The 72,089-nt window shown below is 33.6% G+C and overlaps 2 protein-coding genes across 2 annotated transcripts; both read right to left on the reverse strand.

The window, feature by feature from the left end:
* Positions 1-688: 688 nt before the first annotated feature.
* Positions 689-25,888, reverse strand: LOC134237563 (uncharacterized). The gene is made up of 3 exons (XM_062719663.1): positions 25,577-25,888; positions 19,372-19,714; positions 689-17,789 (listed from the first exon to the last, which is right to left on the reverse strand). The coding sequence occupies exons 1-3, from the start codon at positions 25,751-25,753 to the stop codon at positions 1,750-1,752; spliced, it is 16,560 nt and encodes a 5,519-aa protein (XP_062575647.1). The 5' UTR covers positions 25,754-25,888; the 3' UTR covers positions 689-1,749.
* Positions 25,889-52,062: 26,174 nt separating this feature from the next.
* Positions 52,063-66,113, reverse strand: LOC134237541 (mucin-2-like). Its single transcript, XM_062719629.1, has 4 exons — positions 65,686-66,113; positions 60,081-60,405; positions 53,833-58,257; positions 52,063-53,644 (listed from the first exon to the last, which is right to left on the reverse strand). Exons 1-4 carry the CDS (start codon positions 65,890-65,892, stop codon positions 52,230-52,232), a joined length of 6,372 nt encoding a protein of 2,123 aa, XP_062575613.1. The 5' UTR covers positions 65,893-66,113; the 3' UTR covers positions 52,063-52,229.
* Positions 66,114-72,089: the final 5,976 nt, after the last annotated feature.

Genomic DNA, 72,089 nt, shown 5'->3' on the forward strand with positions numbered 1-72,089 from the left:
AAAACGGAATGGACTATTTACAATTCTTAACTGAAAACTGTTACAATTTTTACTGCGTTTCAATTTTTACATCAAATGAGGAGCCAAATTCGCCTCTTAGGTACCATATATACATGTACTTTTGTCCTTTACTGACTTTCTATGTTCATGTAAGAAGTCATGGTTGATTCAATGACTATAGCACACGCTATCCTTGTGCATTCATGTGATAAATACCGCAGTATTGACTAAATCTTTGAGATATAACAGTTGATGTTTAACTTCTTACGTAGTCACACTCGTAATTAAATCTGAAAACTGCTTGGTTAATAAAATGGTGAACAAACAATATTTTAAAATTTTATATTAAACATGTTGACGCTAATATAAAGAAAGTTTCAAAGATATTAATAAAATTATGAATTATAATATAAATATAATAAATTATAAATGAGGGAAAAAAAACAATTTTTTTCCACCACCAACTTTTCCCTTAGTGAGGCCAACTTCTTAAATCAATTTCAGTTTTACACTGAAAATATGATTCATTTTTCACATCATCAGGTACACCCCTTCATTTATACCATTATTTCCTGATTTTAAGAAATACACAAAAATATGCCCTCTATATTCAATATTATACCAATGTTTCAATTTCTCGAGGAAACACAACTGAGAAGCCATTGAGGAAAGAAAAATAAACCAGGTGTTATATTTACATAGATTTATTAATCAAAACAGAATCACAATACATGTACAAAGAGACGTCGGAATAATTTCCGCCCCTTCTCACCTGAACTTAAAATTAACGAAATAACAGGTTGGTTAATCACCAGAGAGTATCATATATAAATTGTAACAAACATCTGACCACTTTTATTCATTGAATTTGTCTTTCAATGTCAGAATATTTTATCCTGTGTTGCTAAAGAGCTGCATCTGATTTTCAGAACCTATTCGCCATCACTGTACTCTGATTGTACAGGTGTACATGGCCCACTTTATAAGAGGATATTCTACTTAATCATAGTTTCTGTGTTTATTCTTCAACAATCTGACAACAATATCACGATTCAGACAAAGTGCATACATAACTTTGTACATTTGTCTGCTGAGGTAAAAACTCATTTATTTAAAATAATTTTCAAATCTTAACTAGCATTTGTTAAAATAAATTCATTATCTCTCAAACCTTTTTTAACTAAATAAATTAAAATTTCATATGCTAGTATTTAAGTGCATTTTTTTAACCGACTAGAGAGAAATAGATCTGTAAAGCTTGGATCTAAAAAATAAAATTCATTTTGAAAAAGTGATGGACTTGATAATGAATTTAAATTAATGAGACATTTTAATTAATCTTTTTATCAAGCACATCTTTTACACCTTGCTGATAATCCAGAAATACACTTAATTTACATTTCATAATGCTGCGCATGAGAAAATTAATTGCTAAGGTAGCCCTCTCCTATTGGATATCAGGAAGAATCATCATGAATGAACAATTAAATGCTTCACTATATACCCCCTGTTATTGTTTCGCACAGAAACTTATCAAGTTTTATGAATTGTTAGTTGATAAATTCATTCATTCGTAATAAAAAAAGAATTTTATGCACCATATGAAAAAATACACACATTTCATCATAAGTTAACCAAAAAGCTTTCCCATTTTTGGTGCATACAAATGCATTGAATGTTTACAAGGGGGAAACATTATAATTCCACACCAATTGATAATTATTTTCGCGTTTTTAGCAGGTTTTCTGCTCACACATTGGTGCTCTGGAACCTATTATTGAATAAATTAGAAGTCCGGAGAGGCCTCCTTGAGCCAGTCTGTGTGTTTCTACACTCACAATAACATCGCTTCACTGGACAGTGTCCCGTTGTACACTTCCTAGCACACTCCTCCCGTATCCTGGGGTAATTCCTGTGGAATCCTCTTCCTTCACATTGTAATACCTCTCCCTCCCTACATACACTTGTTGAAGGTTGAGGTACTGGTCTTCTAATAGGCACAGGTATAGGAACGCCCTGCACTGAAGGCCTGGGTCGAACCTGTGATGGTGAGTTAGGAACGTTAGATAACGAGCCGCCGAAATTGAAGGAATCACGCGGGGTTTGAGTAGGCGGAGGTGGTGGTCGTGGGTTGTTAGGCATGCGATTTATAGAACTGTCTAATCGACCAAAGTCATTCCTTAAACCTCCAGAAACTATAACGCCTTGTGGGGGAGGCGGATTATTTTGTTGCCTTGGACGCCGGACTTGATCTTGATTGAATGTTTGATAGTTTCCACCTGATATTTTATCTGCTGAAAGCATTTGCGCAGACGGCATTAAAATGTCACTAGGTCCTTGATTTTCAGGAGAAATTGCAAAATGAGCTCCTAGGGATCTAGTTATGACACTCTTGTCTGTTTTGTGATTATTATTGAACTCTTTAGCAACTTTTGCGTCCATATTTAATCCACTTGCAGATACAAGTACACCGGATTCCATGGGGTTTGATAAGCTACCTAAGGACCCTGTACGTGTTGCCTGACTTGGGCTTTGTATGGACTCTCTTGTTTGTGGCTGGACTTGACTAATGCTATTTGACAGTTGATTAGAAGGCACCCTCTGTCCATCCGAACCAAACTCATACCAGTTCATTTGTAAGTTGTCAGTGGAAGCTTGGTTTCTTGGTACCTGGTTCACAACCCGGTCCACCTGTCTCTGAGGAGACGCTCTGTTGTTAAAGAAGCCACCATTGGATAACTGACCAGGGTTAAATCGATTTCCACTTGATAGCTGATTCGCCCCTTGTCTTGCCTGTGCATCCCATATGATTTGTCCATTTCCCAACCTTTGACGACGCGAAGCAGCTATTCTTCTGTTTTCAAATGACGATATGGAACCCGTTGCTACTACATTGCCAAGGTTACCGAGACTCGAACTACCACCTGTGAAATCTATTGACGGTTTTCCAACTGAGTTACTTAAACCAAACTTCTGTTCGAAACTTTCATGTGCCCTCAAGCCATATTGTTCAGAATTGAAATTTTCTAGGTTTTTTGGATCTACCATTACACCGCCCATTTGTGACAGGCTATTTTGTACCTTTGTTCTTCCTCTCCAGCTTTCCGTAGTTGTGGTGATAGGTACGGCGTGTTGTTTTCTAACAAATTTACCATTTATCCAGTCAAAATTTTCGAAACGATTAGGACTCATTGTCTGCATATTATCTCCCATAGAGTTTGCAAACACTGGGGCCATCTGGGCACTAAGTCCTCCAAAACTTAATCCATTATACACACCTTGGTGATTTACTGGTATTCCTGTTATCTCTTGCTCATGTAAACCTCTGTCGGCTGGCTGCCCTAAACCAGAAGGTACACCGGATTGACTTGCTTGCCTTTCATGATACTGCAGGGCATCAAGGGAAGCCCCTCTGGAACTTAAAAGATTTAAAGCTTTTCTTGTAATTCTTGTTGTTGGATCTATTTGTATTCCTGACATGATACTTGGCATTCTATCTGTTGGCTGCGACATTTCTTCCATAGAGGGTACTATAGTTATTCTATTTGTTCGAGTAGCTTGTGTATTTTCGGAGTTTCCAAACATAGGTTGAGCCATATCATTTTCTGGTGTCGGAGAACCTAGCTGAGTTCCAGTATTTTCACTTGGTTTTAAGAAAATATTGGTTGTAGGTTCATTGATAGAATCAACTGATGGATCCGACCCCTGCTGTAAAGATTGTCCGACTTGTAATGTATTCATCGAAATTGTGTTCGAAAGTATCGGTGCTTCCGTGTTTTTGGTTGTTTCCTGACGTAAAGTCGTGATTTTGGTACTTGACAAGTCGGAAGAAGATGGTGTATTCCTTGACTCCAGTATTAATGGTTGATTTTTAGTTGTAGGTGCGGAATTCGACCCTATAGTCAAATCATTTATCGTATTTGAAGTTAACCACTCATTTTCTGCTGGAGTTTTGAAAGCCACTGTCATCTTGACCTCTGGTGTTTGTGTAGTTTCCAATGTTGGTCTCTCAGTCATAGGGCGATTATATAAAATCATATCGAGGAATGTTTTTGCGTCAATGTCTCCACGTGCAAATTCCTGTCTAAGTCGTAAAAGTCGTTCTGCTTCGGATTCAGACCCAGGTGTTGTTTTTATCGTTGCTTTAGGTGTTTTAGTTGATTTGATTGTTATTTCAGATGGTTTTACGAAAGATTCTGTCTGTGGCATTTTTGAGGAGACAGACGTCATAGAACTACTTCCGCTGTGTTTATTGTCTTGTACATTTGCTCCCATAGCTCTAGAGGCAGGAGTAGTGATTTTTATATCATTTTTCGGTAAATCATTATTTTTCAGCATTGGTTGTACATTGTAATTAGGCTTTGGCACATTGTAGATTGGTCTTTGTAATCCAACTAAGTATTGGATATTAGATGGTCCTATTCGTGCGCTGGGATCGACCTGGTTAATAATCCGAAGCGTATCACTGTTTAAGGCTGAGGATGTTCGAATTGTGTTTCTTCTTGGTATTCTGGGAGTTGGTGCTGTCGTGGGTTTGGGCGTGGTTGTAGTAGTTGTTGTTGTTGTTGTTGTAGTTGTGGTAGATCTTCTTCGCAACATTATTCTTCTAAACGCTGCTCTATTAAATAGTTCCATAGCCGCTAATGACTGGGTTGTCGTTGTCGGTAGTGTTGTAGTTGTGGTTGTAGGGGTGGTAGTTGTTGTTGGAGTTGTTGTGGTAGTTGTTGGTTCGGTAGTTGTAGTTGTAGTTTGTGTTGTTGTAGTGGTGGGCCGTGTGGTCGTGATGGTTGTCCTAGTGGTGGTAGGAGCTTTTGTTGTTGTCGTTGTTGTTGTGGGCATTGTTGTTGTAGTTGTTGGTTCTGGTGTTGTTGTGGTCGGATCAGGGAACATTTTCTTGTAAATCTCTGGAAAGAATAGTTCCAAGTATGCACGACTAGGAGTTGTTGTTGTAGCGAGTGTCGTAGTCGTTGTAGGTATTGTAGTAGTAGTTGTAGGTGTTGTAGTAGTTGTTGTTGGTGTTGTAGTAGTAGTTGTAGGTGTTGTTGTAGTTGTAGTAGGTAATGTCGTAGTTGTAGTAGGTAGTGTCGTAGTTGTAGTAGGTAGTGTAGTCGTGGTTGTTGGTAAAGTAGTTGTAGGTAAAGTAGTTGTTGTCCGCAAAGTAGTAGAAGTGATAGGTTCGGTTGTTGTCGGTAATGTCGTCGTTGGAGGTGTTGTTGTAAGCTCTGAGGTATCTGAGACGAAAGTAGTTGTAGTTGGTTCACCTGTCGTAGTTATTGTTTCACTTTCTATCAAAGGGTTTGTAGATATTGTGGACGATTGTGTTGCTGTAGATGGCTTCTTTGTTATAGATGTCTTCAGTGTTGTTTTATTATCAGATAGAACTTTTGTTATCGCTTTCCTTGCTGCCACTTTAGCAGGCTGTTTGTCAAATTCTTGTTCTGTTGTTTGGGAAGTAGTGTAAATTCTTTCTGATGTCTTGATAGAGGACATTGGAGGTGTGGAATAAGTAATATCTTGAAATGTTTCTTTGACAGGCGTTGTATTTGGTCTTCCACTACCCATGTTTTTCATTGTTGTTTCATATCTCTGAGCCAAGTTACTGAATTCCTCAAGCAGAGATTTTATTTCACTGTATACCATTTTTTCCATAGTGGTTGGAGACTTTGTTGAAGATTTAACTGCATTTCTTTTTGTTGTCCTAGTAAAGCTTTCTTTCGCTTTAGGTGTTGTCAGAGAGGTCTGTTTTCCTGTTGTTCTGTATGGAGTGGATTTAGTCGGCTCTTGTCTGGGAGTGGATGTAGAGTACATAGAATCTAATGTCTGCTGTAATCGTTTCTTTAAAGATCTGGTTCTTGCTGTTATATCAGTCCGTCCTCTTGTAGATCGATCTAGGATTGTGGTAAAACCTTCTTTGAAAGGTGTCGATTGCATTTTTGTTGAGGTATATTCTATTGTTGTTGGATCTTCTGTTGTTGTCATTTCTGTAGTCGTAGTTGACGGTCTTTGTGTCGTAGTAGTAGTTGTAGTAGTGGTTGTAGTTGTTGTTGGCTTAGGTGTTGTTGTTGTAGTTGTGGTTGTGGTGGTGGTGGTGGGAGTGGTTGGTGTTGGTGTTTCTGTTGTTCTCCACTTTGCCATAATTTCCCTGTATGCCTTAGGAGCAAATATCTCTAAGTAAGCCATGTCTGGAGTCGTCGTTGGTATTGTCGGTGTTGTTGTTGTTGGCGTTGTTGCTGTTGTCGGCACTGTAGTTGAAATTGTTTCATCAGGTAATGGTGTTGTGTACAGGTACACTAATTTTGATATGCCAGTGTTTCGTGGTGTTTTCGTAGTTTTTCTAATGCTTTGTTTTTGTTGTATTTCTTTAAACATTGGCCTATTAAACAATTCCAAATAAGCCCATTTCTTTGTCGGTTCCGCGGTTTCGGTTATTAATTCTTTTGTGCTGCTGGATTGTTTAGTGTTGTAAATATCAGCATCCTTGGAATAGTAAATTTCACTATTTTTCGATGAGTCCTTTTTGTCATATATTCTATTAGCGACAGATTCAGGCTGCTCATACAAGAATTCAGATGTTCCAGGTCTATCGAATGATATGTTGTTTGAAATTTTAAGAACCATGGTTTTATTTCTTGCTTTAGGGGCTGATGATCCTGAGTTTATATTATTTGTTCTCATAGCTTTTAGTGTCGTTTTTGTGTTTTCGGTCAATGCTGTTGGGCTAATACTTGATATTTTATCAGAAACAGTTAGTTCATGCTTATGTGTTGTCTTAAAATTCCCAGGCTCACCCTGACCAATCATTTCTTTGGTAGATTTACCTACTAATGATTGAGGATCCTGACTAGAATTGATTTCAGTGACTGTTTGCATGTTCTCTTTATTGTCGATTTGCACAGAAGAATGATCAAACATGGTGGTTTTTGGTTGGCCCGTTGGAGCTTCAGATGTCTCTATTATAGTTGTTTCTTGAGGGATCAGAATTTCCTCAGTTACTGTTGTTCTACTAGAGCCAGATTCTACAGCAGTTGTCTGTCCTTTATTTTGTTTTTTAGCCCCTGAGGTAACATCAGAAGTCCCAGGTACAAGTTTAAGATCAAAAGTTGTATGAGATGTCACCTCCGGTTGTTTATCGACTGTTTCTGCATCATTTCCAGGAAAATTCTCAACCGTAATGTGACTCACGGTATTCTCTGGTGTTTTATATGTTTTAACAACAGTTGTTGGAGTTTTTATGGACGGTTGTGAACCATCTGTCCGTGTATCAATTTCATGGGTTTGCGAATTCGAAAATCGAGTCATAGTGCTTGTTTCGTATAATTTGGTTGAATCTTTACGATTTTCCATTTCTGTTGCTGTCGAGGTTTTCCATGTGTTTGGCTGATCTGTAACATGAAGAGGATATGTGTTTGACTTATCAATAATTGTCTTTGTTGCCGTCATGCCAGATGTAGCAGTGGATTCATCTACAACATAAGGACTTTCTGCCTGCAATGTTGTACGTTGCTTTGTTGGCCTTTGATCATACGTAGTTCTCTGCGCCAGTGTTGCATCCTGTAATTCAGCTGTCGAGGTGTCCACATTATACGTAGATTTGGCAGAGATTGTGTATGGTGAAGATCTGGTATATTTGTCAGAGTTTGTAGATAACGATGTACTTGGGATCTTTTGACTCGTGTTTAAGGACGCTGTTTGAGCCTTTTCCACATTGACACTAGTATCTAAAGACTGCAATCGTCTTGATTCCTTACCAGAGTTAACTATTTCGAAATCCGAATGTGTTATATAATCCCTACTGGACATATCTGTTGACATTGAGCTCTCCGTGTGTATTTCTGGTGTAGTCATTTCTTTTGTTGGATTTTGATCGACGAGACTTTTCTGCAACAGTGTTTCATCAGGTAAACCATTTGTTGTGGGATCTTTATTTTGATACTTAGATATACCAAAGGTTTGTAGTTGTGTAGAATCTTTGGCCATTGGACTATTTCCCGAAAAATCAGTTGGTTTGTCAGACGATGTATAAGTTAATTTTGTACTAAAACCTGATGTTTTTGTACTTGGATGAACAGATGTACTTTGGTGCTTCTCTTCCTTAAAATCAGTTATTGACTGGGTTTGTGTAAGCCCACTCTCCATTGTTTGAAAGTTTGAAAATTTCTTTAAATCTCTGGTTATATCTGTTGTCATTGTGTTATCTTCTGACGTCGTGGATATTTTTGAGGTCAAATGGTGGATTGTTGGTGATCCTGTTAATTCCTCTGTGTAATCATGTCGTTTCTCTTCTGTTGGTGACGGTCGAAGTTTCAATTTATCTTTGACGGTAGGTGGGTCAACAGCCGTTGTGGATTGCAAGTCAAAGGAATACGTTGGTGGTGTTTCTTTTTCAATCTGGAAATTGTCTACTTGAGGATAATTTGTTGGATTTTCTGTTAAAAAAGAATTTGGATTACTCTGTGCTACATACGGATTTAGTATTGTTTTTTCACTTGTCAACACTGCCGATGTTCGTTTCGAATAATCAAACCCCTCTGTTGTCATTTCATAGAATGAAGAAGTGGACATTTCATTTTCGTTTGGGTGTGGTACGTTTGTTGACCTGGTTCGACGAGTTCTAGCCGTCTCTTCATAATTGGATTTCATATTCACAGATGTAGTGGTGTCCTGTTGTAAGTTTTTAGAGAAAATTTGATATTGTGTTGACTTTCTACCTTTGATTTTGTATATATTTTCTTTGTCAGTTCGTTGTTGTTCTGATACACGACTGGATGTCGAGACCTTAGTATCCTCTATGGTCTGCTGAGATGAAGTGTGGTATGGCTTTGTGCCTTGTAATGTAGTTTGTTTCATCTTACTATCTGTTGACTGAATATTGACACTCGGTGAAACTGGATTACTTTTTGTACGTTTTGATTTTATTCTATTCACTACAGCATCGATAAGAAAATCTTCAGACGGCGCTGCTGCATTTAATTTTCTCATTTTTGCTGTAAGTTGTTTAATAAGATTTTCAATGTAAAGTCTTGTCGCTAAATCTAGGTCTTTATCCGCTGATTTTGTTGGTGCCTGTGTAATCGGTGACTCGTTTATTGTAGTTGGTAGTACTGTAGTCATAATTATTTCCGTTAGTGTTTTTTGAATTTCACTTTTTGACTTAGATGTTAAAGCAGGTGTTTGTGTGGTTGTTCTCTTTCGGCGACTTCTTGTTGTCTGAATTGTTGATGTATCTGTAGAAGTTAGTGGTACAGTTATTTTTTCTGTCGTTGATGTTTCTGTAGAAGTAAGTGGTACAGTTATCTTTTCTGTCGTTGATGTCTCTGTAGTCGTTTGTGGTGCAGTTATCTTTTCTGTTGTTGCTTTGGTTGAAGTTGTGGTAGATAAAATCGTAGTCGTAGTTGCTTGATCAGTACTGGTTGGTAATTCACGTGTATGTGCTGGTTTCCTTAACATCTTTTGACTGTTTAGAGATTTGCGTTGACTGGTCTCTTCTCTTATGTATTGGTTTTTCGTATTTGGCAAATCATAATTTACTGTAGAATGTATTTCTTTTGATTTAGATGATACTTTTGAGGAAAGAGTCTTTGTTGTTGGTTCTACTTGGGCGCTTCTTCTGCTTGTTATTTCATTTTGCTTTTTGTTAGTCTTGTTTGCCTGTATTGTGGTCCTTTTCTCGGCTGTTTTAAAGTTGTCTACACTTTTGAGAGACACAGGGGAAACTGTTGTATCAACAGTTGTTTCTTTTATTGATTTATGCATTGCAGATTCACGCCGCTTATACTGAAGTGGTCTGTTATGTTTGTGCATCTGCGGATATAACTGAGCCGTGTTTGGTACATCATGTACAGATAAGTGAAGGTCTTGCTGCGAATCGGAGAAGGGATCCGTGTAAAGTATATCCTCTTTAGTTTTAACCGAGTTTTTCCTTCTTTTAACAGATGAGAGTCCTATTTCCGAATGTTTGTCGTCTAATGAATTGTAAAATTTGCTTCTCCTGCCCGAATTATCTAGACTTGGAAAGAGTTGAATAGGCATGACACTGTCTTTGCTTTGTCTGTATTCTCCTATTCCCATCACGGTAGGTTTATTGTCGTTGTACCGTTTTTGTGCTTGGTATGGTTGTGCTTGAAAAAGGTACGAACCAGGTTGTCGAGTGTGACTTTCAAAAGATGAAGGCAGATTGACCGAAAAAACGTATGAGTATGGTTCGAAGGTAGTTCGTCTAGTTCTTTGAGGTATGGATTTTTGTTCTGTATTCCACAAAGAGTCAAATCTGTTTCTTTGTCGTAAATTTGAGAAATCCCCTGGCTCCTTTAATAATGATTTTGAACCGGATCGATTTTTCCTACGGTAAGCTGAATCATTTGGGATACTATCTGACAGAACTGGTGGATCTATAGCATATAATTTGTAGAGTTCATCTTTTCCTTGCGGACTTACCATATTTCGATATCTAGCAGTTGTCGTTTCTTGTTCAGATATTTTATCATTATTGTATGAAAGTGTTCGGAATTTATTTCTTCTTAGAAAAGTTATATTTGGTTTGTCACTTTGATTTTTAGAAGAAGTAGTTCGATTGATTTTTTGGCGCAGAATATCACCCATTGGAGACGTCATTCTCTGTGCATTTGAGGAGGACCCACCATAAAGTCTCTTCTCAAGTAACTTCAAGTTATTCTTTATTAAATCTAGGGCTGAAACCAAGTCCCTATCTTTAACAGTTGGAGTGTGCATACCTGTATGCTGGAACTCAGACATGATTTGTGTAACCTCGGGAGTATTCATCCCTGTATGTTGGAATTCCGACATAATTTGTTTTTCAGCAGATGGCAGGATTGAAGTATACATATTTTGGGATGCATTAAACCGATCTATCATCTCTTCCAATACGGAATAAGACGGTGGTGTAGGTTTATTTTCCTCTCTTGACGTAGGCACATTTATTGAAGTCACAACTGGTACATCCTTTCCATTCAATTTAAGACTTTTATTGAGAGCCGTGGACACTGGGATCACGGTTGTTTGTTCCTGATCTGGAATGCTTGCTATTTCATTTGTTTGATTCTGCTTTTTAATGAATCCTGCAGCTTGAAATTTATCCCAATCAACATAGAATGTATCGGAGTTTACTTTAAGCTCAACAAGTTTGCCTGGATTATCAGCGGGTTGATTTTCTGTCACAGTTGCAATTTGATCAAGATTTTCATTCTTGATATCAGGATATTTCATTGTAGTTGAGGAAACTCGACTTTTGACAGATTGGGTTTGAACTGTAGCAGTTGATTGGTAATTTATTCTCTTTTTCCGACTTTCATCAAAAATGGAATTCAATTCTTGCGATAAGCTATCAGGAATTTTGATATTATTTTTCCTTGCAAGATGCAGGAGCGCTGCTAACACATTTTGCTCAGGATCATTTGTTTCTGGCAAAGAAAATTCTGTTGTTTGCGTCTGCTGAACAGAATCTATATTACCTCGTGTAGATGTCAAATCCTTCGGTGTAGTAATATCTGTAAATGGTGATAAGGTTGTTGTTGGTGTTGTGACTGACGAGGTTACGGAGATGTGAGCTGGTTGTGTTATTGATTTGACCTCCCTTGTAGTTCGTGACAGTGTTGTACTTGAGCTCTCTACATTGCCTGGGTTCTTTGTGTTAGGCGAAATGCTATCTGCCGACACGAGACCGAGTGACTGAAGCTTTACCCAGTCTAGATAGTACGTTTGGTTGTTAATTTTGATTTTTATCAAATTATCAGCACTTTTTCTGTCGGATGGCCGACTTGTTTCATCGAGAGATGTAATTGTATAAGTCTTTGCTGCAGGGGTACTCTTTCTTGAAAATAAATTGATAGGAGGTGATGTTGTAGCTTCCCTACCTTCAATTATAACAGGTGGCATTGTTGTTTGATTTTCAGAGCCTACAGATTTATCAATTTGGAAAGTAGTTCTTGTGACAACAGGGCTGCTTTCATTAATTGTGTTGGATGCATCCTTAGTTTTGCTATTTAATTTGTAAACTGTCAACGTTTCTGATTTACTTGGTATTTCTTTATTCGATAGAACTACATTTTTATCATTTTTTGAAAAGAGTGTTTTAAGTTGATTGACCATGAGGCCTGGTATGTCAACTTGGGAATTTTTAGCATCATTGATTAAGGTATCGATGTTGTCTACAGAATCTTTTCCATTAACTATGTCCGCAGATTTTTCATTTAAGCTATTCTCTTGGATGTTGTTTGAATAAAAAGAGCCCGGAGAACCACCTGATACTTCGCGATTCATCTTTCTAAAAGCTGATGGTTGATCTTGAAGAATTTGATACCCTTGAATTAAATTGGACGTTTCTGGAGGAATGACTCGAATACTTTCCTGAAGATTTGCGTTATCCCTCTTGAGATTATTTGTATTCTGTTCTGTTGTTTGTGGTTTTATATCCATTATTGTTGTTTGTGTTGTTATTGAAGTTGATTTTTCTGCAGTGTTCTCCAAGTTGCCTGTCGTATATTGCTCTGTTGTAGTTGATTTATCTTCGAAAAACTGTGTTGTTTGGCTCGGCTTTAGTGACTGGTTTGTTATATCGGCCACAGTGACTTTAGATTGCTGTTCGATTATGCTTGCTTGTGTTGGTGCTTGGGTTGTTAGAAGACGTCCCTTCACATTAGATGAGGCTATAGTTGTCTCCATTGTAGAGTATGTTGTTGTAACTGACTGCACCGTTGTTGGTTCAGAGGATGATGTTGGTTCTGACGTGGTGGTTGGAGATTCTGTTATGCTTATTGTCTCTGTAGATGTTATTGATTCCATTGGTGTTGTACTTGTTTTTTGGGTAAAAGTCGTTGTAGCCATTGAAGTTGTTGTTGGCATTGTTGTAGTCGTAGTAGACGTTTCAGTTGTAGTTGGTGTTGTAGTTGTTGCTGTGGTTGATGTTGTAGTCGGTGTTGTGGTTGGTGTTGTGGTTGGTGTTGGAGTAGTAGTAGTAGTAGTAGTAGTTGTTGTTGTTGTTGTTGAAGTCGTTGTTGGTCGAAGCTTTTTATACAAGTTACGGTTGAATAGTTCTAAATAAGCAAGACTAGCAGTAGTAGTTGTTGGGATAGTTGGTTGTGTTGTCGTTTCTGTTGTTGTCTCAGGTTCCACAGTTGTTGTAGGAATTGGTGTTGTTGTTGTTGTTGTTGTGGGTGTATTCGTTGTACTGGTTGTCGGTTTTGGAGTAGTCGATGTTGGAGTTGTAGGTGGTGGCATTGTTGTTGTCGTTGTTGTTGTGGTTGTCTTTGGTTTAGGACGGAGTTTATAATAAAGCGTTGGGTTAAACAATTCGAGGAACGCCATTGATTGGGTAGTTGTTGTTGGTTCTGTTGTTGTAGTGGTTGTTGGCTCTGTTGTTGTAGTGGTTGTACTTGGCTCTGACGTAGTTGTTGGAATTGTCGTTGTTGATTTTGGAAGTGTTGCGGTGAATGCGATTTTTTCAGTTGCTAATTTGTTGTTTTCAATCCATTTGACCCTACTGCTTTTTCGGAAAGCAGATCTAAAAGCACTCCCAGAATCCATTATTCTCTTGTTTGAGCGTGTTGTTGGAGGCTGAGTAGTTGGAATTTCAGTCGTACTTGTTGGTTCTGGTGTAGTGGTTACTTTGGGTTTTGGTCGGAGTTTTTTGTATAAATCGGGATTAAATATCTCTAGGAATGCTAGTGATAAGGTTGTTGTAGTAGGCGCGGTTGTTGTTGTTGTAGTTGGGGTTGTTGTGGTAGTAGGAGTTGTCGTTGTAGTTGGGGTGGTTGTTGTTGTAGTTGGGGTGGTTGTTGTTGAAGTAGGGGTGGTCGTGGTGGTAGGGTTTGTTGTTGTTGAAGTAGTTGAAGGTGTTGTGGTACTTGCAGTAGTTGTAGATCGAATGGTGGTCGTCTTTGGAATATCTAGTGTACTTATTTTTCTTCGCATTTCTTCCTTTAACTGTGCCTTTTTGGTGGTTATAAGTTTGGTCGTTGAGACTGGAGTGGTTGTTATTGGTAATGTTGTAGTAGTTGTAGTAGTCGTAGTCGTTTTTGGACGCAACCTGTTATACCTTGTTCGATCAAATAATTCTAAATAAGCCATAGATATTGTTGTTTGCTCAGGTGTTGTAGTTGTTGTTGTCGGATTAGTTGTAGTCGGCTCTGTTGTGGTAGTTGTTGATTGCTGTTCTGTTTCTGTTGTTAACAATTCTGTTTCTGTTGTTAATAATTCTGCCTTTGTTGAAGCAGTTTGAAATTCAGGACTAACCCGATCGGTAATTAAATTCTCTGCTGTAGTAGTTGTTGGCCTTTGTGTTGTCCTTGGTTTTGGCTTTAGTTTTTTGTATTGTTCAGGGTAAAAAAGCTCGATATAAGCCATGTTCATTGTTGTTGTTTTTCGTTTAGGGGCAGTTGTTGTCATTGGCGCCTTGGTTGTTGGGGGAGACCTGTTTAATATTGAGGGTGTAAAATCTTTTCCAGATGTCAAGTTCCTTCTTTCTTTCATTCGTTTCATAATTTCTAGTCGGAGGAATTCTAAAAAGCCTAATGTAGTGGCAGATGTGGTGCGAGTATAAGGTGATGGGGAAGTGCCTGTATACTCCATGTATGGCGACTCTGAAGTCATTTCTGTTATAGTACTTGAAGGCTTTGATTCCAATGAAGGAGTTGTTTCCGTCACTTTTCTTGTTATTTTTGCGCTATCAGAAGTAATTTTCAGCTGATCAGGTGTTGTTTTTACTTTTTCTGAATTTAGTTGAATTTTGGGAGGAAGTGTTTGAATCATTTTTAAATCTTTAAAAGATGGGTCCTGAGCATTGGAATCATACTTGATGGGCTTCTCTGTTTCATAATCAAACTTTTCTATTGTATGAGCCGATATTGGTTCTACTGTATTTTCCCGATCTTTGTCTTTAAATGCTTGTGTTTGAACAATATTATTGAGATCAGTATTTGTCGATAGCACAGGAGGTTTAGTTGTTCTCTGAAAAACTAAAGTCTGTTCAAAACTTTTCGAAGCTGGAAGCAATGCCTTTATGCTGGTTCTTACATTAGCCTCCGTAGTAATTTCCGGACTTTCCTCTGTCACGTATGGAGGCAGAATGAAAGTAGTCTGTCTATTCCCATTCAAAATATCTTTGCCTGATTTATCATTTGTAAGTTCTGTAATCGTGGATCCCCTTTCCAAGCTCTGCAAAGTGGTATGTTTGCGAAGATCATTCCGATTATCTTTTGTTGTAAACATCGATAGATCTGTGGCTTCAGTAGGAACTGTTGTTTCTTCATAAAGAACGGTACTCTTTCTTTCCAGGGTATTGAAATGCTTGTCCTCAGGAATGGAAATCATTTGTTTTGTTGTTGAACGTAATGAATCCGTCTGCTTTTCGGTTGAAATTGATGGAGAAGCTAATGTTGTTTGTTTTGAAAGACTAATTTTATTGTCTGTCAGTGGACTGTAATCTGGGGTTACATCATAATTTTCAATTGCATTAGGGGAGATTTTCTGATCAACTGAAGTTTCACTCTGAAATAAAGATTGCATCTTTGCTGTAGTACTCTGTGTCTCTTGATATGGTTCACTCACTTGTTTTTGAGAGAAAGCTAAATCTTCCAATAAACTCTTTCGTGGTGTTTCTTTTGAAACCAATATATTTGTAGAAGGTATTGGTAACTCGTGATTTGAAAACTGATCTTCTATCATCTGAACAAAAGCACTGGCATCGGCTGGTTTCATTGTATAAATTTCTCCTTTTGGAATTGGTGCATCGGTATGGATAGACACAGACCTACTCTTGTGAGAAATTGATGACATAGGTTTCCATGTTGGAGGGGTACCCATAAAATCTTTAGATGAATTCATTTTTGAATCAGGAGGGACAATGTAAACACCAACGTTTTTTAAAACCGAGACATCGTTTGACGTGGGATTTTGGTCCTTCTTGGTGTTGTCTGACTGTGAATACGAAATTTCGTTTTTCTGAATACCAACAGAGTTTTCTGATTCTGGGTTGTAAGCCATTTGCAATGTTTTGTAAATTTTTCTGGTATTATCAATTAAATTTTTCTTCATTGATTCAGTCTGAAGTAGTGCTTCAAATGTTGTTTGAGGGGGTTCAGTAGGTACATGGAAATGATCGTGCAGATCTGCAGGTTGGTGAAATAAAATATTCTCCAATTCTGGTGTATTTGTTGTTAGATAAGCTCTCAGTCTTTTCTCGATCACACTTGGAACATTAATATTACCAACATTAGGGATGTCTTGAAAAGAGTATTCTGGATGTTTATGAATTGTATGATGATGAGGATCAGCAGGAGCTAATCCACCAGCTGCAGTGGAAGGATCCATCACCGTCATATCATGGTGTGGATGATGATGATGGTGATCTGGTGGGGGTGGAGGTGAGCTAGGAGTTTCCGGCACAGGCGTTGCCTCCGTAATGGAAGGATTTAAATCTGAGACCGTATTAGAAGAAACAGATGTCTTCTGAATTTCTTGCATAGATTTTTCAGTGTATGCCTCTGTAGCAAGCTTTTGTGTCGTAGTCTGTTTGTTTGTCTTTGTGTTGATTTTTTCTTGCTCTCTCTGTATGGCAGCAAAAAGTTCCGGGTCCTGTTCTCCCTGTTTTTGTTTTAGAGTATACAGCTCCAAGAGGAAATCCAAGTAGCTATTTTGTTTGGCTGAACCAAATCCAATATTTAAGGTAGTTTTTGCCGCGGAATCTATTTTCGGTATTGGAGTTGTTTGTGCTACAGTCGAAGTAGGTGGCATTGGTGTTGTTGTTGTTGTTGTTGTTGTTTTTACAGTTGATGTCGATATCGATTGTGTTGTTTTTGTTGTAGTTGTTGTTGTGGGGGATTGAGGCGGCGGTTTGGTTGTTCGAAAGGGCAATCCCAACAATCCCAACTTCTTTGGTTTCTTTGTCGACGATGGAGGACCAGGAGCTTCTGTTGAAGGGTTTGGCTTTTGTGTTATCTTAGGTCTTGTCGTTGTTGCCTTCGTGGTAGCTTGTTCTTTTTGTGCTACCTGTTCATTAGTCTTAGTAGCTGAACTTTCAGTTACAATTAGGTAGAAAGGGTCGATTATATTTGGGTTGAACTTTTGCTCTCTATCAATCGGAATTCGCACCGTTTGAGCTCGTTTCATTCCACGTGCAACAAACTCTCGCGTCTCTGGAGCCACCTGACCAGTTCTGAACATTTGCCGTAGATGGCCAAGTTTGGTCGATTTTCTTGCCAATGCATTTGCATGCGGTATATTAGATTGAGATTTTGCTACTTCTTTTTGAAATTGATTATTATTTACATGTAAGGAACCTGCTGTACGTGAATGAAAATTTCCTTGTTGAATGTTTTGTCTTTGTCCTCGAAATGTTGCTCTTGGGTCAGAAAATTGTTGACCTCTGATCGGCGAAGCATTTCTGTTGTTCATTATTCCTGCTGGTTGCTGAAGTCCTTGGGTTCTTATTGGACTATTCAGCGAGTTTTGCATAAATCCCTGCTGTGCTATTGGACGAGATGTGCCGGCGTGTGATACGAGCCTCGGTTTAGTGACTGGTCTCGGTTTCAGGACAGTAGTTTGACCACTTCTTCTAGGCTGGTTAGTCCAGGTCCTAACGTTCCTCTGTTGTGACCATTGAGTCTGCTTAGGGGTATTCCAGGTATTGGCCAATCCATCATGGACAATGAACCGTCTGTCCACTCTGTTGGACTGGCGCTTCTTCCTCACTGTACGAACTGACGGACTGTCTCCGGTAATTCTGATATCAGCACAGTTAATGGTTGAAATTCTACAGTCTGTACAGCCTGGGTCAACTAGAAAAAGAAAGTACGAAACATAATTTTATATACTCATTCTGGACGTAGTTACTAGTATTTTAGCTAAAGTCTTTGGCTTGGCCAAAAATGGCATAGCTTCAGAGATATATTGTTCAGAAAGATGAATTATGGCACCTCTTCTTTTTGTCTTTCATTCAAATATTTTTGCTTCAGAATGAAGTTTATGTTTTACCTTTTTAGATACGTTAAAGATTTTTGTCCATGTGGGTATTTTACATTTAATCTATTGATTTAGAAAAATTTCACTATTAGAAGAAAAAAAATTATCAACATCAAATGTTTGAAAAAAAAGTTAAAATTTTAGAAAACATGGAGCAAACGCTTGATTATAGGTTGAAAATAAAGTTAAATGTATTGCAAAAACGAAGCAATTAAAACAGTTTATATAAAACAGAGTCAGACATTTTTAGCCTAAAATTCGATGAAGATTTAGCACGTGCGGGTTAGGGCGGGTTTCATTCATGTTCTTCTGTATTTTGTGCTTTTATTGTTATTGACAGGGAGAGTTTTACTTTTTCTGTAGTTAAATGTCGCAGAAATGATCTTTGATTGTGTGGCGTAGTGACAGTAATGGTTTGATATTTATCATACATCGTTTAAAGTGTCATAATGAATTGTAACTGATATGTGTTCTTACACAATAAACCAAGTCTTAATTGTCCTAGATCACTAGTTTCATTGTATATGCAATAAATTAATGGCATTATTTATAAAAAAGACAATTTGATAACTTGATATATACATGATGTTAAAATGCTCTATGAAAGATATCATGTGGCATCAACTGTATTTAAAAAATCTCCGTGCTTTTCTCTTGGTTTAGGCATTTCCGAGATAAATATCTAACGAACATTTTGTTACGTCATGATGAAACATTTGTAATTTTTCAGATTTTTCATTTGTGCGTGTGTCTCTTAATGAAGGAGTGACATGGAATATTCCTTTTTTTCTAATCTAATTTTATAATTGATTTTCAGGAACCTGCTCCTTTTTACGTTACATAAAATTTTGCTTTATGCCTGGCTGAGAGACTACGACATTTTGCATTAAAAGGTAATTCCACCATTTGGTATTGCAATGAAATTTAAATAGATCTATAAAAGGTTTTCCACATAGTGTAGATATTTTTGTACATTACCTATATTGGCAGATAATGGTAGAATTGTACAAAGTTTTCAAAGTGAAGTCGTATCCCATACCCATCTATATAAATACCAGGTAATTCCCGTATGACACAATGTGTTAAAAGATGAATGTCATCGTACCACAATAATTCAGAGGGTTCTCTTATATAAGTTTCTCTAAATAGACCTGTGCTGATTTACGACAATTTGGAGATGACTGCCTGTAATTATGATCATGAGCTGGAAATTACCACTGTAACTTTCTAGGTTTGTGGTGTCAAAGAACGCACACAACTCTTAAGAAAACATAAAATTTTATTTATATCTATTCATGGTAGCAAAATTTTGACATTATTCTAAAATGTCATGATTCACTGAATGGATATGCTGAGAGTACTTTAATGTGAGTATTATGAGTAAGTTTTGGTACATACCCTCAGTAAACTTCCATCGCAATACACAGTGTTCACAGCCCACGCCCTCTGGAAGTAACAGTGGAGTTGTCTCCTCCTTTGATCGATCGAATCTGATCTCGTAAGAATTGGAATCCAGCGAGAGTAGTGGGATATCTTGCTGACACTCCTCATCCTCAGGTTTGGAAGAGTCAATTCGAACACACAGCGAAACTCGTAAAATCCCGCCAAATGTCGTGTTCACACGAGATTTAATTTCTATGATGTCACCGGAAGACAGTGTGTTCACTATAATTACTTCCGATATGTTTGTAATATCTGACGAATGACTTTGTGAGCAGTATCTACAGCTACTCTCTTTTGTCTGAAATAATAAAAAAAAGATTATACTATAACAGCATAATGTTAAAGATTGTAAATAGCACAAAAATAAAGAATTCCCTTAATCAGACGTTTTAGAGGTATTTTGGTTGAAAATGTGTACTAATCTCCAAAAAATTTTACAAGTATTAGGAAATGTTTCATGTTAGTCTGATGAATACTTTATTTTAGAAAGATTTGTGGGGAAAATCTTTCTGTAAACATTTGATTTTTATTTATTAAATTAAGGAATGACATACAAAACGCTTTCTAATTCAGTTTGATTTCTTATTTGGTTGGGAGTTTTCATTAGGAAAGGTATACATGCTGGCAGGCTTGGGACGAATTACATTGTAAAGTAATGCATTACATTACCATTACTTTAACAATTTGGGCATTAAATTACCATTACTCTATTTTCTGAAAGTAATGCATTACCATTACCATTACTTTTTTGGAGGTTTTTTTTTTAAAAATAGAAAACTTAAATGTAATTGTAAGTGTACTTTCAACAGAATAAAAAGTGTATCTAAATAGACACAGGAAAATTATTTAAATTGCTAGGTTAACTTTTATCATTCAGTTAAATCATTTGCAAATAACAAATTATCTAAACAATAATTTCCATGTCCATTTTTTATTTCTTAAAATGGGTACATACAAAATAATGATGTGTAATGCAATGTAATGCCAGCATTACATAGGATTTTATGAAGTAATGCATTACATTACCATTACATGTAATGCAAATTTTTGGGCATTACACATTACTAGCATTACCATTACAATAAACATTACCCCAAACCTGCCTGCAGGATTAAAAAAAATCTTTTCGCTTGATTTATAGTAATATTAATGGAAATAAAAGTCGGTAAATCACAGTAATTGAAAGAATGTAATAATTAATACAGCGGTTTGATTTAGTCAAAATGAGTATAACACGTCTAATTTTCCTTAATGCCTATCATCAATTTTATTGTCGAGTGGGTCGATACTGTATTACTTTTTTTCCAGCTTATTTTATATCAACTTATTGCATAGAGATTGCGTTTTGATAAAGAGCATTCCTGACAAACGATTTTTAAGAACTAATTTGGCATGTACATATGGTCAACTATTTTAATCTCTAGATCTGACATTTTAAAATTAATTAAAATTAAAATTGTCACATTATGAAAAAGTTAGGAATTTGGTGTCCTCACTTATCTTTTTTTTTTTTCAATTTTATCTTCATTTATAGTGTGTTGTATAAATGATGAATAGCACATGAAAAGACTATTTTAATTCCATATCACCTGGGAATAAACCTTTTTCATTACATAAGACAACTTTTTATGTCTCTGACATTTAATTTTCAATGTTTCAAGCTCAAAATATGAAAATATTTTGTTTTTAATTCATGTTATTTAAAAAATATATTCCAAAGAATAAATCAAGATAATTGCATTACATATTCAAATTGCAAAGTCTTCATGGGTCGCATTGGTAACAAGGATTTTTTTGTCAACTAATTTGTTACCATATGTCAATGTTTTACTTTGTATTGAAATGCAATGCAACTCAAAGTTCAGTTGTTTTGCATTCTTTAACATATTCTTCAACTATAAAAAACTTAAGTCAGGATTATTTTTTTGTTAATCTTGAAGAAGATAAATGACTTTACAGCGTCTTATGACAGGTGTGTCACTTAAGTTAATATTTATGCTTTCCTCCCATACCAGGTGCCTTTTTAAAACTTTTTCTATTTACATGGAAAACATGGATTTTTCATGTTAAAAGCCAGTGCTGCAAATGACTGGACTAATTTAATCTAAGCATTGTTTGTTTATACTATCGACCCTATCCTTGTAGTTGCATGCTTTAATTATTTTGTAAATGACGCTAATTTTAATAAAATACTTAACTACGAGTACATCTTATGTAAAACCGGTTGCAAATTATTGCAGATTGCTTGCTGTCTTTCTGCCTAATTGCCGCTTCTATTTTTTGTGTTTACCTTGAAAATAAAACATTACATAAGCAAGGATTTGGGTACTAATGCGTCGTGGAAGATGTTTCCCATTATTAATTCATTCGACCTCGCAATGAGCAACGACTCTTTCCTTCTCATTAAACTTTGTTCTATTAATAAGAGGAAGGCGGCTAATTTAACAAGAACATGGACTTATCGGGAAGTATAACGAATTTTCAAAAAATAAAACATAAAATCTGTAAGATTATAAAATTTGTAATTTATGATATTGCGATCGTTTTAATTAACTACAACAAAGATTGTTTTTCTGTTTTATTTTCCTCTTCATGTATATCAAATTTATTAAACATCTTAGCTGCTGTTTTAATTCTTTGGTAAATGAATTGTTTTTAATATATTTCTGTGGTCATTATTCAATTTATTTCCATAATAAATGATTGGGAATGAACCTTGAACACGTAATGTGGTTATTACATTTGACAGAAGAATGGGAATTATGAAAATTCTGCATTGTTTTTGCCTGGATGAGTTATATTCATTGACTATGTAGCGGACATTTACATGGATATTGTATTCAATAATCATGTACTCTGTGTTGATAGCATCATTACCTCCTTTAAATTGTTTTATATGATTTAATTAAACTGATAATTAATGACATTACTGATGTTTTAGTGACTGCTAATTGTTAGATAATTCAATGAAGGTATGAGAGTCAACAGAAATAGAAGAACATTATTTTTATATAGTCAAATTAAAAAGCCTGAAACTAGCAGGCCTATGGTACTAGTATTTATCTATAAGTACTACGTATGTTAAAAATAAATCCTCTAAGTCTTAATTCATGATCATACGAGTTGAAGTATTGTTTTCCCCTACATATAAAATGTGATAATGTATTTCTTCAATGATTGTTAAATTAGATTGCTAACACTGTAGGCTTCTGTGTCAATTGAAGATTTAATTCAACCCCTCCCATCCCTTTATAGATAAAGCTTGATTTTTTTATTGACAGATAAAAATATGCTTGTAATGCTCTGAAAAAAAATTATAAATGAGGATATGAAAATCACTCCCCCTCTTTATTTGCATCTCTCTCTATATATATATATCTCTCTTTCCTGGTTGACTACAATGAACACAAGCCTTCTGTGAATCTGAACAAAAATATATCTTAATATTGCCAATAATTTAAATTTATTACGTCTCAAGAAAACAAAATATAACAAAATTGTTCATTCAGGTACTGTACTGTTCTTTATATTTCTCTTTAAAAAGTCTGGGACTTCAAAGAATGTGGTCATTTTATTGCTCTTAGGCATCATTTCAGAAAAGTTTTTAAGGTCTTTGAAAATTTTAGTGAACAATCAACAATTTGCCATTTTTATGATCGTATTCGACATTATTTGCTTTCTATGGTGCCCTGTCAAAATACTTCACATATTATAATACTAGGCTTCAACAGAAGTTTGCTTTTAAATGTAAATTAAAAAACAGGGATTCATTTTTCTCTGTCGCAAGAAGATTATATTCTGCACGACTGACGGAGATGTTATCATTAGACGCTACACGAACAACGAACCGCACGCGGAAATATGTACGCATCAAATTATAAATGCAGCAACCGAAAGAACAATTTTGTAATAAAACAAAAATATCGCTGTGAACAGTTTTCACGTAGATTTATGTTAATACGCTGATATTACAAATCACCGGGAAATACTTGACTGAATACTAAATGGAATAAAAATGCACCTTGTGGTTACGAGTTAATTGACATATTATATTAAACTATCGAAACGGCTACATGCTACAAAACCAGAGAGCATTGTTAAGTTAATTGAAAAATGACTATTTGTAAAGTACGTTAATACTGCAAGCTTTAAAAATGTACATTAACACAGCAGGCTTTAAGAATGAAGTTTATTTTTAAAAAATATCAATAATAAAGATTTGTATATATATCCCTATCGCAAAGGTCATTGAGAACAAACATCTAAAAATAGGCAAATAATGTAACAATCCTATTGCTCTGATACCTTATGTCCATCTTTGAGAAGGGTAAGCTATATAAATTATAATATTTGTTTCAATCACCCATAACATCCCCTTCCCTCAAGAAAGGTAAGCGGTTGTTAATGTAGTTAAGTCATTTTATCAGATTTTTCATTTCAAAACTGTCGCCCGCGGGCGCAGTGGTTAGAGCGTCTGCTCTAGAGTCGCGAAGTAAGGAGTTGGTCCTTATTTCGCGGGTTCGAATCACGTGTCTCAGTAGGTGCTGGCTAGAAAAAAATCCCTCCCTGCTGAATGGCCCTAAGTGCCGAGTATAGGACAAAATTTGCAGCTCTCCATCGGCAAGTGGTGGTGTCTCCATAAGAGTGAAAACTTCTCGAGAGGGACAGTAAACAATATACAGTCGATCAATCAATCAATCAATCATTTCAAAACTATAATAATTTCAATTCCCTACACTTGGTATAGACAAAATTATAACTCTCCATGGACTGTTAGTAGAAAATAGCTCAAATATTGTGCTTCTAGATTGGATTAACAAAATAGGTTGAATGTATAGTATTTCTCCATCTGTTCCTGCCTCCTTAATAGAAGATTCCTAATATTGTTTGGCAATCTCGTAGCTGACACAGCCATCTCCTCAGAAAAATATGGTAGACTGCATCACTGAATTGTGCATAAATATTAGATCACAATCATGTATATTGATTTATTATGCAAATTAATTGACCTATATCTTTTTACAAATTCCTGTCGAAAGGGGAGAAAATATGTGAAGTTCGGTGAAAATGACATTATTTGACACTGTTGAATTTGTAATTGTAAACTGATTGTAAATCAAAGGGTAAACTGTACTTTTATTTTGAACTTTGTGCATTATTGGAAAACCATACATTTAAATTTCACCAATCAGAAACGTCTTTTATTCAATGCAGTGTAGCTTTTAATTCCTTGTCAAATAGTAGTATTCCTTTTGGTACATCAAAATAAGAGCTTAAGTCAAATACCGATCATAATCTAGTTTTTTTTAAATATTAGAAGAATATTTACTTTTGAAATATCTCAATCACCAGCTGCTGGTCTTGAAGCCGTGTAAAATAATCCTTATTATAATCAGACAAGTCAAAAATTGTCTCCACTGGAACAGAGATTTTATATTCAGAAAGAATCTCCGTAGTTTTTGCTATTACATAATATGTCCATTTAATCTATGACTTTATAAAGAGGAATTTTATTCTAAATTTTTGTCTTAAAAAGTTTTAAAATCAACAATTAAAGTATTATGGTATTCATTTCATTTTTCTTCTTTTTCAAACAAGTTAAGAACTATTTAAAATAGCTATCTTAAAGCGAACTATCACCATGTGTTAAATGTACCTTTCCTTTTCATTGGATATTTAAATATCATTAATTAGCATTCTATAATACAGTTTTTTCTCTACTTTTTCTTGATTTAATGTATGTACAAACGATAGTTATAACCCTGTCAATCAGACATTGCACTTCATGCAAGCGGTGGTGTAAGTTTGTCACAATATATCTATAGAATCTGACAGACACTTCACGCTAAATACATACAAATGACCACATCTGTTTCTGACAGGTACAAAAATAACAAAATATTTTTTTCTTCCTCTTTCCCTATTAAAAAAGACTTTCAAATAAAGAAATTTTATCGAATTCAAAAACCCTCTTCTTTGTAAAGTAAAGAATAAGATTTGTATAAGTATATATAATATAACCTTTAGAACACTTTTCGTTACAGACAAATAAAGAGGAGAAGACTACTACGTCAGTTTTTCATGTTCCCTTAGTATGAAATGTCTTGTCTGGACCTAAGCTGATATAGAATCATCCATGAGAAAAACACCCTTTCCTTACCTCTTTACACTTGAGTTGGTCAGTTGTCCAGCGTAGTGAATCTCCCCATACCCTGTGTCTGGGTGTTGGGTACACTAACTGTGATGTCTCTATTGATAATAATCCCTTTAACCCACAAACACACAGACAAAACGTCACAAACACAAATGTGTGCAGTCCTGGAATTCTTGAAGACATTGTTTGTTTTAGCAGACCTTTGGCGATCCTGATAATATTGAATGAAAAAAAAAACGAAACTGTAAAAATTTCCAAAGAAATTCTTCAGCAATTTTACATGGTTTCAAAACATCCCCAAGGATCTTGAGCCGAGCCACATCTTGGTGTCAATTGCACGGAGGCAAATTAAAAATTACTTATGCTAATTAAAGTTAGCAAGCTAAGCCAGCTAAGACTGAGGACGTCACATTTGACGGGGATGGCCTCTGACAGTTCATTTAACAATTGTATAAAAGTTTTACCAAGTTTATAAATAGAAAACAAAACTTCATTACTGTGTAGGTATAGAAGACTATCACACTTTACTTACGGTAAATTAATATACATAACGCCCATCATTACTTACTTTGTTCAAGAAAATACTTTTCTATATAGCATTTTTATTTTTCGACTTAAATTCAGATAAGAAAAAAAATATCTAGAACATTCAGGTTACATCACAAAACAACATACTTAGGTCATACTATTTAGTTTTTCAAATTTTGAAATTAATTTTCCAGAAGACTTTAAGTATGTTTTTTAATTAATTTTTTAAATTAATGTCTTGTCATATTTTTGAAGTATCTGGTCTTTTTCATTTGTTTAGTAAAAAATCTATTTTGTATTGTATAATTATTTTTATTTAAATTTTAGATTTTTCCATCTATTCTGTAAATATTTTTATTTGAATTGTATTTATTTATTTATTTTTTTTTGCAATCTATTATTTCCAGCATTGTTAAACATTCTTATTTGTACATGCATGAAAAGTTTTTCAACTTGTAATGAGTTGAATTACTAGTACTATACCTATTGCAGATTCCTAAATTTAATAAAAAGAATTATACTTATCGGGTTTCAGTAAATGGTTTACCCATACTCTTTCTTAACTCATCACTAAAATATTAACAGCAGGGAAGAAGAAAGCAGGAAAAGTGAACAATAACAAACTAGTAATCGAGAAGTGATGTAAATCAGATACATAATATCATATTTAAATACTCCAAAAACCTTTAGAAATTTGAAATCCCAAAATTTACCCAAATCAATATCATCGAAAAAAGTACATACGACTTTTCTTCATATCCACTTTATACATCTATTCCTCTTGACATATTTAAGTCCAGGGTTTTTGACATCAAAGACGATTGCTTTTCAATAAAAATGAAACTTGTGAAACCACAACTTGGCATCGGTCGTTTCCTAAATTATTTTGTAAAAACATTCTGATTGTTCAAACAAATACTCTGAAATTGATAATAAAAATATGTTTGAGCTTCTATGTGGTTTTTGGAGACTAGTTCTTTCAGCAATTTGCTGGAATTCCCATTGATGCCAATTGCTCCCCTTATAAACAGACCTTTTTTGTATTAATAAACTGCTGAATATTTTAAAACACTTGCTGTGCCCTTCAACTCGACATTTAGATATAGCGACGACGTATATGACTATTTCCATTCATATGACCACACGTTGTATCCCAGTAAGCTTGAAATAAAAGAAAGTAACTAAGAATCTGACTCCTCCGTTTCATACTGTAAATGCACATACTTTCGTGGGGTCAAATTTCATGATTGAGGAAAAACTCTTGGTTCGTAGGCTTTCATTTTATGGATGAATAATTGTTGAGTAGTTTTGTGTGTAATATTCTACATTGCGTGGTGGTCATGAATTCGTTGTCTTTGCATGATTTGAATACATCGAAAATTAAACCACATTGAAAATTTGTGATTTCACAGTATTTTGATATTTTACTAGAAAAGACTAATATTATACTATATAAAATACAATAAATAATAATTATAATACTATAATATAGTAAAGTAAAGTACTATGACAACAACTTTTTTGATGAACGTGATGACCTTAACATACATCATTAACTTCCCTTGCTTATGCAGCAATATACCTTTATCACTTGCAGACAAGTTTTATATCTTTCAGTTGATTCGATACCGAAGAGCATGCTTTTCGTATGAACAATTTCTAAAACGAGGTATGTTATCGTTTTGTGGACAAACAAGTTAATGAAACAAGAATACGAAAAACTAGTTTAAAGTCAAAATTTTATAAGTTCTGTGGTCGATTACCTAACAATTACCCTGTTAGCGAATACAATATATCATTTAGTAAAATGCTGACTGACGCTAAAAAACTATTTTTTTCCTTTATTTAAACACTGAATTGTCAACAGATTTTTTTCTATTACAAGGAGCGCATGGCGGATGTGACCGGTCGACATGTAATGCTCAATTCTCCATGGCACCTGATTCCACCTCTCATGTTTTAGAGGTCTGTGTTTGCAATGCTCCAGATTTGTAATGTTTAAAGGACTTTAGAGCTTGAATACTGTTCGTTATCTCCATATATATTCCACTCCCAATATTTCTGTAAATGTTTGTATTTTCAAACTATTCTTGACATATCTTTAAGCTGAATTCTTCTGGTAATGGACAAAGGCTGTGAAACATGTGAAAATGTTAGGGGAGAATAAGTGGAGGGATTAAAGAAATAAAATATATTTTGTGTTTTACTTTGCGTTCAATGATGACAAATTTGTGTTTTGATGATCTTTTTAAAAGGAATGTGGGAAGTCTATTTTTACACAAACAATTTCAAAGAAAATTATTAATTTTGCAAAATTTTTCAATAATCTGAAGTTTTTGTTTGTCGTAAGTTCTTTTGTCCTGTATAGTTGAACAAAAACAATTAAAACATTCGATTATGTAAATAAGCGGCTAGCCTGTACCTTTTAAACACAAAGTTTGAAAATATATGCAAGAAGCGTAATACTTATCAATATTGTCTATGGGTTTGGCACTGATTAAGCATGCAGACGAGCGATTTTATTGATTTATATGACTTTTCTTACCAAAAGACAGCCCTTTTTTCTTTTAACTGTCAACGATTAGTTTGACATGATATCAATCCAATAAAAGATTATTGATTATAATAGATTTTTGTGCAAGAATCAATTAAAGAAACATGATGAATTTTCATTACATGAAATCAGCTAATTTGTTTCGGTTTGTTTGTCATATGGAGCAAAAAAGGTTAAAACCTTAATTTATTTCAGAAATAAACTCTGATAAATTTGCGTTTTGTGGTGAAATATATCACTGTGGGCATATCAATATGCCTTATGTGCAAATGAACCTTGTTTAAAGAAAATTAATCAAATTCTACATGGTTACCTAATTATTGAAACAATGATTCTTGATAGATATATAATTATCGTTTATTAAAATATTTAGTTTAATTAGCACGGTCGTCAGTGAATCATGCCTATTGAAATAAATTTTCTACGAAATCCTGTCATATATCTTATGCATTAAATGTGGTGGTTAAACGGAGATATAAACCTCAAAACAGACTGCTTACAATTGAAAGGCCAGTTTGATGTTTTTGAATCTCTAACATTCAAATTTATTGAGACAGCTAGAATCCAGATAATCACACTCTGATTTCAGGTGGGTTTTTTTTTTTCAAAATCTGTCCATCGTACCCCAGTCACATGGACTCGAATATTATCCAGTCTTGGATATTGGGAATTTTTCGTTATATAGAGATAATGAACAGTATTCAAGCTCAAAATTGCATGAAAACAATACGAAGTAGGAGCAAAGAAAACACGGACCTCAAAACATGAGGATGGGGAGTGAGGAACACCTGCCGACCGGTCACATCCGCCGTGTGCTCCTTGTCTTGCTTAAAAAATAACGGGGAAATCCGTTGTAAATATTGGCCTAACTATTTGTATGAAAAAACGCCACTGAGCGTTTGACTTAATGATAAATTGTATTTGCTGACAAGGTCATTGTATCGACGATAGAACATACCGAGAAATGACTTCAAACGAGACTACTGATATTCTTGTGCCAACAACTTGTTTGTTGATAACTCATCTCGTTTAAAAAATTTTCTTGCGTATCGAATCAACTGAGATATATAAATCCCTTATGCAGCTGATGAAGGTATATATTGCTTCATAAAAAAAGGGAAGATAACAAACTAAAAGTTAAAGCCATCTCGTTTGTCATAAAGCTTGGTTGTTAGATAACCATTAACGTCTTTTTCAAGTAAAATATCGAAATATGAAAGAGATGTGTGAGACTCCGTGGTATCTTTTATTTCAAGCCCACAAAGATCTATGATTGGTCTTTAGAAACTCAATAAAAAGAAGATAGCAGGGTCATCATATAAAAATATAAATATTTAAAAAAATTAAGTTTTTCCTTAGATTAAAACCCCCAGGGTAAGGCTAATCAGTGAATATTTAAAGTCTACAAAATGTATTTATGCAGAGAAAATAATCCCCAGATAAGCAAGATCATATAAGTAATATAAAAGAATGCCGATTTTGTTTTGATTCAATTTCGATTGAATCATATATGTTTTGAGATAGAATGGGACCATGATGTGAAATTTTTTCATTGAAATAAAAAGGTTTAAGATTTTGTAAATATCAAGCAAGAAAAGCTGGACAGGTGTGATTCAGATGGGGAGGGCCGCAATTTTGGACCTGTAATTGGCACTTAAACCCTTTGAGCAGTAAGGCGTATCTATCGTCCCAGCATCTACTGCTACATAGGTCCTCAATTTATAATATTTATAAATCTCTATCTATAAACCAAGCAAGAAATGAATTTGTACAGGAGCAAATAGCTAGGAAGACAATATTTGTTTTTTTTAAACAGTTTAACTGACAGCATAAAATAACGTACTTCGACATATATTTTCATATTTATTCTTCTTTTGATATTTATTGGGGAAAATACAATTAAACTAGAGGTATTGTGATACTTCGCCTACCATATGTTTATAATGACAAAGTGCATGTTTTGACCTTAGAAGCCCAAAATAAGTGTCAGATCAAAAAGTAATATAGGAAATGCACAATAGCATTATATAGTATGTAACAGGGAATCTGTGAAAGCATCATTAATCTATAGGAGGAGTTACGGATAAGAGATGGGTATGGGTATCCTCAAATCGTAACAGATGGACAGATGTACGGCTAGACGGACGGACACCCCGATCACTACAGCTGTATATGTCCACCCACTTTTCAAACGGGAGTATAAAAACTGTCATAAGCTTTGATGATCTAATCAAAAGTAGAGTTTTTAAAATATAGATATTGCTTCTTAACAAAGGCACAAACAAAAAATATGAATGTAAGTTAAGTCAAAAGTTTCTTGAACCGTATACATATATTTGATTATTTAATCACATCAAAATTAAGTAGATGACAATAGATAGTAGTGCCAGTCATTTACACGTCGTTACGGTCTATTATCCTTGAAAAATATTTATTTACGACACATTAAACTTATACTTCAGGTGTTTATTTTTGTCGGTTGAATTGTGATGAAAAGCTTCCTACTTGAATCTTTTACCTAAGACTTCATTTCCAGAGAATTTTATTATTTTTACATAAAGTCATGTTCAAGTTCACTGGACTTTATCTAACATTCATATTAATGGAAGTAATTATTGTTTACTGATGAAACGTCGTCAGTTTATCTGAATATGGAGCTTCAAGCTTCTTGATGCTTCTTGATGAATTTTAATTGAGTTTTATGTAATACATTAAAGCATTAAATGTTATGTATACTATAAATTTAAAGGAAAAAAAATGTCTTAAAAACGCAAAGACAAAAATGTCTTAAAAACGTAAAGAATAAAAACTCATTTAAAGAGATAAATAATAGCTAAATTCCACATAAGATATTATTGGAAAAAATCAAAATGTTATATAAATTTATATATGTTAAGAGAAAAAAAAATATAAAAAGCATGATTGTGACGACTATTAATGGAAAAACCCAACAAATAACATTTTCTTCCCATGTATGCGAGCATATAGGAAAATATTTGGAAGAAATTTAAAATAAGCTTTTTTATGTGACAGTATTTTACTATCATGTGACTCAAAAAAAAGGTAAAATAGTCAACAATATCCATTTTTAAAATTCTATTTGTATATTATTTTGTTAACATATCTTCTGGTTCATTTAACATCATATACATTGACTTCTTGACTTCATCTTTTTTTAATTTTTCCCTAGTTGTCAAAACTAGACTTTATATACTAGCTGTTGTACCTACTCTCTGTTCATCTCTTTTATTTTGGTACAAATTACTTCATCTAGCTTCTCTACTTTCTTGAGTTTATCTTTCAAATAATCTCAAGATTACATCCTATTTTTCCTACTCAGTTATTGCAAAATATTTTATAAAATAACCATAATAGATAATAAACATTTTTTGGATGATACGATGCATGCATGCAGCAATGACGAAGAAATGTATGCGATGACATAATTACATGATATAAAGTACCCTTCATGTTATGCTGAAAATAATTTTATAGACCAGTGTAACAAAACTCCTTAACGAAAGCTTTATGTATAACCACATGCAATATTTAAGAGGGGAAAAATAAAAAGAAGTTAATGTTTGAAATTGATATACATTTAATCTGTAAAATTTTCCTTCCTTTTACATTTCTCTTCAATTTTTCTGTTGACAAGCTATTTCTCGTATGTTGTTTCAGTCGTAAAATTTTACTCTTATAAAACGTAATTCCAGAGATGGGGTTAAAAATCATTGCATAAATCAGTCACAAATTTTATATTTATGAGGGAAGTTGTCCTTACAGCTGCAATAAATGTTTAAAAACTTCTTGCACAGTATGACGATGCATTGATTTAAAATAAAAACAAAAGTGTATTTTGTATTCATATACATGCATAATTTCCTTTATCAAAACTGCATGGATAGGCAATAAAATTTCTTATTTAATTCCCCTTATTGTTTCTATTTTCTAGGTAAGGATATATAATAAATGTAGAAATATCAAACAGTTTTTGCGCTCAAAGGTCCTTGAAACAATATAAATCCGATGCAGAACGAACAAATATGGACCTCTAAAATAATCAATGGTGAGATCCGGTGCCATCGTAGAGGAAGCATCCCCGACAACCGGACACATCCTCGGTATACTCCTAGTCATGATCAGAAAAACGGAAAAAAATACGTAGACAAATCAGTGTGTAAATAATGACCTTGCAATTACTATGAAAAATGTCATTCATCATTCGACCTGATGATAGAATGAATTTGTGAACTTTTATAGTATTAGCCATAAAACTTGCAAAACGATGATTTACTTGTTTGGCAGTAGCTTGCCTAGTTTTAGAATTTGTTAGTAGGTAGGGCTACTATTAAAAAGATTAAAGCTTATTCTTGATTTTTAAGTTCCGGCATTCTCTTTCCACTACTTACTTTCATATACATGTACTATAATTTTATTTTTTAAATTAGATGTATCGTTAAAACGTGTCCAAAACAAGTGACATGCCAGTACGGTTTCCATATCTAAGACTTTGAATGGATGTAAGAAAGACATAATTTATTGCACCCCCCCCCTTGTGAAAAACGTTTTATACGGTATACACGAATGTTATTGAAAGATTGAAGGCATTTTTACAAAATAAAACAAAATAGGCAATTCTGAAAAAAAAAACCCACCTTGAATTCGTATTGAGAACGTAGTATTTGGAACATCTTTTAAATAAGTTCTGGGGTTTTGACCATATTAAAAAGGACCTAGTGTTTGGACATCACAAAGAATTATTGTCGAATACTTGGAACATCACTGAAGGTTCTATCAAGTGCTTAGATTCTGGAACATCACAGAGAGTTTTGTTCGATTACTTAGTGTTTGGAAAGTCACAAGAGTTTCTTTCGAAGTCTTAGTGTTTAAAACACCACAGAGAAATTTTCTTCCGAGTACTTAGTGTTTGGAAAGTCACAAAGAGTTTCTTTCGAGTACTAAGTGTTTGGAAAGTCACAAGAGTTTCTTTCGAAGTCTTAGTGTTTAAAACACCATGCACAGAGAAATTTTCTTCCGAGTACTTAGTGTTTGGACATCACAGAGAACTTCTTCCGAGTACTTAGTGTTTAGAACACGACAGAAAGGAGTACATTTAGAGACATGCTATATTTATGTTCGGAGCAAAATATCATATTATTTTTTTTAATCAGCATCTAGCATCAATTTGAACAAGCTATTTTTTCATTTTGTTGTGAAAACCATTCTTTTCCTTTAAAAAATTGTACTTAAAATTAGATAACTTCTTTACTTTATATTTATTCGCAATTTTATCATTTTGGTAAGAATCCCACGGATAAAATTCTCATAAAATGATGTGTTATCTTTTATATTTTATATTTACTGCGAGTCATCCAGAATGTTGATTGCTATTCTATTAAGAGACGAAGTAATATTATAATTTTGAATTTTATTGCTTCATACAAAACAAAATGTGACGTACAAAGAAATCTATATAAACTAAAATAAATTTATTACAAACCTTATTATAAACGCTTAGTATATTCATTTGTGAATTGGTCCCTTTGGAGAAATCCCTTACTTAAAATATGTGAATGTGTAGTACTGTAGTTGTATTTTTATTTTATTACAGTAAGATATATGTACAAAAGTAAGCAAAAATAATATATCAAAGTAAATCATATTCTTTCTTACTAGCAAAAGGATATTAAGGTAATATTAAAAATAAAAATGCCAGCACTATTTCGAAGATAATAAATCAAAATAATATATCAGAGCTTTTTCATGACTACAAGTTGAAAATATCATGAACCAAAAAGTTTATACTTCTTTTTTTATATCTTTATGACTACATTTTGAGCAAATACTAGTATTTGCAATTCTCAAAATGTGTAACATATTTTCTTATCATACATATCTTAGGTTTTTACTGAACACGGTCTTTAATCGATGAAAAATGTAAAGAACTATATGCGGTATATTGCATATGTTTGCCCCCACAAAAGTCAAATTTTGAAAACTTCCTGAAATGTGCTGAATTCAATAAATTGTACGAGAAATTTAAGTTAACAGAAAATATTATAGTTCCAGAGCAGTGTATTCACAATTTCTGTTTTTATTCACAAACTAGTCCGATTTTATATCCTTTTTCAGAAAGAGGACAAAATGGACAAAATTTCAACAATTTAAGCTTTAGAATTTATAGAGCGCATGTGTGTTCAGGAAAAATATTGACATATTTCATTGATATTATCATTCTACACATTATATCAAAATATTAATCCTGAACACACATGCGCTCGGTGACTTTTATTTAAAAAACGAAATATGTACATTTTTCTGCAAAATTCATAAAAAACTGAAATTTACGTCATATTTGTGACGTCATTACGTACATATGACGTCATTACTTATGAAATTATTCAGTGCTTTGAAGTCAGCATATACTCCCCTGTTTAAGGACTTAATTAAATATTACTCCATCAAAGTTTGATTTTGGGGGGCAAATGTTGGTTAATACCGCATATAGTTCTTTTTAGTTTAAATTATTGTTCGATCATCAAATTACTACATTCGTCCTTTTACATCGCAGTTGACCAACTTCCTACACGAATAACAGTCTATTAGCTATACTCAAATGTCTAAAAATAAATATTTTTGTGACTAATAATGAATGTTTCAGAAAGCTGTGAAAAAAAAATATGGCGTAATATTTCTTGATTCAGCATTTATATGCAAAAATATGTATTCACTCCTAGAGAAGTATAGAATGGAAAAATGAATCTGTTCCAACTGATGTGAAAATAAATTACTTCATGTAAAAAGGAAACTTTTAAGAACCCCCTCGTCCTCTAAAAATAGAAACAAAAAAGAGAGGAAAGATTGACTTAAAAGAATCAAAGCTGACTTTGCATGAATTATGTTTGATCTAGGCGCATATATATGGTGCCGACAGTATCTGGTAGCATATCAGGAAATGTATTGTATGTAATTTACATAGCCAAATATTTGTCTATTTCAGAGGCTGTCACATAACGAGGCTTAAATAGGTGTAGAACAGAGGCGAGGAGCAGACATTTTCGTAGAGAAGAAAAATGTTCCACACTTAAAATGTAATTAAGCTCACATATGAGACAGAATCGTTGTTTTCACTCGTAAAAAGTTGCAAATATATACGCTTATTATGCAAAATGAGGGAACATCATCGTAAACAAAATTTACCCCTTACAAATCACGTTCGTTAGAATTTAATAGTAATAAGGGGAATTAACATAAAACGGATGTCATGTCATAAGAGCTTGACCGTAATTTACACTCACTTTATATAATATCTCTATAAGAGACATAAACGGGTCATATTTGCATGAACACGTATCTGCCCTTATTTTCCTTTAGCACTCAGACAAAACTCTTAAAGTTCTGACAAAAGCATTGACATAGATACTTGGTCATGAAAATTTAAAAAAATATAATATTACATTTACATCTTGTGGTAACATTTGGGATGGTGACTGAAATTACAATTTTGGATCTTTAACGTAGATGAAGTGTAACATTAATATTTCTTCTGTTGCAAATATTAATCTTGTATTTATTGATGCTTATACCTCCCCAACCTCTACCCTCTACACTTCAACCCCTTTCTTTTTTTTCTGCGCTTTGCCTTTTATGCCCTGTTCACAAACTTGTGCTGTTGTTAGTTTTTTTTTTTTTAGATTCATCATTGTTCGTTACCTTCATCCTTTTCAACATCTCTAATTGGAATAGTTATTCACCGGTAGAATTATGTCCATGTTTTGTACTTTTCTTCCTTTAAATGGATCGTCCAAAATTTCTGAAAATTGGAGAACATTGGGTTTTGGATATATATATTAGGCAGAAAGGTTCACAAAAGGTAATAGAAATGCAGTATCTTTTGGGTTAAAATTTACAATTGATTACATGCAACATTTCCCTCATCCAGCACCCTAGCCATTCAAAAAGGTGGCTAAAAATTTTTCTACTATATAATAATGCTAAATTTACCAGAACCTGAAATGAAATTTGAAACGAAAACAACGAACAGCAATCAAGCTGATAAATCCATTGAACAATACACATTTCAAGACCAAAAACTTCAGATGATTGTAAAATTTTGCAAAAAAATCTTCAAAATTATTTTGTAAAAAACAATCACATTTCTTTTAAAAAGATTAAAATAATTTTGATATAATGTTTATTGAAAAGTTATATGAAAAATTCAATTTGGTCTTAAGCCGTAAGTCCTTTTGTAAAACGGGCCCCAGAGGTGGGATCAGGAGCTATGGAGGAGTATGTGCACCTTTGACTACATTCGACGTTAAATTTTTATAATAAATTCCCATGTAAAACCTTGATTCCCCTTTCTGTCAAAACATAAGATACCTTAGCATACAATGTTAAAAAACTTTTGGATTTTTTTCTGGCCCTTTGGGTTTTAGAAGACTTAAAAATCTTACATATTTTTCCCTAAGTTGATTTTTCCGATCATTAACCATGAGTATTTATGTGGTAAACAATGCTGAATTGGTCACGTAATTCTGGGAAAGAGACAAAACTACAAAACGTGAACAGACAGGCAACAGGATTGACAGATAGACAGACTTATAACAGTCAAGACAAAATTCAGAAAAAAAATCAATCCTTTTGTTCAGCAATATATATAATTTTACGAAGTTGTGTGTATGGTTTACATGTATTTTGCTAATAATTATTGACCACCTTAAAAAAAAGTTTATCCAGACCTGTTTTAAATGTATTTGACCAATTTTGTCGGATTTATGAGAACCTTAAATTGATTAAAGGTATTATATTTATATTTTTTAAGAAATGTCCTTGATATTTGACAAAGTTTAACAGTTTATAAAAAGACGAATTTTGGACGTCTAACATTATCTATTATATGTTTAAACAATTATAGCAATACTTTGCTATTTTTGTGCAATAAAATACATGTAAGACACGCTACATTAATTTATTTATTAGAATGTCATATGTTAAACGTAAAGGTGCACATTATATTCACAAAAAAGGTTAAAAATACAGTTAGAATTTCAATATTACTGAGATGCTAGGAATGTTTTTCAATACTATAAGCATTCTTTCATTCACAAAAAATAGTTATAAGCAAACGCAAGAGTACTGCGACTTTTTCCTTATCAAAAATTAAAAACATTCACTGAAATTGTACAGATTACACATATAGATACTCTTTGAGAAATTCACTTAACAAATGTAATATATGACAGTAAAATTGAAACATCCATAACATCTTTCTTCGCATATGTAGATGCACCAGATTTGTTTTTGCAAATCTTTCGAAATCTATTAACTCTATCAGAAGAAATTTCAGAAATCTCTTTTGAACAAAAGAGAAAGTATTTTCACGTGTTAGTGTTTATTTGAAATTTTTCAAAACTGTACCTTACTAATGAATAGGAACGTCGTGAGTTCGAATCGCCACTGACTTAAGACAACTGTGCTCGGCAGTTTGAGGTGAAAATAATTGCGGGTCCTTCGGAACAGACCTGAACCTAAGGCCTTGCGTCACGATAGACGTTGACACAATAAAGATCACCTCCTTCTCAATGGCCCTGGGTGCCGAGTGAAGGTCTAAATGAAGCTCATCAGAGGTGTATGGTGAAGTCTCTATATGAGTGAAAAAATCTAGAATGTGTCAAAACATACACAATAAATCAATGCTGCACTATGACTGACATTGTATGTCCAGATTTTATCACAAGAATTAATCTTTTATTAGGATATAAGCTTCCTCATGTACCCTATTGGTATTGTGTATCTTAATTAGTATGCACTTATTGGGGAAATTGTAACTTTTTTAAAAAATAAATATTGAGAAATACATTATGAAAACATTTTGAAAACACTGTTTAATCAATATAAATTAATTTAAAAGAAAAATTAACAATAATTGAATACAATTGCTGAAAGGCTATTTTATCTAATGGTTTCATAACACTGCAATTGTAAGTCATTTCAAGGTTGTAAAACTCACATTGATATGCGTCGTTAAAGTCTCGTGACATGATGATTTGTGTAACATTATTAGTAATTCGTAATTAGATATATTAAGAAACATTTAATTGAACACCATAATTAGTTTGAAAACGGTAATGGAAATGTAAAATTTCTGTAGACATCTTCGGTCACCGAGAAGTTAACGCCGTGTATAATCCTGGATAACTTTTTTGCAGCTGTGACTGTGTTTGATATGTTGAAAGTGAAGTCACTGTTGTATGGAAATACTTCTACGCAACACTGTAGTCCAAACGTAGCTGGCGACTCCAATGACCAAGAGAATTGGCTGACCATAGGGCAAAGAATTAACAGAGCAGAATGTTCACTTTTTTCTGGAACAAGGTTTAAGTGTATGTTTTCACTTAATAATTTTAAGAAATACGACTCAAAGCATTTTAGTATCAATGGTGTAGGTAGAAAGTTTGACTTTGAATTCGATTGAGGTTCTTAAAAAAAGATAGGTACTCTAAACATACTTCAAAAAGGACAAACACTTTCATAGATGAAAGTCACCAGTCATGACAAGGGGCTAATTGGTTAAAGATATTACGAACAGTGATCGATTTTAAGGAAATGGAATGAGACCATAGAAAGCAGGATACTTGCCACTGAAAAGCTTAGAACTGACGCTTTATATGTACGAGGGTTGATCCAAAAGTTCGTGGACTTCCTTTCTAAATTTTTATCGTGATTTGATGAAAGCAAACAACAGGCATATTCCTAATATATAGTAATAATGCAACAATAATGGAAATTTTCACCGGTACCAGTTTCCAATTACCTATAAGGTCACACGAGCTTTCAGAAAATGGATAGTTGTGAAACCTGGGGGAGACTTCGACATTACGTCAAGTTAGATATGTCACGTCACGTTATAAAAGCATCTCGCCCTAATGTCCAATTCTAGCAAGTAATTCTACAAAATGCTGCCTTTTTCTCCATTTCTTTTCTCAAGAAAAGCCTGCGCATCCTCTCGCATCAACTTATCTTCAATTTTTACTCATATTTCAAAATACTACCCATCTTTCCATATGATGACTGAGACGTATACAGATTTAAAGCAATTTTATTCAAGTTGTTGTATTGACAATGTAATGTACATATATTACAGTTTTAATCAGAATAAACATGCTTCCATTGGAGACAACATATGATACAGCATCATATTTCTAGAATTCAAAATCAGATGTACCTTTATTTTTTTCTCAAGTTTAAAGATTGTTCTTTTAATCAGCTTAAGAAAAAATGTATATATTTTCGTATGTTATTCTGTAAAAACATTGATTTAAGAAATAACTATCTTATTTTTCGATTTCATGATGTGATCAATCGATTCGCTTGCGTGATAATTTGCATAAACGCCGAAGGCGTTTATGCATAAAATTATCACGCAAGCCAATCGAATGATCATCGTCATGAAATCGCAAAACAAGACAATTATTCCTTATATTTACATGGTATTTATTCCGCCAATCCACATGCTACAAGTCTCGCTTCTTGTCTCTTATTTGTCCCGCCCTGTACATGATTTTTTTTAGCCGCGCCTATCGATGAACCAGTACATTGATGGAGAAATAAAGTACATTGACGATTTATAATTTAATTAAGGAATAACTGTCTTATTTTTCGATTTCATGATGTGATCAATAGATTCACTTGTTTGATAATTTGCATAAACGCCGAAGGCGTTTATGCATAAAATTATCACGCAAGCCAATCGATTGATCATCTTCATGAAATTGAAAAATAAGACAGTTATTCCTTATATTTACATGCTTTGATTCAGCCAATCCATGTGCTCCGAGCCCTGCTTCTGTCTAGGTGTTTGTTCCGCCCTGCACATGGTTTTTTTGGAACCACGCCGATACATTGATGGGGAAATAAAGTACATTTACAATTTGTAATTTTATCTCGGACAAAGACATTGGGAATGTAAATATTCTCGAACAAAGACATTGGAAATGTAAATATTTCGTATTGGATTCTTATTTGAACAAAGCTGAATGTTCACAATATCAGAAAACGTATAAATAAATTGTATGTATGATGACTTAGAGACACTTTTGAAAAAAAGAAAGATTTTCAAATACACCATCCATTTTCTTTTAACATTTGTTTATTTCCCCTTTGTAGTATGTGAAGCTCTTTCATTTGAATGAAATAATTTCTTCAACTGACAATCCTATGTTGTAATTTTAATCAAATGGTCTTGGAAAAGAATTTAAAAAATGAAAAGTATACAGACTGACAGTCAAGATAGAAGTCCAAAAAAGTGATCAGGAAGGAATATTTAAAAATTTTGCTCAGGTAAGTCATCCAGGAACAAATGGAAAAAATATTTTGTTTAAGGTCAAGATCTAGTAAATGAGATAATCTTTTTGGTGCTTGATCCATTCTGACGTCATACTTGATTTAGAAGAGGCTTTATTAGAACTATGTTGAAAATGAAAAATTTTCATGGAATTCAATGGAAAATTATGTCAAAAGTAACCCTTATACCTATAATCAATTTATTATCATTTTTTTAAAAAGATCAAGAATATACGAAAAACCATTTTATGAGAGACTGTTCTGAGATGGAAAAAAAACCCTGAAAATTATACACGGCTTTTTTTTTATTTCTCATCGTAAATGACAGTTTAAAATATGTTTTTCATCGAGTTTACCTAGTTACCTACGTTATTTTTGGAAAGAATTATTAAAAGAACATGTTTCCTTAATTTGAAAAATATGTAGCATTTTTCACTTAATACTATATCCTGACCTTTGACAAAAGATCTAACTATGCACATTGGGCTGAAGCTTATTTGGGTCGCAGCAGTATCTTTGATCAATTTGTTATAATTACAAATTATTAATTTGTGAGAGAATATTATAAATTTGTAATCAAGAAATTTCTTTTTTTTTTTAACAAACTAAAAGTCTGTTTGAACAAAGTATTAATTTGTTAGAACAAAGTATTAATGCGTCTGAACAAAAAAGAAACCATTTCTTATAACATATTTATAATTTGTTTAGACAAAATAATTTTTATGAGAACAAAGTATTTTACATTATTTGTTATGTTATGTAATTGTTTTATTTAAGATTTAATTTCATTTATACGGAAGCCCATTAGTGCCAACCTGTATATATAAAGGAAAAGCAATATATAAAAGCAAACCTCGATATATAAAGGAAATGCGATATATATAAACAAAACCTCGATATATATAAAGGAAATGTAATATATATAAACAAAACTTCGATATATATAAAGGAAATGCGATATATATAAACAAAACCTCGATATATATAAAGAGAAAAATTTCCACCGCCTGACCTTTAAATTTCCACCGCCTGACCTTTAACTAATGACCTTCATAACAACAGAGGCTTCGCCAACATACGATAAGCAGCTCCCGATCTAATGTTTTGATTGCGATCAGTTGGTGTGCCTGTTTCAGGATGGTATTCAGTGTGTTGTTTTCTTTATTTGTGTATCTTGATAATTATGATGATTAAAACTAAAGCTAAAAAAACTGCTGTTCTTCTTCATGTGCCAAAATTATGCTGATTCTGTACATTTATCTCTAAAATTAATAGTGTTATCTGTGTCTGCTCCACTGTATTATATATACATGTATACATGTATATATGTTTTTTTTATGCTTCTGTACCTTGTGTACCATTTACAGCGTGTGAATGAATTGAATTGATTTACATATCAGAGACTTCAGAGACTTTTCTGCTTAAAATGTATATTAATGCTGGGGGTCTTTTCAATTGAACTATAATTCGGTGCAAACATACAAGTGTGTTTTATCATGCTTTATAAGTTTTTTTACGTTTTACTATGTTTTGTACATGATGTATGGTGGATTTCAAATCGATTTAATTTACGACGTGGGACAAAAATCCGCAGTTTAATTATGTGAGTGCGCATGCACTAATTCGTTTCTTTTAATCAATTCCTAAATACTTGATATTTTTTCCACACCATTAAAGACCCTAAAATTATTACAGTATAATTTTACTTGTCACTTTCTTCCCTCACATTCAAATGAAGTGGCTACCTTCATCCTTCCCCTCTCTCCCATTCCGAACGATATTGATTATTTTTTAACAATCAATGGGCATACTAGTTAATTATTTTTAAAATGAATTTAAATAAATTTGAATTAGGGCATCAAAAAAGAGACTTCCTGTTAAACATTATTTTCATAAATTCTCGGTCGTGAAACAAAAGGTAGTACTCCTTAGTTTTTGTAAAACAGTAAACAAGATAACTCTAGATTGTAAAAACGAAGTTGATCATATTCATGTAAAGCCAATGCATGCACAGAAAATACGATAAATATTATACTTATTTCATTAATATATATACTAATAAATAAATCAAAGGCGGATCGAGGACCGGAGCGCCGGGCGTGCGCCCCCCCCCCCCCCCAGTTTCAAATATTTGTATATATAATTTATAGGTCCATTATCCTAAATTCCGCATAGCCACCATGCAGACCCCTCTGCCTTCTACTGCGCCCCCACCCCCCGTTTCTAAATTCCTGGATCCGCCACTGTAAATACTCTTCTTCTCAATTAATTGCATTAGTTTATTAATAAGTAATGTAACAATTACAGTTCATTGATATATGCTTGTACAAACAAATAAACACTATTTCATAGCAACATTTTGTCGACTCTGGGAAAGTTATAAATGAGTACTGTATAACTGATTCCCCCCTGCCAGGAGCTAATCTGTATATAATCTTGATGGACAGTCGAGCGCTACAGGTCACGCAGTGGAAAATTTCCTCTTTATATATATCGCATTTCTCTTTATATATATCGAGGTTTTGTTTATATATTGCGAATCTCCTTTATATATATATCCAGGTTTTGTTTATATATATCGCATTTCCTTTATATATATCCCAGTTGTCTTTATATATATCGCATTTCCTTTATATATATCGAGGTTTTGTTTATATATATCGCATTTCCTTTATATATCGAGGTTTGCTTTTATATATTGCTTTTCCTTTATATATACAGGTTGGCACTAATGGGCTTCCGTACATTTACTCTCGACGTATTGTCAATTAACAATGGTAATTTCCATTCCTATGTCGATACGATATATCCTGGCGAGCTTTAGATAAAAGATACCACAGAGTCTGACACATCTGTTTCATACTTGGATATTTTACTTAAAAAAAACACTAATGGTAATCTAACAACTAAGCTCTATGATAAACGTGATGACTTTAACTTTTCTATCGTCAACTTCCCTTACCTATGCAGCAATATACCTTCAACACATGCATACGGAGTTTACATATCTCAGTTGATTCGATACGCTAGAGCATGCTCTACGAATGCACAATTTCTAAAACGAAGTAAATTATTGACAAACAGTTGATGGAACAAAACAATCGACAGTCTCGTTTAAAGTCATCATTTCGTAAGTTCTATGATCGATACCATGACCTTGTCAGCAAATACAATTTATCCTTGAGTTAAATGTTGGCTGACATTTTTCATACTAATTATTTATACACTAAATTGACGACAGATTTTTCCGTTATTTCCCGATCATAACAGGGAGCACACGGCGGGTGTGACCGGTCGGAAGGGGATGCTCACTCCTCCATGGCATCTGATCCCACTTCTGATGTTTTGGAGGTCTATGTTTACTCTGCTCCTATTTTGTATTGTTTTATGGACTTTGATATTGAATACTGTTCGTTATCTCCACATCCTTCACTCTCTCTCTCTCTCTCTCTTTCTCTCTCTCTCTCAATAAAATTTGACATTTACCAACAAACATGTTTCAAAGATGTTTGATTTTTTAATCAGTAAATTGTGTTTAAGCTGCTAAAAATATTAAATGCCACTTAACATATTGGTCAAAAGCTCTGCAGTGCTTTTGCTTATCGTTTTACAAATCCAACTTATGCAAGGATGATCTGGCTTCCGTAGATCTGTATAACGAATTAATGATTTGTAAAAATTTTATAAACGATACTGCTGTGGTCCTAATACACTTCCAAATTTCTATCACTCTCCATTTTAGCTCTCGATTGTTGCATACTGTCAGTTTTGTCAATGTATTAAAGTACATATCATGTTAATCTTTTTCTTTCTTTGATATATGAAATATAAAAATATAGTTCGTGGAACTTAAATATATCTATTTAAAAATTGTATTTCTTTGCAATTAATGTGTACAGTATTCTGTATTTTTTCTGGAGTAAAATTAACATTTTTGTTTGCTTCATTTGGTTTTTTAGGGAAATGCTCCTGACATATAACAATGTTTAATGTAAATTAAGTTATGTTTAACATTTATAGCCACAATATTCTAATTTTGTGCAAAAAATACATTGGTTTTAATTTTTTAAATGTCATACTTAAAAATGCCTACATATATGCAATATTTTCATGGTGACCAATTGTAAAATTAATGACGAGAAAGCACATTTTGTCACAAGCCGAAGGGCCTCAACTCTTATTGAAATAAATCTTAGAAAAGGCCATTAATTTACGCGTTAAGAATGTTCAATATCTTACATGAAAATCAAAGTATATTGTTGATGCATAAAATGAACATACAAATTAAAGAAATTATCTTTATATACACTTCGGAATAAAATGAATAAAATGCTAGAATGGATAACAATTTATCTTAAAAATCATGTGCTTTGATGACAGGTACAAGAAGAAAACCAGAAGTCTCTTCTGAAGCTCTACTGGTTTTTATAATAAAGAAAGAGAAAAGTAGCAGTTCGGACTTACAACTCTACAAAAGCAATAAATAGAATAATGACAAAAACCGATACACAAAATTATGTATCTTAGTGTAGCCTACTTGTGTGCCAAGTTATATTGAAATCACACCAAAACTGTAGGAGGAGTAGCATTTTAAATGTATTTCAAAGAAATTTCTTTTTTAAGTAACAACAGCAACACCGTTCATTGAAACAAACACCTATATACAGAATTATGAATCTTTGTGTAGTCTACTTGTGTGCCAAGTTATATTGAAATCAGACCAAAACTGTAGGAGGAGTATCATTTTGAATGTTTTCACAGAATTTTCTATTTTTAGTAACAACGGCAACACCGTTCTTTGAAATCAAAAACCAATATATAGAATTATGTATCTTAGTGTAGTCTACTTGTATGCCAAGTTATAATAAAATCAGATTAAAACTCTAGGAGGAGTAGCATTTTGAAAGTGTTTTTTTTTTAATTCTATTTTTAGTAACAATGGCAACACTGTTCACCGAAATCAAAAACTGCTAAATAGAGTTATGTATCTTAGTGTAGTCTACTTGTGTGCCAAGTAATATTGAAAACAGATTTAAACGATAGGAGGAGTAGCATTTTGAATGATTTTCACAAAAAATTCTATTTTTAGTAAAAACGGCAACACCGTTCATCGAAATCAAAACCTATACACAGAATGGTGTATCTTTGTGTAGTCTATTTGTGTGCCAAGTTATATTGAAATCACACCAAAACTGTAGGAGGAGTAGCATTTTGAATGATTTTCACAAATTTTTATATTTTTAGTAACAACGGCAACACTGTTCATCAAAGTCAAAAACCGATACACAGAATTATGTATCTTAGTGTAGTCTACTTGTGTGCCAAGTTATATTGAAATCAGATTAAAACTGTAGGAGGAGTAGCATTTTGAATGATTTTCACAAATTTTTCTATTTTTAGTAACAACACCAACATCGTTCATCGAAATCAAAAACCGATGCGCTATATTATGTATCTTAGTGTAGTCTACTTGAGTGCCAGGTTATATTGAAATCAGATTAAAACTGTAGGAGGAGTAGCATTTTGAATGATTTTCACAAAAAATTCTATTTTTAGTAATAACGGCAACACCGTTCATCGAAATCAAAAACCGATACACAGGGTTATGTATCTTAGTGTAGTCTACTTGTGTACCAAGTTATATTGAAATCAGACCAAAACTGTAGGAGGAGTAGCATTTTGAAAAATTGTTTACAGACGGACAGACAGACGGACAGACAGACAGACAGACGGACGACGGACGCATTACTATCGCATAAGCTCTTCTGGTCTCTGACCAGTAGAGCTAAAAATTGCTGTGGCATTCAACTCGACATTTGGAAATATACAAATCAAGTAATGTCAATTAACAATCGTTATTTCATTCTTACGTCGACACGATATATCCCGATGAGTTTGATATAAAGATACCACAGAGTCTGACACATCTATTTCATATTTGGATCTTTTACTAAAAAAAGGCGTTAACGGTTATCAACAACAAACCTTAATGATAAACGTGATTATTTCAACTTTTCAATCGTCAATTTGTCAGCTGCGTACGAAGTTTATATCTCTCAGACGATTAGATATGGAAGAGCATGTTCTACGCATAAACATTTTTAAAACGAGGTAAATTATTGACAAACAAGTTGATGAAACGTTTAAAGTCATCATTTCGTAACAATGACCTTGGCAGACAATACAATTTATCATTAAGTCATTGTTAGGCCATTATATACATACTGAGTTGTTCACGAATTTTTTCGTTATTTCGCGATCATGACTAGGATCACACGGAGGTGTGAACGGTCTGCAGGGAACGATTACTCCTCCATGGCACCCAGACTCACTAAAGTCATCATTTTACACGTTCGATGTTCGCTTCAATGACCTTGCAATTGTCAACAAATACAATCTATCATTAGGTCTTATTCTGACTAATTTTTTTTTCTTCAAAATACTTTTTGTTAAATCATTATTTACTCTAAATTCTGTATTTTGTTCACGAACAGCTGGGGATACCCATTCCTCTATGGCCTCTGATCTCAACTGTGATGATTAAGAGGGCTGTTATCGTTAAGCTGCAGATTTGTACTCTTTGAATGGCTTTTCGATCTTCGTATTTCATTAATATTACAGAAATAAAGAAAGAACACATGTAGCTAGTAAATGCATTGTACTAAGTCAACATGGTGGCCGAACAAGGACTTACCAATGAATATCATAAACCTTTTAATATGCTATTCATGATTACTGAGATGTTATAATTCGAGTTTGCTTGTAGTTTGCATATACATGTATTTGTTTAAAACTAGAGGATTTTGTCCGTTATGAATAAGTTTTCCAACGTCTCCAACTATCATTGTTGCCCTGACATACCCAACACACTAGACAGTGATCTTATAAGTGTCCTGTGATTTAAACCTTGTGTATCCTTACCACTTTATTACTTTATTTCCCTTTAGTTGTGGCTTAAGATGACAAGCATATATTTTAAATATCAAATAAAAATGTATTCTTATAATTTCTTTAGGTTCTCGTGAACCTAATTTAGTCCTTGCACTGCAATGTTTTAATTTCAATAAATATTATTAATAAGGCAATGCATTATAAATGAGGACATTGCACCCACTTTTTAATAATTTTAGAAAGCAAAACAATATTTTAATAATGTGGAATTTATGAACTTCTTGTAAGGAATAAATCATAATGGGAGCGTCTCCATTTTAGCCTAAAAACCGACACTTAGGTAATTTTTAAGTCACTTTGAAGCAGACTTGTGCCAATATACATTGTACATGTTGTAAGGGCTATTGTGTTTCTTACATACCGAAAATTATGAAATTATACTGAAAGAATATTTATATAAAAACAATTTTTTATCATTTCTGAATAGATCAAATGCATATTTTAAAAAAAACAAAAACAACAAGCAAACAAACAAACAAAAAACATTCATAGCGTTTGCAGAAAGATCATAATTGATAAACAGACATTTTTCTGTCCTTACTAACATGATCCAGGATGCATAGCGTTAAAAATATATTAAAGGGAAATTAAAAGATATATATTTAAGATTTTCGTAAAGAGAAATTTAAAAAATATATATTTAAAAAAAGGTAAAACACATTTGTCTGTGCTCAATGCTTAACATGCCTTTATTCGAATTTAAAAATGCAGTTAACTTCTCTATATTATTGACACGATGTAAAACTTACATCGAAAATGCGAGGTAATCCAAAAGTAATGTCATTTTTTTTTTTTTGAGTTTCAAGTTTCAAGTTTTTATTTAAGACAAAGACCCCAACTGGGGTATATGAATAAAATAATACAAAATGTTAACATATAAACAAAATGCATGAATGAATGAATGGAAGATCTCTAATTTTATAAAAAAAAATAATTTTTTTTAGAGTTATCGTTCCTTGTTGATTGATAATAATTTTTAGAGTTATTGTTCCTTGCTGAGACGATTCTTAAGGACACAGACTACCAATTATTTTGCTATACATTCCTTTATAACATAAAAAATATTTTTAAAAATTACACCGGCTCAACTTACCTGAAACTTGGCACAGAGTAAGACCATTTCAAGTCCAAAAATTTATAAAGTTCTCAGGAACATTCATAGTCTGCAAGTCCTTTTATGGCATCGCAAATAACCCCTACCCTGCTTTTTTCACTTTCTCTTCGAGGAAAGGGTAAATATGGGCCTCTTTACACCCTTCCTACTACGCACTTAAAAGCAAAATTTCCCATTATTATCATTTTTATAATTTTTTTCAGACCCTCTCCTTTCCATTTATGCCCAAAAATAACCGCTTTCTACTCCATAAACAACCCAAAGAATTTTTAAGAAAAAACCTCTATTTTTAAACTGGAACTACTTGAGTGGTCAATGAGATAGGGGTAAAATTAGTAGTCTGTAACCTTAAGAACCCTCTCTACACTGCACACTAAAGAGTTCTGATGCTAAGGTATTTTTCTGCAGTTAGAGTGATCTGCCCTTAGATCTAAATTCTAAAAAATAGAAATTTACAATGTATTACTCAATTTGCAATTAATTTTAGTATTCTGATCATTTTAAAGGGCCAAGATAAATCAACTAAACCTGTTATTTACATGTATTTTCTCTACTGAAGCAATTAACAATGATTTCCATTCAGTGATACTGTGTTGTCTTTGAAAATTTTTCCCGGGGGTAAATGCCAGGCACCAGACTGTGAAAATTAAATAAATATGCTCACTATATTAACTCCTTTATACAATATATTCTTCCCAATTTCCAAAAAAAAAAATTTGCACTTGTGTAGAGAGGGTCCTTAATATGGAAGCATTCTTTATATTTGTACATAACGGATTTTCCTATAATTTTTTTTAATTAATCTAAAATCTTCAAACATGAAGTTTTTATCCCGAAAAATTATAAAGATATATAACATGGTTTTATTTTTTAGTTCAAGTACTAATTTTAGCATTTGTTAATCGGCCCTTTCGACATATAGCAATGCATAATATTTAGAAATGAATCGTCTGCAGATTTTTCTGTTTACTCCATCATGAAAAGGAGTACACATAGATGCTTACTTCATCTACTTTCTGATGTTTTAGAGGTCTAGATTTTGCTGTGCTCTCAATGCAATTTGTATTGATTTCATGTTTGTGCTTAACTGTTGTTTATATTCATCTTTCATGAAAAAGGAAATTTTGACAACTTTGCAAATAACCTAAGCACTTGTTGATTTTAAAATATTATATCTGTACTTTCTTATAATTAAATTTAAATTGTTACGCACTTTCTGATTGGCTGAAAATTTTAAATATATTGAGGAAACTGGGTTGCCTACGCCAAAATGACTTTTGTCAATAAAGTTTTAATCCGCTTGACGAAACATTTTAATTTTGTGCAACTAAATGTCTCTTTTTAACGGTAGAAAATTAAATTATAAGGAATAAACTTGATATAGCTACCCAAGTTATACGGTATAACAGTATACGTTTATTTATAACTCGATTCGTTTATAAAGCGTAAACTGTCCCAACCCAGGTAATGCCGCATTACTTGTTAACTTAAATTCATTCCTGACATAAAAAAAGGACGGGAGACAAAAAGACGATGGAGACAAAAAAAAAATATTCATGAGACGTCTCATTTATCATGCGTTTCCGTCATTTTGAAATTTGTTTGCCTGCACTGGGTCATGTCATTTTAATGTTATTTTAATTTGTAGTGTCACACTTGAATGCATCGCTGGTTCGGAGCTTGTGGAGGTAATTTCTATATAAAATGACAGAATATATGAGTATCACATGTGTTTATACTTTAAGAAATGGTTAAAGATATGTATGCCGTGTTAAACATTTTTTTTTTTTGCACAGCTGAAACCAAATAAAAATTTTTGAAGTATGATAAGCTATCAAAAATAAAGCATTCCTGCAAATTCGACGAAATGTTATTCGATATTAACAAAGTACTGGTCGGGAAAAGAACACGATATTCTCATGCATATTTATAAAGGACTGACGTCTATGCTGGATCTGCGCATGTGCGCGGGAAATGCATCGCGAGAATCATCAGGTCGAGGAAACTATTTTTGTAACGTCTGTTCACTCAGTGAGGAACCAACATGACTGACAAATCGACCAATCAGCTCAATGAGTTGCATTTAATGCATTTATGGGTTACTACATAAAATACGCTTCGTGCATTATGTACATTATTATCTACTAATCCCAAAATAAGAATTTTCCCCCTCTCCATTGTACAGGTCCGTTTGTTTACAGTTTCCCCATGCTGTTCTGTCAGTGAAGAGACAATTTCACGTGACTATTACTCGGTACAAAAAGCAACCAACTCTGAGGTGTGCTCACGTATTGACAATGTTTACAATGTGTACAACTTCGAAACATACAACTTATGCTACTCAATACGCGTTCTACGATCAATACACATGAGAATTAATATAGAGGTTATTAAAAAAAATGTAAACTGTCATTTGAAATCGAATCCTTAATATCCCTAACCCACGTGTTTGTAGTAAAAACGTAGTAGACCATCATGTTTTTCGGCTCATTCACGAGAATGGACCATTGTTTGCTGTGAGCATGCGAGACCACGTGAACATGAATATTTCGATAAGAGGCGGTTTAATATCCGACTCGGAGAGAAAATATTTTTTACCAAATAATATTTCATAACTTTCAAAAGTGATGGAGTGGAAATGTCTTATTTGCAGAAAGTATGTAACTTATATAACTTGGTGAAACACCACATATATTTATTTCTTAAAAAATAGAACACTAATACGGCATATATATCTTTAATACATGTAAATTCCCCTGAATGATCTACCTCCTTTTGAGAATTTGTAACTTTTGGTGCTTTCTTGGTGCTGGGTAATTTTTACAAATTGAATTAATGATTAATCTACTATATTTAACAAAGAAAAACGCATAATTTTAAAAGAGTCCATGGGCATATCAATAAATTTATTCTGCCCTCAGCCATGTTAACTTTATTCAGACAAACACAATTTTTTGCGTTGATTATATAAATTGATAAGTATTATCAGAAGAATCTTGGTATGGTTTTAAATTCTTTAATATACATGTAATAAACTTAAATTCAAAACAAAACGGTTTATTTATTTCCATAACACAGACAAAGGAACACAGAACAAGACTGCAAGTTATGTGTAAACAGAAAATGTGAATTAAAATGACCCGGTAGGAAGAAAATTGATTGATTACTTATTTGACCGTTAGGGGTCGCCAAGTGTCAGTTTTGGGATCCCTACAACCACACTGACACTTATCTTTAGGGCATCTGTCTCTTTCACACAAGCTTAAACAAAACCAGTTAATGCCCTTAATGTCTTTAAATTCTCCAGAGCCTATGCATTCCAGTGTTTCTCCAATGAGGCATACCAGTTTATCACTGGAATCCACAATGTATTGTTTTTCTAGCATGTATTGTCGCCTGCTGGGTCTGTACTCGCGTTGTTTTATTCCACGCGTGCTCCTCCTCAATCTGAATGTTCGTGGATCCGCAATCTGTGATTCTCGTGGAGCTGACAATTGGCTGCCTCGTGCGATTCCAGTGTTTGACAGTGATCCGGCCTGCTTTTTGATGGTGAAATCTTGTGGACCGATATTACGTGGGCTCTGGGATAAAGAACCTCCACCACTCACTGCACTCATAGATCCACCACCTCCGATACTGTCCTTGGCATGTAAAACCAGGTTAGCTCCCAGAGATTTAGACATGATTACAGCGCCACTTCCCTGTTGGTCCACATTTTGAAGCCTATTGACCATTCCTAAATCCATTAATGAACCACTTGGACCGACCACTAGAGGGCCATTCTTGTTGCCGCTAAGTCCCCCCTCTCCGTACGCAACGGTATTTTCCAGTTGCAAGACGGGGGGTCTTGTATTTCTACCGAATCCTTCATTGTTGTTTGATACAAAGCCTGCATGTGGATTTTCCTCGGCTATTGAATCAAACGATCCCTGGGCAAACTCGTATGGTCCCTGAGCAAATCCTTGCTGGTTCTTTTGTAGGTTGTTAACTGGATCACCATTATTAAATATATATTCACTGATTTGTATATCGTTTACTGGTTCACCCCATCCAACGGGATCCTGTGATCCTTTCCTTACATTGTTACCAAATCGAAAGGGTTGACGTGTTGTTGGAATGTCTACTGGTATTCCCATCATCTGGTTGTCAAAAGCGCTTAAACCTGGAGATCTGTCTCGATTGGACTGTCGCTCGGAATACCGCAATAGCATATTCATATCCGGGCTCTCCAAGACATTCTGTCCCTGATTAGGAGGGATATTTTTTAAAAGACTTGGTCCGTAATTGTGCGTCGTATCATATGGGTATCCTATTTTCGTAGAGGGACTGTAGTTTGCCTGTCCCTTTGGAGATTCTGTAGATAAAAGCTGGTTAAATAGCGCCTTATTATCCATCAGCATGTCAATATTCACGTTTTTAAATATTGCTTGGGCAATCTTTTTTTTGTCTACCCCATGCTCATACATTTCTCGATATTTCCTAAGAATTTCAGCTACAGCTGGTTTTTTACTCGTCGGTGGTGCTGATGTGACAGTAGTTACTTTACGAGTAGTGGTGGTGATTCTAGTTGGTGTTGTACGCGCTGAAAGGTAAATTTATTAGCTAATGGTCAGTTTTTTTGCATTGTTCTTTTAACTAAACAGTAAACAAAAATTGTAAGAATTTGTCTAAGAAGAATACATGATCAAAAATCATTTTTTTTTAAATTCAAGGGTGCCTTATTAAACAAAAGAAAAGGCTTGAATTAAAATATTAGTTACGTTGGATTACCTTGCATAGGTGGGCTCCAACGTCTGACAGATATAGGATTGTCAAAATCTTTGATCAATATTGGATCTACTGGCATGATGTTAGCCTGACCTTTTCTAGGTACTCTTGTAGTGAAACGAGTAGTTGAAGGACTTGTTGATTTTGCTTTGCTTTTTTCAAACAGGTTCTGCAATTCTTGTTTAATCAGAGGTGGAATCGGTATATTGGCATTCTTTGCCTTTTCAAGAAATTCAAAATAGCTTATGGGTGTGGTTGAGCCTGGTAGAGTTATCATTTTATCGGCGAGTGTTACTAGCGGTTTTCTTGTTGTTTGTGTTGTTCTCAGTGAAGTTTTTACTGATGTCGAAGGCCTTGCTGATGTTGTGGTTTCTGTTGTTGTTGTTTGGGTAGTTGTCCTTATACTTGTCGTGGGAGGGTCCGTCAGTTCGGCGACAGGTTCTGTAGCGGCGGTTATGGGGTCTGTAGTAGGCTCGTAAGTCGTTGAAGTCTCTGTAGCATCCGTTGCTTTTGTGTTGTATAGTTTATTATAAACGTCCGGATGGAACTCCATCAATAACTGCTGAAGTAGCATCTTTTCTGAGAGAGTAGTTTTGGGGAGTGTTGTTTGTTTAGGTGTCGTCATCTTGGTCCTAAACGTTGTTGGAACTGGCTTGGTAGTTGTTTCAGTAGATGTTGTTGTTGGTGTGGTTGTAGGAGCTTCGGTTGTCGTTGTTGTAGGTTGTGTAGTAGTAATTGTAGTGCTAGTTGTTGGTATTGACTTTGGTGATGTTGTTACAGAACTTGACGTCGGGGACCTGGTTGTCCTCCTCACCATGGTCATCGGTATGACAACAGGGGTGTTCTGTTTCTGTTCTTCACTCATATGAAGTTGTCTGTACAGAATAGGTCGGAAAATTTTCAGAAAATTTCTCATCAGTATGGCAATAGATTCAGTGGTTGTTGTAGGTAGCGTTGTTGTTGGCAATCCCGTAGTTGTTGTTGTTGGTACTGCTGTTGTTGTAGGTATTGTTGTCGTTGGTACTGTTGTTGTCGTTGTTATTGTTGTTGTTGGTTTTGTTGTTGTTGTCGGCATTGTTGTTGTTGTTGGTTCCTGTGAAGTTGTTGGAGGCTCAGTTGATGTCGTAGTTGACATGGTAGTTGTTGTTGTTGGAGCCTCCGTGGTAGTTGTTATTGTTGGAGTTTCAGTTGTCGTTGTAGAGGATCTGAAGGATGTACCAGTTTGCTTTATTTGAACTCTAGATGACCAAGGGTTTTGATTTATTTCTAGCAACTTCATTTTAAGATTTTCAATTTCCTTTTGCAACAACTGAAGTTTTAATTCTTGCATTTTGAATAAAAATGAAGACTTATCAACAGTCGTAGTTGCAGGCCGTGTCTGTTGTCGTGCAGTAGTTGGAGATGGTGTTGTGGTTGGAGATTGTGTAGTGGTTGGAGATTGTGTTGTGGTTGAGATTGCCACTGTAGGTGAAGTTGATAGAGTTGATTCTGTTGTTCTTGATTGAATTGGATAATTGCTTGACATTAGAGGCATTAAAGGTAGGAAACCCGACTTTTTCTTTTTCTGGTCGATTTTCTTTGGAAGCATTGAGGGGAGTAATCTGTTTCTCTGCTTTCCTTTAGGTGTTGTAGTTATCGTCGTGGACTGTGCTGAAGAAGATTTTATTTTTACATTTGAATGTTTATACATGTCTTCGTGGATAAGGTCTAAGTAAACAGGTTTTCGTGAGTCTGAAGCTAAATCTTGATTAGTCTCTAGCAGTTTGTCATGTAATTGCTTTTCTAGTAGATCGTAATTCTTTCCATCCATCACATTTTTGTGCATTTCTACTTGTACCATCTCAGTCTTAGGCTGTATCGTTGATGAAATGATTTTGTTAGATTCTGCAATGAAGGTTTCTAAGTTGATGCTTGGTGTGGTAGTATCAGGTTTACTTTTGGTGCTAAAAGAAGATCCAAAATCCTGTACTGATATGCCCCTCTTTCCAGTTGGTTCCGAGGTATCACTTCTACCTACTGTTGTCTCGGCAGATTTCAACTTTGGAAGAAGAGAATTCTCCTTCCGAATCTTTTTAAACTCATCTGGTTTAAACAATTCTTTGAATGCTAAAGCTGAATTTTCATCCATTGTAGTTTTTTGGGGTAATTGAGAAGAAGCAGATTCATCTGTTTTAATTGGTATCGTTGTTTTTATGCTTTGTGATACATTGTTCAATGTTGTCGACTTTGATACTGGTACTTGAGTATTTTGAACTTTTGTTTGTTTCAGAGTTTTATTGTCGGAGACGGGACTTTTGATTGTAGTTTTAAATTGTTTTCTGTTTTCTCTCATAGGTACGATTCCTGCTGCAGATGGAATTTTCTTTACTTTTAAAGAACTCTGAGGAAGCAATCCAGAGGTCAAGGTAGTTTTCATCTGAGTTGGACTTACCATAAGGTTTGAAGATGTTGGTGAGGAAGAAAACATTTCAATGTCTGTTGGGCTCGATGAATTTGTTTCCATGGTTGTTTGTATATCTATTGCCTTCGATGTCAAATAGGTTGATGGTTCTGCTGAAGTAGTCTTAGTTTTATCAATAGAAGCACGTCCCAAGAGGCCTCCAGATTCTGTTGATATAGTTTGAGGTGTAGTCATTGTTAGCACTTCTTCTGTTGTCATTTCTTCAATTGGGGTCGTGTCGGCTGTAGAAGGTATTTCCTTTATTGTGCTCTTTTTATCGTTTTTAATTGGAGGAAGAATAACAAAGTAATGTATGAACGGATTGTCTTCTATTAGAGGTATAGCAGTCGTTTGAATTCTTGTGAATTGATTAAGAGAATCTGTTTCTTCTGCCGTTGTCCTACGCCTACTACTATATGGGGAAGTGTAAAATGTACTTGGAATTGATGTTGTTCTGGTGGTTTTAGCATACGTTGGTGACCCAGAAGTAGATGTGGTAGTAGATTTGGTAGTCTTTGACGTTCTTTCCCACGGTCCCCACGCTGGTAAAAGTCCACTACTTTTCTTTGGCGATACCTTGGTTATTTCTTTTGTTGTTGTGGCCGAGGGAGCTAAAGTGCGACCTGTTGTTGCTGTTGTTTCCTTTACTGTAGTTTGTGTGCTTGGCAAAGCTTTACCTTGCGATGTTATTTGATTGAGAATGTTCTGTCTTTGTCTTTGAAGTCGTTTTATGGCTTCCATGAAAGAATCTTTCTGATCCTGTTGTTTTTTCTGCTGTGATGGATTGTTTCTGGGTACTTTAGTGACCTTCGTGACTGTGGTAGGGGCTTTTGTCGTTGTCGCTGTTGTTGTTGTTGTCGTTGTCGCTGTTGTTGTTGTTGTTTTTACAGTGACACGCTTGGAAGTCATTGATTTCTGTGTTTTAGAAGGGGTAATATCAGATGTTACTTTTGAAATATGTGTTTTTGGAGACACTCCTTTCATCTTCATTATGGCTTCCAAAAAAGCATTTTTCGCCAAATTTCGAACACCAGCTTTTTTAGGTTGTATTATCGAAGGAATTTTGCGAACAGTAGTTGGCGCTTTCGTGGTCTGTATAGTTGTCCTAGTTGTAGAGGTTGTTTGCGATTTAGGGAGTTTGTCGAAAATGTCATATTTAGACAGCTGTGGTTCCTTGAACTTACTCTCTTTTTCAAAAAGAGTATTGACAGAGGACATTTGGTCTTGGGGTTTTTCCATTTTCTTTACCCGGGTAACTTCCACGTTTCCATGGAACTCTCCTAGTTGTGGTTTATTGACATTAATTATTTCATCTAAACCCATTTTCTTCTTCTTAAAACGCCGAATTGCATCAAGAAAAGCATTTGAAGGAGCAGTTTTCTTAATAACTCCACTTTTAAAACTATCTACAGGCTTTTCTAGTTCATTAATACCGGAAGAATAACTGGGCTGCTGTTGCCATTGTTTTTGGAATAAAGTGTTGGTTTCTCTTGGAGCATTTCTCACCTTTTGATAGGCAATTGCAGGGCTGGCAGTGGCAGGAATCCTTTGATTCATCCTCGTAGTTTTGACTTTCGGAACTGTAGGACCTATAACTTTTCTGACTGTTTTATTAGGCACAGGAGATACATACAGTGGATTCGATGCAAAGTGATTCGGTGGGGGTCGAGTATTTCCCATTACATTGAGATTTTTGTTTCTGACATTAGTCTGCTGTTGTTTATTTTTCAATTGCATCATCTTAATCATTTCCAAAAATGTATTTCCACTTGTGGTGTATCGGGTAGGCGCAAGAGAAGTTACTTGACTTGTAGTGGGTGTCCGGGGGGTTGGCGGAGGGAGAAGTGGTTTTAGACTCTTTTTCTTCTTGGATTTCTTTTTTGATTTCCTTGCAGCTTGGCGTTTGGTTCTTTTGTGTGTATTGTGATCTATCACTACATCTGCACAGTTTATTGTGGTAAGTGCACATCCTGAGCACGTTGGGTCTCCTTTAAAATTATATAAGAGATTTTAAAATATATGTTTAAATCCATTCTAAAGATTCTTTTATAAACAGGTAAACAATATTTGTGATAAATGTTTAATAATCTATCATCATCAAATTGAAATATATACAGTTCATTGAATAGTATTACAAACAAGAGGCCCAGGGGCCACATCGCTCACCTGAGCAAATCGGCTAGGAAAAAGCACAGATCAGAACTGAGAAGTTCACTGAAGGGGGGAGGGGGTGAATTTTAATACTACTTGAGGTTGTCTTCATATTAATACAGCATATGACTTTGCTGTTCTTAATAAAGATTTTTCAAAAACATTTTCTTCCGATATATAACTTCATAATAATTTGAATTTGATTCCCATTGTTTCCCTCCCTACCCCAAAGGGTCATGATTTGAATAAATTTAAATCTTCAATACCTGAGGATGCTTAAATGTCAATATGACTAAACATTGCTTTTCTGTTCTTAGGATTTTTTCCTTTATTTTTCTATGGTTAAACTTTGATCCACCATTGTGGCCCCACCCTACCCTTGGGGGTTATGATTTGAACAAATTTAATTCTACACTACCCGAAAATGCTTCCATATAAATACTTTTAAGTATTACTAATCATAGCTTTGCTATTCTTTGGAAGATTTTTTTTTATATATATTTTAATGTAAAACTTGGATCCCCCACTGTGGCCCACCCTATCCCTGGGGGTTATGATTTGAACAAACTAGAATCTACACTACCTGAGGATGATTCCACATAAATATCACTAATCAAAGCTTTGAAGTACTTGAAAAGACGATTTTGAAAGATTTCCCTATCCAGTCCTATGTAGAACTTTGATCAGCCATCCCCCCCCCCCCAATCCCAAGGGGTCATGACTTGAACAAACTTGAATCTACACTACCTGAGGATGATTTCACATAAGTTTCATCTTTCCTGGTCCAGTGGTTCTTAAGCATGTTAAGAAGAAGATTTTAAAAGATTTTCCCTATATACTCCTATGTAAAAATTTATCGGCCATTTTGGCCCCACCCTATCCCTGGGGGTCATGAATTGAACAAACTTGAATCTACACTACCTGAGGATGCTTCCACATGAGTTTCATCTTTCCTGGCCCAGTGGTTCTTGAGAAGAAGATTTTGAAAGATTTTCCCTATATACTCCTATGTAAAACTTTGATCGGCCATTGTGGCCCCACCCTACCCCTGGGGGTCATTATTTGAACAAACTTAAATCCACACTACCTGAGGATGCTTCCACATGAGTTTTATCTTTCCTGGCCCAGTGGTTCTTGAGAAGAAGATTTTTAAAGATTTTCCCTATATACTCCTATGTAAAACTTTGATCGGCCATTGTGGCCCAATCCTACCCCCAGGGGTCATGGTTTGAACAAATTTGAATCTACACTACCTGAGGATGCTTCCACATGAGTTTTATCTTTCCTGGCCCAGTGGTTCTTGAGAAGAAGATTTTTGAAAAATGCCATTAATTTTTCACTAATTCATAATTATTTCCCCTTGGGAAAGGGCTTGGCCCTTCATTTGATCAAACTTGAATCCCCTTTACCTAAGGATACTTTGTGGCAAGTTTGGTTGAAATTGGCCCAGTGGTTCTTGAGAAGAAGACAAAAATGTGAAAAGTTTACGCCGACGCCGACGACGACGACAGACAACGGACAAATTTTGATCAGAAAAGCTCACTTGAGCCTTCGGCTCAGGTGAGCTAAAAATGTAAAACAAGCTGCTAGATGCATAATTCCTTTCCTTTTTCCTACTCATAAACAAACTTTTTACATCAAATTTTTGATTTATACGTACTTTCCGTTAGGCTCCATCTCAGAATACAGTGTGGACATGACAACCCTGGCGGAAGGATAACACTGGTCGTTAATTCACCAGAGGATGATATTGGTAACGTAAATGATTCCACTTCCGGAAAGTAAAGTTGTACATCCTGGAGACAAGCCTCGTTTTCATCTTTTGACGAATCATTACGAACACAGAGAGATAGTTGAACTGTGCCATATCTTATGTCATTTATTATGGCTGATAACTGTATTTCACTTCCCTCCAAATATCGAGTAGAAGGTGAGTTTGTTGTTTGAATTAATCCTTGTGGACCACAGTAACCACACTTTACATCCTACAAGAGAATGAACAGGCTGTAGACAGTGATAGTATATTACTTTTATTTTAAACAAGTAGATACATGTAATGTATAAATATCACTTTTTATTCATAATTATAATTTTTTAATCTTTTTACTTTCAATTTTTCATATCTTTTAAAAATTGTCTTTGTCTAACTTATTTTTAATATTTATATGAAAGAAAGTATCAACATAATCACTATGGAAATATCCACAGATGACTATGAAGTCTGCCGTTTTTTTTTTTATTTCAAGGTACAAGAGTCTAAATATCTTAGTTTTAAGGACAACAGTGTTAACTTATTAAAATCATATTTGATTGCATAACGACATACGTTATTTTAAATATGTAAATATTTCCCTCCCAGTTATTATAAATAATGTTTAGCATTCTCTTTAAAGAGTAAGAATGTTAACTTTGATTTTAATTTGACCTTGAAATCAATGTATGTTAATTGTTTTGCATTGAAAAAAATGCTTTGCTTATATAAGAATTATAGAAGAATTAAAAAATAGAGCTAGTAATGCCTCATTTAAATACCTCATTTTTTTATCATAAAGACAAAGTTCACAAAGTTGACTTTCTATGTATTTAATACAATTTTTTAAAATGCATTGTACCTGATTTTTTTCTGTGATATATGAAGATACTTGTTAAAAGTTTCACTGTTTTAAATTTGTTAAACAATTTTGACATTTTATTTCTAAAGGAAGCAAAGGGTCATTATATATTAGGAGTTCTTGGAATTTTTATTTATTAATTGCAGTTAAAAATATTAAACAATCTGTCATACAGATTAAAAAATGATGAGGAAATGGAACATATTATGAATAATAATGACATACATTTTTAACATGTTAAACATAAGTCAAGAAATTAAATAAATATCATAAAAATCAAAATTCTGACGAGAATCTTTTATATCTTTATAAAACCTAATTATATGACAGTTAATTGTCGTAGAAATGTCAAATGAGGGTTATTATCAATAAGAAATCTGACGGATAAAATTAATTTTTTTCATATTATATTTACTGGGGTCGGGTCAAAGCAAATTTACAACATAATAACATTTGATGATGCATTTAAAATTTATTAAATAATACATTTTATCATCAAATAAATATCGAATTAAAGTTGAAAACGTACATGTAATATATTTTGCATACAAACCCCTTTCAAACATATGTCACATATTTCAAACTACTTTAAACAGTTGTTATGGTACAAATATATTTGAATTCCGATTTGGTGAAATTTTAATATTATATGCTCATGATACCATTATGATTTGTAGCAGTTTTTCACGTAAAATTAAAAGAAAAAACGGTAAATGTCGCTATTTTTCCTAACAATCAATGCAAGTGAAAATTTTTGAAAATAGTTTCCAATCCCCCATTCAAATAGTGTCAAAAATGTGTTTAAACAAAAGAATTTACGTTCTTTTTAAACATAGGTCAAAATTACATATTGCGTTGAAACAAGGAGAAAGAAACCAAGAACGCAATGTTATTTTCCATGGCATTACCAAAAAATCGCTTTATCTGCAAATTTAATGTTTCAGTTCTCTAAAAATAAACAATTAACAGACGAATGGATCCCGTCCATATCACGATTCTAGACAGAGAATTCGTTTTCACCAACTGGCATTTCATTGCCGTTTAAAATTTTTTGTGATAAAGATATCAAAAGAATCGAAATTAATTAAAAACTGTTAACATTCCAACCACATACACATAATTTGCTCCAAATGACCTTTTATCCACCATCAAACTCCCAAAATAGACAAAAATGGAGATATACACGCAAAACGTGCCTTACGTATAGACAAGATGAATAAAAAAAAATGGCAGGAAATCGTAAACATTGCATGTGGTACATGTAGCTGGATTTTATGACCAAATATTAATTATGCAAGCCGTGATATTTAATTAATTGGACCGTGAATTGAATTAATGATGACAAGGTGCTTTAACTTATGCATTCTTATCAATGAACATAGCAGAGATCAAACACGACTCATCACACGCTAAAAAATCTAATGATCTGAAAAAGATCTAGTCTTAGAAACTGTTTTGATTTGATTCTGATTTACAAGTGATGTTTTTGAAGTGGTAGTTGTAAAAAATCTCAAAAATAAACTTATAAAATGTTATTCATTGTTTCTGTTTTGACATGTTTCATTCATTTTCAGCACTTCTCATTGTCAACTATAACGATATTATATATCAACCAGGGGTCTTAACATAAAGGGTACTTAAGTCTATGACCATGCTTAAGTAGGACTTAAGTACTATCTTAGTCACTAGAAGCGTGCTAAGATTTGACAATCTTTGCAAAACTTCAGCGGCCGGTAGAGGTGACTTAGGTATGACATGTATCTTATCTACATATTTAGAAGTAATAAACTTAAAACGTCTCGACGTCAAAACATTTCTTTGTTCATCTTATGCATGTAAGAAAATAATTTACCTCTGCAATACAGTGGTATAGGTGTTCAAGTTTTTATATATACTAAAAAACGTAATTGATTCATTTTTAAGCAATTTATGTAAATTACGTAAAAAACTAAGGTTATGTATGAGAAATAAAGTGAACCTAAGTTTGACTTAGCTAAGACCTAGCTTAGTTCGTTTTATGTTACGGTTTAAGACGTACTTAAGTAGTACTTAGGATTGTCCTAAGATTGCGCCTAAATCATACTGAAGACCCTGCTTAAGTAAAAAACTTAGCAAGCTTTATGTTACGAGCCCCTGAATGTTGAATTGTTCATGCACAGAGCAAAACAATTATCACCTTCTTTAGACCTAATTAATTGATTGATAGATAAATTAGATAGATAGATAGTAAAGATAGATATATAGCCTAGATAATATAAATAAACGCCAGATTTCTCAGAATTTGTTTTCCATGGCAGTGAGGGTTGAAATATGGAGATACAGAGTTGATTATTTTTACAGTCTTCGAACTATTCACTTCCTCTCTTTTGTGATTGGTAGAATTTGCATGATGAGAAAATTTTCAATTATTTCATTGGCTGAAATGGGATCCTATGCCAATGTTAAGACAAAGACTGCACCATATTTTTTTTTTTTACCTTGTAACCTCATTTCATAATTTTGTAAACTTCTGATTTTATTATGATTTGCTACATGTTTTGTTAATATTACACATGTTGTTTGGTATCGTGAATTATACTATACATTGACAAATTTAGAGTTTTTTTTTATTTACTAGCCTCTATTAATAAATGACCTTACAAATTCTAACCATGCGTTTTTATTTGTGTCAAACAGAGCACCGCAACATCAGGTGTCCATAAACAATGTAGTATCACATTTCAAATAGTTCTTCACAAATAAAAGTTACTTTCAAGGATCATTATTTTTTTTTTGGCTTGTCATTCAATCTTATATAAATGCTTGTAACATTAAATACGCCCATCATGATAATTATGTTTTTTTTCAATTGTTATTCGGAGAAAATAAACATCAAATAGCAATACGTTGTGGGGGGTGTTTCCAATACTTGAACAAATTTAATTGTAACTTCTATTTCCTCGTACATGTATCACTGATTCGAGAAACCAGAGGGAAAATAAAACAAATATCAATTGAAATTTATTCATAGACGCATCATCAAATAAAAAAAAACTATAGGAAAGAAATTTAAAAAAAAAATTGCACATAATTCGTCCGTTTTAAATCCATTAATTAAATTTCCTGCAGTGCTAAATGTCAAACATGGAAATTCACAAGTCCTCGTTTTTTAATCATATGACGTTGAATTTGATTTATTTTAGCCTAAAAATAATTTGACAAATTGAGTTCATTGCTTATATCTTATATATTCGTTATGCAGATTATTATTTTATGGATGAATAAAAATCCTATAATAAAATTTAATTTCATTTTTTTTTCTTGCTTGTAATAAAATATGTAAGTGTATATAAGAGTTTATGATATACGTTTATAGATATTTTTCTCATACTTTGACCTTGACATTTGTTATAATAAAAAAAATTTACGGAGAATTCCTTGTAAATCTGGTCAATTGATATTTAATCAACACTTTTTGAAAATACAATTACAATTACAATTATCAGTTACAATTACAAGTATATGCAAGATTTTCAATCAAAAATGAAAGTTTTCTTTTAAAACATGTATTCATTATATTTTTATTGATCTATTAATAGATGAATCTACTTCTAAATCAAACAGTTTTTAAAGCAACATAATAATAATACCTCATCAAGTAGAGAAAGAAGTATCGTCCTTTTCAAAGAATGAAAAGTTTTTAAATATTTAAATTTTTAATAAATCTGACAGATCTTACATAATTGATATCACGAAAATTTTTTTTGACACAAACTATTGTCAGTGCTTGTATATTTATTTGTAACCTTCCTTTCTGACAGCATAATATTACGCTAATTGTTTGTAAGAAAACTTGTCCGCGAATTAATTAGCGAAACTCCACGAAACGAGGACTAAATGCAATGCCATTAGGTGACCTCTCTAAATGATTAAGCACGTTTTACAGTGTTTTTTTTTCTCTAAAGGCTTGCTACAGGAATGGAAATTTATTTGAATAGTCTCTTGCGTATAAGGTATTATAAAGCTAGATAATGTGGTTTTTATATAAATGGATAAATCAGTCTTTGATTTGACAAGAAAGATTGTTAAACAAATTAAAGTTGTTCATCAAAGTCGGTTTTATTGTACAATAAATTATCTTGCTTTTGAAAACCAAGATCGCGTTGGATTTTGGTGATTATTCATAGAATGAATCTAAAATACTTCATTCTTGATTAATATTGATTAAACCTGATGAAATTACTTATCATCCCAACGTAATTACAAATGTCGAATTTTGCAAACAGTGCAACTCTTCTTTTGAAGCTTGTAGAAGTGATGAAGAAATATCAAACTTTAACAAAAAAAAAGATCAAGGATCGAGACAATATTTATTCATAATGTTCTGTAGAAAACAACTAAATAGTTATTGTAAAAATTCTTAGTTTTAATTCTTAAAGAGCTCTTTCTTATCTTGTATCTTTTATAAATTTAAGTTTTACTGGTAAAATAGCATTTGTATTTATACATGATTTACGTACTTCTACGAACAATAGACTTTTTTAAATTTAGTGTAAAACAGAGTCATTTTTAAAGTTTGATGAAGTGATTTATTTCAATATATAGTCATATAATCATAACAAATCAACGATGTTCAAATTGAAGATTTACGAAAATAACTAAATCAATACCAACCTCAGAGCATTTAAAACTTGCTTCTGTTAGATCGGGTACGGGATTCCCCAAAGTCTGCAACTTGTGTCTGGGAACAGGATAAAGAAGTTCTGAGTATGTTTGCACTGCTCTGCTAAATCCCTGTACTAAACACAGAAACAAAAATAGTCGAGCACACATTGTTAATAAATGTTTTTTGATTGAATAAATGTAAATGGGACGGTCCATTGAAATGATGAATATTAGAAACAGATGAAACTTTTTCCCTTCGAAAATAAAAATCAGAAAACTATCACATTGTTTCAAATCATTTCAAAACGGATCCCACTTCTAGGACTTCTTGTGGAACGTGTTACGCGTAAGAATACATCTTATGCTAATTTCCAGTTTTAAAAAAAGAACTACATTTCATTTTTCAATGACGGACACTTGAGTGCTTATGTAACAAGTGATGCGTGAGGACTCAAGTCAAAACCACATACAACTTCCCTTAAATTGACAATGCATCATTGAAATTGTCACGCTTCATAGGTACAAACTTTATTTCAAAGTTCAAAATATTCGAGATATAACTCTAGTAGAACTGTGTATGTTGTGCAAAATAATATTTATTTATTTGTGATTAGTTTTTTATGTTATTTGTGCAGAAAATTAATTAGGAGAAGATAATTAAATCTTCATTTGTACACGAAATGCATACATGTGTTTTATTACAAATATGAATGTGTCATCGTTTTAGGTAAATTAATCATAAACTGACATATCGTGCTACAGGAAACTTGTTCGAGAAAAGTAATCACAGCTACCTGAAGAACACACAAAAAGATTCTTTTCTTTGGGGATCGTAGTGTAGTATAGAATAGTATAGTATAGAATAGTATGGTATGGTATGGCATGGCAAGTAGATATCGTCAAATTGTTAGTTGTATATTATCATCGTTTCTGTTTCAAACATCTGTTTGCACAAAAGGAGAACAGAAAGTAATTCGGCAATCAAATCTCTCATTAAGTCACCATTTTGAAAAATATGATCAAAGTTCATAATATATTTTATTTGATAAACAGATTCTTAATTGTTGATAACCATATGCTTCAAAACTCAGGACACCATTCAAGGCACTGTAAGAAATGTAGAAATTGCAGCACCACCACCTGTCTTATATATTGAAAGTCGTTCATACAACCATTTTTCATATCTTCACGGAGTTTTCAATGTTTTAAAGGTGACCTACACCAAATAATGTATCCAAATGGACTAATTCAAAGAAGAAAATAATAACCCAGTTAAGGGGAAAATGCTTTTTAATATGTTTCCAGAACCTAGAGACAGCCAACGCTCACAGCGAAGACTCGGGGTTTATAGTTTATCCCCTGTTCGTCTATCTATTTGTCCGCAAAAACTTTAACCTTGCCATTAACATCTGAGTGGGTGGGGTTAATATAAAGGTTTCATATTTCACAGATGCATTGCTTGTGTCAAGTTCTTTCTTTGAACATCAACAAATAACGAATTTGATTTCTTTACTTTTGAGTTTGACCCACTTTTGAAAAAATTACCGAACTTTAACCTTGGTCAAAACCTTTGAACAAAACGTGATAGGGCTTTTAAATTTCACAGGTGTTTTCCTTGTGACAAGACCTCCTTTTGGATACAATCAATTTTTGACCTTTGACTTTAACCTACTTTGAAAATACATTAACTTTGGTAATAACATTTGGTGCAAGGGCTTTGATATTTCACTTTGATATTTCTTATTTCAAGTTCTTCCCCTTGGTATTATTAATTTTTACTCCTTGACTTTGACGTTGGAGTTTAGCCACACATAAGAAACAAGAGGCCCAGGGGTCACACACCCATTCTCAATATAAGGGCTCAAATAATGTCGCCTCATTTTCATTTAGAAGAAATACCACTAATGTAATTTTTAAATCAACATTATAAATAGTCATATAACAATGAATAAGAATTCATATAATTATCGATCTGAAAGGGTATTTAAGGAGTTCCAAATTCAAATATAATAGCCTATTTGAAATGTACGTTACTGTCGCCGAGGCAAATATTATGCTGAATCCCCTCTGTGTAATACATAGTTTTGATTCTCAAGTAAAAATTTTCTGATAAGTTAAACCTTGTATCATATATATTTCTTTTCATAACAATAAATACATTTTCTTTGTGATAATAAATATTTTTTATTGTGCAATGTCCCTGTCGCTTAATTCTATTTCAACCACATTACAAGCAAACACAAAGATTATACACCTGATAGTTTTGTTCTCCTTTATTTATTGATGGGCTAAATTTGAAATTTCAAAGGATTAATTACTCCTACTTAGATAATGCAACATGAAATTGAACAAGAGCAACTTTTTTAAATATGTTTACGGAATGAAAGACATTTTCAATCGTAGAGATAAGAAAGAAATGTACGTCCAACCCTATATTCTTCCATTAAGAATATATATTAAGTAAATCCATCAGACAACTCTTGTAATGAATAAGCAACCCCTTGTGTCCTGTAAACTGGCAAAGACGTTTTGCTTAACACAATTAAAAATTATTTTTTACATGAAAAGTGATCATTTGAAATGTACGTGACTGAAATGTACGTTACCATGAAATTCGAATTAAGTGAATCTCGCACGAATTTTCATGTATTCTCATATTTTCACACAATCAAGTGTGTACACAAAGGAAAGTTTTAAAGGTTGGAGGTCGGCTAAATCCCAAAATTATTGAAAAGAAACGTTTCTGCTGAGGAAAAAAAATATATTAAGGTCAATTATATGTAATATAATTTTGATACCTGGTATATGTTTCTGAATACGAAACCTGTATGATGCATTTCTTATGATATGCAAGTTCAACTAATATCAATATATTGCGTGTCTAACGTACGCAGTACAGTTAAGGTGCACAATGGAAATATCGGCTATATTTTGTATTTAAAAATGTATTCGTAATCGGGATGGCGATTATTTTGAGTACATTATTTATATCGGATAATTGTATTTATGATTAATAACTACATATCGAGGACAATTATATTTTATATTTAGACTAGTCACGTGATGCGGCAGTCACTCGATTTTAGGACATTGACTTGAAGTATTGATGTTACATAGAGAATAATACATACCCTTTTCCATATCACATCCTGTATCAGCCCGAGACACCAATATCAGCCAGAGGGCCGAAGGCCCGAGGGCTGATATTGGTCGAGGGCTGATACAGGATGTGATGTGGAAAAGGGTATGTTTTATTATATTTATTACATACTTAGTAATAAAATACAGAACACATTCAGTTGAGAAGAAAATAAGTAAATAACCATGCATGTACTTCTTACATACATGTACATAGTCTAATGTTTCATACGATTTGGGTTTGTTTCTACTTCTATTTCAATGCACTTGATCCGTAGTAATTTGAAAATAATCTATAGTATTACATGTATTTGTAAATTAAGATTAACCTTATTTTCAAAAAGTTAAAATTAAGAGAATATGAACCCACCAAAAATTGTATATGATCACAAGTACTGTTATTGTGGTTTAATTTACTAAGGGTGTGATATTGACGTCACAATAGCCCTATCAGCCCTGCAGGGCTGATATGGATTTGCAGGGCTGATACGGATATCAGCCCCGCAAATCCATATCAGCCCTGCAGGGCTGATACGGCTATTGTGACGTCAGCCATATCGCATATGCAAAAAACCTGTATTTATTACTAAGTGTGTAATAAATATAAATATCAATAGTGCAAGGGCATAACCAAGTTAAATTTCCCAAGTTTAGTATATAAATATTTTCAACATGTATCGTAGTTTCTAAAAAGTGCTGCGATCCTGTCTAAATTCTGCAATTTCATTGTTAAAATTATACTTGTATGACCGAATGCTATATTTTTTGCTGGTCAGCGGCATGAAATACTGATATAATTAAATTGTTTTTTAAGATTTCATCAGGATCGCAGCACTTTTCAGATACCTTATTAGTTCTACAGTTGAAATGTAAAAGCTTACTTTGATCCATAGAGTGTATGCCCTTGCACTAGATCGATTTATTAAGACCCCCCACATTAGCCTCCGATGTACTTGCATACAAATATACGGCAGTGTCAATTAAATACGTAATGTACAGAAAATACATTAATAAAATAACGAAGAAGACATTAAATTCAAGTTATTGTTCCATAGAATATCTGTAAATAATATTTTATTTAATTAGAGAATACATATTTTGTTGAGAAAATATTACTTGATCTGTCTCTCACTGCATACAAACTACGTCACGTTGTAAGAAATGACGTCACATTGACAAGTACCTTGTTTATAACTTGTTATGTGGGATTTAACTAACGACAAAACAACACGCTGTAATAAGTTTTTATGTAGTTTGATGATTTCTTACTGGTTAAATTAGCAGATAAACTCATTTTGTGGTATTTTAAAGAAATGTTGTATGACATATATTGGGTGCGTTCACAGTTCTGCCGTTGGTAGACAAAAGTTGCCGTTGGTAAAATTAATTACCATTGGCATGCCACTGGTACCAATGTTTCTTGCCAATGGTAGATTTTTCTGCAGACAGTCTAGAGTGTGGTTAGTGTTGGTAAATGACGTCACAGCTAGTTATCGACATGGCAACCAGCTAGAAACACAGGGATCCTGGATTTACAAGAATATAAACGATTTTTTCCTCTAATCCTTTTTAACAAATCATGTCAAAATCACATAAAAATCATATCAAACACTTATATTCATGATTTCGAAGTATGAATTAGACATGATCCATTAAATGGATTATATAAAACTCAAAGATATGGCAACTAAAGAAGTGTGATCCTTATGTGGTTTGTTTGTCGAATATGAGTCTGCTATGATTTTCTTGCGATTGTGGCATGTGCCAATAACTTAGAAGACAAAGAAATCTATAATTCAGTATTACCAACGTCTCCATTGGAATCCCATTGGTAACATTGGTAAAATTGTCACATTTGTATGCCAATAGCCGTTCAGGGTTTATTGGTACAGTTGGTACCATTGTCAAATTATTGCACCAATGGTATATTGAAAGTTGGTACTAATGGTAGAACTGTGAACGCACCCATTGTGTATGATGTCATAGTCAAGTTTTCCCGTACAAATTAGGCTCCGCCTCCTTTTTGTAACCTTAACTGTGCTGCGTACGCTTGTGGATGAGAATTGATTTTTATATTTGAAATGTACGTTACGTATGGTAACGTACATTTTGCTATTTCTAACTGACATTTTTTTTATTTAGTCAATGAATTGCGTTTACACGAGCGAAACAAAATTATCGTTACCATCCATTTGACAACTGACCACATAAATCTATCTAAATGCACCCCTAATCCTCGTAAATGTGGTAGACTGTTACCACATGCTAGAAAATTTATTTCCAAGTGTCTTAAATTCATCTTTAGCAACCTTTTTGCAGTTTGTTTACTTTTAATATGCGACTTTTCGTCAATATTAATTTAATTGTTGTTGATAATTTAAAACAAGGTATGCATAGGCTTATAACTGGTAAAAAAAAAAAAAAAAAAAAAGAAACAAAACAAATAAACCCAGAACACAAGACGGTCACGTACATTTCAAATACTGAAAGGCACACAATACTCAGTTTTGTTTGAATCATTGCATTTTGGGTTATATTTTTCCAGATCTGCTGAAAAGCACGTATGTTTGTGTTTTGACAAACGATGTTGCAACATACTCAGGGGTTCAAAAATCCTCAAGCCCGACGTCCCGGACTAACAAATTCCGGATCCGGACTCGGCATTTAGAATTCGCCAAAGTCCAGGGACTTGGCTATGCTTCTTCTTCATCTTTTTTTATAAGTTAAAAAAATGATCGTAAAGCTAAAAATAAAGCAAATTCTCAAATGTTTTAAGTAAAAATGTGGGTTTGTGGGCGTTAAAATACCAATAAAACATTACGAACGTTTCGAAAATACAGTCCGTCTTTTTATTTTCCGTTGCGGTTAGACTCTTGCTTTTACGCAATTCCGCATGTTTCCTCCTATATGACAAACGGCAACGAGTTTGTTAAATTTCGGTTTTAGCTGTGACTTACAGCACATTCTAATTTCTTTTTATTGTAACAGATGGTTTATTCAGTAGTGAGTAATTGTAAAAGTTATTGTAATGTACCAGTAATCTATCAGTCTGGTATTGTGTTGAAATACTCATGTACTGTCAAAATATGACAGTTTATGGAGGAAAAATAAAACATATTAATACATATAGTCTTTATTTATTAAATGCAACAAATGAAAATAAATTATAAGTTACATAAATTTAATGATGTATAGGTAAATATGGACTCTTGAAATTTCTTCCTCGGACTTGCCTAAAATTTACTCTTCAAGTCCTGGACTTGACCATGACAAAA

Source organism: Saccostrea cucullata, unplaced genomic scaffold, assembly GCF_032062105.1.
Source record: "Saccostrea cucullata isolate Sc308-1 unplaced genomic scaffold, CSIRO_AGI_Scuc_v1 ctg24, whole genome shotgun sequence".
In the NCBI taxonomy this organism is placed as follows: Eukaryota; Metazoa; Mollusca; class Bivalvia; order Ostreida; family Ostreidae; genus Saccostrea; species Saccostrea cuccullata.

Bases quoted from the DNA above. Each gene is read 5' to 3' on its own strand.
- LOC134237563 (XM_062719663.1), bottom strand. From the start codon at position 25,753: ATGTCTTCAAGAATTCCAGGACTGCACACATTTGTGTTTGTGACGTTT. The intron at 19,715-25,576 runs GTAAGGAAAGGG...TTATTATTTCAG, and splicing joins ACCAACTCAAGTGTAAAGAG to ACAAAAGAGAGTAGCTGTAG. The intron at 17,790-19,371 runs GTATGTACCAAA...TTCTTTTTCTAG, and splicing joins GCGATGGAAGTTTACTGAGG to TTGACCCAGGCTGTACAGAC.
- LOC134237541 (XM_062719629.1), bottom strand. From the start codon at position 65,892: ATGGACCGTCCCATTTACATTTATTCAATCAAAAAACATTTATTAACA. The intron at 60,406-65,685 runs GTTGGTATTGAT...ATTCTCTTGTAG, and splicing joins CAAGTTTTAAATGCTCTGAG to GATGTAAAGTGTGGTTACTG. The intron at 53,645-53,832 runs GTAATCCAACGT...TTTACCTTTCAG, and splicing joins TTGGAGCCCACCTATGCAAG to CGCGTACAACACCAACTAGA.